The 72,089-nt window shown below is 38.7% G+C and overlaps 2 long non-coding RNA genes across 2 annotated transcripts; both read right to left on the reverse strand.

The window, feature by feature from the left end:
* Positions 1-41,659: 41,659 nt before the first annotated feature.
* On the reverse strand, positions 41,660-48,611 carry LOC123572477 (uncharacterized). Its single transcript, XR_006697078.2, has 3 exons — positions 48,449-48,611; positions 45,082-45,277; positions 41,660-43,456 (listed from the first exon to the last, which is right to left on the reverse strand). It is a non-coding gene; the product is annotated as an uncharacterized lncRNA (long non-coding RNA).
* A 6,391-nt stretch (positions 48,612-55,002) lies between these two features.
* LOC141409178 (uncharacterized) lies at positions 55,003-58,081 on the reverse strand. The gene is made up of 2 exons (XR_012428191.1): positions 57,939-58,081; positions 55,003-57,596 (listed from the first exon to the last, which is right to left on the reverse strand). It is a non-coding gene; the product is annotated as an uncharacterized lncRNA (long non-coding RNA).
* Between the last annotated feature and the right edge of the window lie 14,008 nt (positions 58,082-72,089).

A 72,089-nucleotide genomic window follows, 5' to 3' on the forward strand; every position in this document is an offset into this window, starting at 1 on the left:
GCAAGATCTCACAGTGACACCTGTCTACTGTTTTCATTGCGGTATCCATTGACAACTTAACCTCTGGCAGAGAGGCTTTGAGCATGTAAGATTTTCAAAGCCTAAATCTGAGGAATCCAATGTTTCTCATCCGGCTTTGTCTCCCTTCATATAATCGATCTTAGTTTTCTTTTCATTAGTCGATCCCAAAGACCAAATATAGTATGTAATCTGATAGACTACACTGGAAAACAGAAAGTATTTCTCCATAGTATAGAGTCAACATGGAACCTGCCTGCATACACAGTTCCTTTAGTCAAAATGAATACTCGTCTCCTGAAGCATATGTTTATTGTTTTTGTCCTAACTTGCTTTAAGAATAGGGAAGGCACTTGATCAATACACAAATGAATTGGTGGTTCATATAGTCAACCAAGAATTCACTGTTAAAGAACTTCTCTTTTTAACAGTGTCTTCTTGTGTCCTCTAATTTTTTAAAGAAAATGTCCTATCACTATGTATAAAACTAAAAAACAAATGTGAAACAAAAACTCACTAAAATCAGTATCAGTGTGAAGCAGAAGTGACTTTAGAAAAGTTACTCCTGACCAGGCTTGGTGGCTGGGTGGAATCCCAGCACTTTGGGAGGCTGAGGTGGGTGGATCACAAGGTCAGGAATTGGAGACCAGCCTGGCCAACATGGTGAAACCCTGTCTCTACTGAAAATACAAAGAAAATTAGCCTGGTGTGGTGGCACACTCCTGTAATCCCAGCTACTCGGGAGGCTGAGGCAGGAGAATGGCTTAAACCCGGGAGGTGGAGGTTGCAGTGAGCTGAGATGGCGCCACTGCACTCCAGCCTGGGTGACAGAGCAAGACTCCATCTCAAAAGAAAAAGAAAAAGAAAAAGTAAAGTTAGCCCTGAAAGTGTGTACTTAAAAAAAATCTATTACTCATTTGAATGTGATACATAAAATTTATGTATGACAAAAAATAGAAATGCTATGAACAAATTAATTTTTCAATGCTAACATCACTTAATCACTACTGTCCATCAGTAGTTCACACAATAATACTATGCAACATTTAGCCTGACCTCCTTCCTTTATGTGTAATTATTGCCAGAAATGAGATATACCTGTGTCAGTTCACAATTTCAAATTACCTCTATGTGATAATTTATGTTAATAGCATAATAGCATAACAATGACGGATAATGTGTACCAACATTTACAAATCGGTTGCAATGCATTTCAATTACAATTCTCTTCCTATCTCTGATCAGCAGCAAAATCAAATTAACAGTGCAACCATTAGTTACTGAATTATCCTAACATGTAGAGCCTTTACTTGGACACTTTTTCATTTGCAGAACTACTCTAGGATTCTAAGTGCAGCCAAACAGGCAAGAGAATCAACCAAATCATGCACAAGTGCTGCTAATGATTTTGTATGGAGCAACAGAGAATATAATCAGGAGGGGACACTAAAGGACTCATGGTCTGGTTAAGGCCAAGAAGGAGAGAATGCAGTTGATACTATACCAGAGTGAAGTGGCTTGTGTTATATGGAATAATATGGTATGGATCGAAAACAAATGAACCAATGGCTCACCTCCCTCTTGTGTCCTAGCCATGGACCAAAGTAAAGTCTGTGCAAAGGTCCCCAAGGGTAGAATTTAAACTGGTCCTCAATTCATTAGGACTCTTGAGAATCTCAATGACTCAGTATTTCCTCAAATGCTTGCCACAGATCAGAATTCAGGGGCATGGAAGACTTGTTCCATTATTTATGAGGCAGGGCTAGGCCTGATAGGAGTGAATCAAAACACTCTACTCAAAGGAATCCCTTGAAAATCCAGTCCTTAATCAAATGCACCATGCAGCGCATTTAAAGAAAATGTCTTATAACTTTGCATGTAGCTTGAAAATGTGATGCTCCACTTCCTCTGATAGGAAGTGTGACTGACTATTGGGAGCACTACATTCCTTTTGGGTGGAACCCTATTTCTTTCTTAGGGAAAGCTTGGAACTGTGGATGTACCCATTTTGGAAATGCCTATCCTACCACAGCCACGTGTTAAGGAAATCTTTATGCTCATACCATTTACAATTTGCAGTTCCTTCACGTGCTCTCAGTATGTTACCCATTCAGAATAAATTTTTTGCTAAGGGGAAATTGTGTAGCTACAGTAGACTTAGAATTTTCCCCAAATTAAGGAATCCTGCAAGCTGTTACTAATCAGGCAAAGAAACCTAACAAGCCAGGAAGTTTATGCATCAGAAATCAGAGGGTCCTTGCTTCTCTTCTGGATTCACCTAATATTGAAAAATTCCCTTACTGCTACTTCTACAAAAAAAAAAAAAAAAAAAAAAAAAAAGCTGTCTCTCAAAGTCTATGGGCACAGAGAGGTTAAAAGCACTATGCCTGGAATAGGAGTGCCTGGGTCTGTTTTCCTCCTACCACTTACCAACTGTGTGACCCTAAGAAAATCACTTAACCTTGCTGTGTTTTAGTGTCCTTGTCTAAAAATTAGAAAAACAGTAATGTCACTTCATAGGACTGCGTGATGATTAAATGGACGAACACATGTAAAGCCCTTAGAACATGCTTAGTCATAGTGCTCAGTAAACCCTAATTCATCTATTGTTCTACCAAAGAAATGCACAATATGCACATATGTAGAAGGACAACTGAAATATTCCAAACCATAGCTGCATTATACATAATTACTGGACATCACTTGGTCAGAAGTTGCAGACACAAGGAAACCTCATGTTTATGGCAGAAGAGGATCATCAATCAATCATTCTCTTCTATTGTTATACTCAAATCTAGAGTTACTTGAAATCCAGTTTGGCAGTCTCTAGGAGCCTTGGTAGGAGATTGTCTTCCATAAGAGATAACACAATATTCTGAACTGTCACAGTACCTAATGTGAAACAGGAGTATCTTGAATGATAAGCCTATGAATCCTAGCTCCATCATGATCTAAAGAAATCTTGAGTTGGTGAACTGATCTCATTCCTGGCAGACTAATATAAGCATAGTAACATATAAAGTTATTAAAATGGTATGCACAAATCATACACTTGTTGAAGGCTCGCCAATTTTCATTATGTGCATAATACATACAGTCTGAATCCTTTAAATTTTGCATGAGAGATTTCAGAGGCCAACAAAAGTCCTTAAGCCAGTGAGGATCAATTTTTAAAGCATTATGCTTGTTGAGTAAAAGGTAATGTGTTTTTATACAGTCTAGGAAGTACTGTGAAGCTCTCCAAGCTTCCTTCATTTATTGCTCTAATCAGCAATCCAATGTGCACAAGACCAGATTCCAAATAAAGAATATTCCTTAGAGTGAACCTGTGATGCTACTTGAGAAGTTGTTATCAGGATGGAAGAAAGATCTTTGGTTTACAAATGCTTGTGATTGAATTTTGGTGATCATTTGTTCTCAAACAGGAAAATTTGGTATTTCTATTCATGTAAGAAAAAGATTGTTATAATTGTGTTTTCATCGTGTTTCTCTCTAAATGTGGTGCATTGGACAGGCCTGGAGGAAAAAAATCATATTTTTAAAAGCAAGCATGGAACTACAAGGAGGCACACCAGAGCTGCCGGCGACGCTGCACGTGGATGCTGACAGCTTCACCCAATCTCCACACATTAGCTGGTACAGCCAAGTGAGTGATGCTGCATAAATATGAGAACTGGTGTTGTTAGGCATCACAGCTACCATGATATAATTAGTTACCCATTCTGAGTCCCATTCCCCAGTGGGAAGAGAAACCAAAGGGACAGAAAAAGAAAAATATTTCAGATTCAGAAACAATGCTTGTCGTTGACAGGGTTTTGCTATGAGGAAGCGCTCAACAATCTCATCCCCCTGACACTGGCAAGCAGCCAGCTGGCATTTCTGTGGGCTGCACTGAGAACCAGTGAATACCATGTGGGTGGTTGTCAACATTAGAAACAACAAAAAAAAAATAGAGGGAAAAAAATGCGTTGAGAGTTATAGCATCAACTTTCAGGGCCTTTTTATTTCTATCCAGATGGCACAAATATTCCTAGGTATTGGTACCCACACAATAGGCATCCTGGGATAATAATCATAAGAGCTTTAAAGTTTAGAAAATGCTTTTACATATATAGGCCAAGAACTGATGTGGTAGTAGTCAGGTATATCCACACAACTGCTGTTTTTGTAATTTTTATTTTTGTAGTTTGCATATGGATCAGAGTTATCCCAACTGGTGAGAAAGTCCAGTAAAATGGAAGTACTATGTTCTTGTCTTGAAGATGATATAACAGGTACTCATGTGATACAGCATGTGACAGGTTTACCACTAGCTCACATTAGAATGCAACGTTCATTAGTTATATACAAGTATCAGAAGTATTTTAGCGGGGGCCTCTTGGCCCCTAGATTACTGGATGATGTATCACCTTACACAAACCTGGCTTTAAGTCTGAATATTCCACCTATCATGGTACAGTTTAGGATCGCTTATATTTATTTTTCTCATTTTTGACAGGAGGACATGTCATTCTGATACTTATAAAGCTGATATTTATGGATCCCTATGTGCCAAGTGTTTTTTCTAATTTTTTTGGGCTGTGTTTCCAAATGTAGTCCATGAAACAACTCTGTGCAGTAGGTATTCTTGTTTTCCTCACTATTATTATTCCATATTAAAAAATCAAGGCAAAAGGGGGTCCAGATCACACACTTGTAGGTGATACTGCCAAAATCCCAACCCACACAGTTTGGCTTGAGATCCTGGGTCCTAACCACTCTATACATGGCCTCCCATACCCTACCTCACCTGTGTCTAAGATAGCGCTTGTGAAAAAATGAACCCAGTAACCCAGTAGGTAAGAAAATATTTAACAAGTGTTATCTATCAAGATTATAATTAATGTTATTAATGCCATGGTAATTATTAGCCTTTGCCTTATACTTTGTTTGGGATACTCAGAAAAGGAGACTTCATTTGTTTCAAGAAGAAGATAGACTCCACAGAATCAGCAACTCAAAACAAGTCAAGTATGACAGTGGACCTGTTGACACCTCAACAGAGTGGGACTTGTATATTATGCTGGTGATGGCAAGAAGATTGGTTCAAATCCATCTGCTTGGAAAGACAGCATCCCTCTCCAGTGACGTGAAATAGAGCACGTATTCACACCGTCATATCTGAACACACTTAGAGAAGATGGATATGTGAAGTAGAGGTAAACATGGATAGTACAAATGGAAGGAAGGAAATGAGAGTTACATGCCTTAAATGTCGCCATATCATAAAGCATGAACGTGGCACAAGGATGGTGAAAACCCCAATAGACAGATGGAAGGATATTCAGGCCCGGATCATAAGTTATTGGGAAGAAACAGTAGAAAGTAAGTGGTTTTTGTTAGTGTTCAGTCAGAGGCAAAGGACCTGTAATGTCATCCCTTCTCATGCATTCATGTTAAACCATGAAGTGACGAAAGAATGGGACTTTCCTTTAAAAATATCAACCTGGATGATGTGCAAATAGTGTCCTCACTACTCCTTTCATGAAGTACATGGGAGTGTTGGCAGGCCTGCCTTAGTCCCCTCTGTACGGACAACCCTGCATATGTCTAAGAATTTCATACTCAGCAGCATTACACACCCTCCAGGCCAGTGCAGTCCATGGCCATTTTTCCATTTTCCTTAGGATTATGATGAAGATGAAGGGACAATAAGTTAAGCTTCCATCCTCCCAGCCCCAGCTATTCATGCAGTGGTTTCCAAAAGAAACAAATGGGAGGTATATGTTCTTCAAACACTTAAGTTGCCAAGGGCCAGCTATGACCTGGCACAAAAGCACCATCTATTTGCTGTAACTCCATCTTTATCTTCACCACAGCCTTCTTTTGTGAATGTCAGACTAACATACCTAAAATCCTACCCATTCTCTCCATTTAGATATCTAACAGGCATCTCAAATTTAGTATGTTCCAAATGGAACCTTTGATCTCCCTGTCACCAAACGGGCTCTCAGAATCTTACCCATCTCATTAAAAGGAACTTCCCATCCTTTTTAACTATGCAAACATATACACTCACACCTCCAGTTGATAGAGGAAAAAATAAATTTTAACCCAATCTGATAAACTTAGTCAGATCCAATAGTTGACTTATTCTCTTTAGATAGCACAACCTCTTCTGATCTAACAGTGTCTTTTCAGGATTTTGAACAATCTTATCCTTTCCCTGCTACTTGTTAAAATGTTGTCATGTGGAAGAATGTAGCTAATGTGACCTAATGCTGGCACTGGGGAAGCAGAGTCTATAAATTCACCCAGTGTTTTCTGCTACAAATGGTGTGGTGAGCTTGTGCTGTAGAGGTATAATGTTTCTATCCCACATTTTGCTGAAAGTGAGATTCTGGTGTTTATTGCTAAAGTTCATAATCCCAACCATTTAAATTCATTTCGTTGATTCCCATCTTGGGATCCTGTGGCCTCTGTAGTTCCTCACCAGGCCAATTCCTCCAAGCCTTCCACAGGCCAAGGAGAGCCAGGAGTGCTCACTCAAGCTTATTCCTCAGAGCCACAGCACTATCACTCCTAAACCAATTTGGGCTATAGCAAAGATCAGAATTGTTGTAAGAGCCTGCACTCCGCGCCCCACATACCACACCACTAGCACTCACATTCTCAGAATCCCAAAATTATGTGGATGATTCTAAAGTTCCTGTGTGCCAATGAGATGCTGACCAAACCAAGGGGCAGATAGATCTCACTACCCTTTGTCTGTCTGCCTCTTCCCCACATCCTCCTGGAACAGAAGGGACCAACTTCTGGCTTTCCATTTCCATTTCCTCATGGTCTCCTTCCATGCCAGGGCAGCAAGCCTCATGGCCTCACTGTTAGAGTTAGAAGAGCAGTCCTCTTTAAGTAATAAAAGAAACATCCTGCTTAAAATCCTCTATATTTGATTTTTGAAAAGATAAATGAGAAATAAGAGAATGGAGGCAAAACAAAGCAGTTTTATCTTAAAAAAAAAAAAAAGAAAGAAAGAAAAAAAGAGCCTGGATTTCAAAATAACTGCTGTGAGATAAAGATCACATTTAGTTAACTATGGTGTCTTGGACTGACTGTTATGCAACCATTTATTGAACACTTTCTGTGGTCAATGTGTGTGAAGTGTATTTTGTAATAGGACAAGCTTTACATACATTATCTTTTTTAAAATTCAAAACTACCCTGGAAGAAAGGCATTTTTCTTGTTCTCATTTCACAAGTAAGGAAACTGAGTCTCAAAGAAGATAAGCTGCCGGAAAGGAATATATTTAGCAAATATAAGAGCCAGAATTCAGACCTAGATCTGTGTGTCTTGTGACCAGTACACAATGAATAGAATATTTAAAAATACATCGGTGAGGCCGGGTGTGGTGGCTCACGCCTGTAATCCCAGCACTTTGGGAGGCCGAGGCAGGCAGATCATGAGGTCAGGAGATCAAGACCATCCTGGCTAATGCAGTGAAACCCCGTCTCTACTAAAAAATACAAAAACTTAGCCAGGCGTGATGGTGAGCGCCTGTAGTCCCAGCTACTTGGGAGGCTGAGGCAGGAGAATGGTGTGAATCCGGGAGGCAGAGTTTGCAGTGAGCTGAGATGGTGCCACTGCACTCCAGCCTGGAAGACAGAGCAAGACTCCGTCTCAAAAAAAAAAAAAAAAAAAAATACATCAATGAGATTTTTGTTCTCGTTCTGAAAGTTCAAGATATTTCATCCCTCAAATTGTATCTATAACAGAAAAAGACAATTTAGTTAAAATTATTGATCACATAATACAAAGTAAATGCAGAATAGAAAAGGAAGGAAGGAAGGGAGGGCAGGAGGGAGGGAGGAAGGAAAGTGCATAGTCCATTGTGTAACTTCCCAAAGACAATTACACATTTGGTAGTCATTATTGTGATTTTCTAGTTCTCTACATATATCCAGACTTCAAGAAATCAACATATGTTACACTTAGATTAAAACAAACACACAAGTTTTTTTGAAGACAGTATAGGTTATTAGACAAGACAGGGCTCTGGAGTCATACTGCTGGGTTTGCACAATACTTGTGCTCAGGAAAAATTAGCTCTCCTTATCATTATCACTGATAGCTTTCTTAAACACATCTAATCACCTCCATGAGTTCACCACCTCTTTCTGTAATAAGAAATAAATAAATTTTATTCCTGCTAATGAATGCAGCTTAAATCATTTATTTAAAAATACCTTAGGTAACTGTCTCTTTACAAATAATCTTTCAGATTCTGCAGCAAATATCTAGCAATATAGAAGTTAAGTGACTATACCTACACTATGATTACAAACACACAATGTTAATCAAATGAAAAAACTCTAAAATATATATCTTAAAAGACAGAAAAAGCCAATTGTGAAGATGACAGGATTACTGATATTATTTATTTATTTATTTATTTATTTATTTATTTATTTATTTAGTGAGACTCTCACTCTGTCACCAGGCTGGAGTGCAGTGGCGTGATCTCAGCTCATTGCAACCTCCGCCTCCGGGGTTCAAGCAATTCTCCTGCCTCAGCCTCCCAAGTAGCTGGGACTACACGCATGTGCCACCATGCCCAGCTAATTTTTGTATTTTTAGTAAAGACAGGATTTCACCACATTGGCCAGGATGATCTTGATCTCTTGACCTTGTGATCCACAACCTCAGCTTCCCAAAGTGCTGGGATTACAGGTGTGACCCACCGTGTCCCACCAATATTTAATTTTTTAAACTGTTTTCATAACTCTTAAAGGTATATTTGTTTTATAATTTTAAAAATTAATTAAATTGCCACAACAATTTCCATCCTCCACCCCATCACAGATACACAAACACAAACACATATACACAGAAAATGCAGAATTCTTATTTAAATGCTATCTGTCTTTTACTAAATAGTAAACTCCTGAAGTGCTTTTTATTCATCTTTATATTCCTAGCACTCAGCCCAGTGTCTGGCAATAAGCATCTGTTGAGCCTTTTCTAAAATATTAACCAGAGCCCTAATTGGTCTGTTCATAGCACTTAACCCAAAGAAAGTGCACATAAATTGATCTATTGGTAGTGACACAGATGACCACTAGAAGCTAACATTTGATGTGTTCCGACTCCAGGTAAGGTGCTGTGTTCACATTTAACATGTGTTATCTCATTCAGTCCATCTGATTACCCCATGAGTTGGTGCTATCTTCTTTATTTTCTATTTCCTTTTTTTTTTTTTTTTTCTTTTGACAGATGAAGAAAAGGAGGTCCAGAAAATTTGAGTTACGTGTCAAGGTCACACAACCAATGATAAATTGCAGAGCTGGAATTCCACTCTGCCTGGCTCTCAGGCCCCATCAGCATTGCATGTGCTTAGGTTCCCTACAGATAATTCACATGCATAATAAGTAGATTGTTGATGACTACTCTTCTCTGAGTTGTGACAGTAGGACTGTACTGTCCTATACAGTAGCCACCAACCACATGTGGTGATTGAGGGCTTGAAATGTGGCTGGCTAAACTGAGATGTGCTGTGAGAGTAAAACACACACCAGATTTTAAATGTTTGGTGCAAGACAGGGGATGTAAAGTATCTTAATAATTTTTTGTGTTGATCACATGTTGAAATGATAATATTTTGGATCTATTGAGTTAATTATTTCACTAGTCCAAATAAAGTCTGTAATGTAGTTAAGAATATTGGATCTATGATGATTTCTTAGTGTTGTTAACTTTGCCGTGATTATGCAAAATGCTAACATTAAAAGAAGCTGGGTGAAAGATATACTAGAACACCATACTATTTTTGCAACTTTTTAATGTCTAAACTTACTTCAAAATACAAACTTAAAAAAATTACTTCCACTTATTTCTTTCTACTTTTTAAAATGAGTCTTCTAGAATGTTTAGAAATGCCATGTGTGTGGCTCATATTATACTTCTATTGAATAGTGCTATACTAGACCATCAATCTGCAGTAAGAACCAAAGTAACATCCATCCAATTTTTCACTATCAATTGTAGCCCCAAGTTTAAAGGTAGTTTAGTTTACCTGCAAAGCAGTTTTATTGTTGGAAATCTAATGGAACCATCAGTTAATGAAGCCCCATAACACCACTAAACCAAAATGAGTAACATTTGGATTTGTAGGTCCTCCAGTCAATCTATGATTCCAGGCAGAAATACACTAAAACTTTTCCTAGAAGACAGTCCTGCTCCTCAAAATCTCCTGTGGACCTTTCCACCATCTTCCTTAGAAAACTATTTCAATTTTTCATTATATGAAAGTCAGAAAATTTTTCCTCTTGACTGTAATATTAAATATGATGATATTTACAGGTTTTTATTTCTTTTATATCTCCTGGGGTTGTGAAGTAGGCAAACTACACTCCCCACCTCAAAAAGGAAAAAAGAAAAAAAAACAGTCTGAGGGCAGAGAATAGGTTATACATTATACACGTGCTCAGAAATGCTGTGAGTTAATGCTCATGCTTGAAAAATTATATTAAGCACGGTAAAGTTGTAGGGGAATAAGAAAAAAATACATGAAAAAAAAAACAACAATCCCTCATTTATACTTTTGTGAAGACCGTAATAAGTAAGTATAGATTAAACAAAATTAGTAACTCACATTAGATGACCTCTTACTCTGTATTTATAAATGCAGTATGGAAAACTGATAGGGCATTTAATCACCCCTGAGTCAGAAGACCTGCATACTAGTTCTGCCTCTAAAAAGTCACCCAACCTCATTAATCCTTAGCCACCTCATCTGTAAAATGAGTAGAGAGGATTAGACTGGTATTTTTCAAATCACAGTGTTATGCCATTGGTAGGTAATGAAATCAATGTCATGGGTCAAGACAAACTTTCTTTAAAATGAAACAGAATAAAGGACTTCAGAATTCAACGCACAGATTAAGAGTCAACATTGTTTCATAAAACTTCCAGTGTGGATTACCACAAAATTGTTTGAGAATCCCTGTTTAAATGTCTAGAGTTCCTCATACCTCTGAGATAATATGCTCAAAACAAGAAACAAACCAGTTACAAGCAACAAATCCAATTCCAGTCCTCCTCAGTCCCTACCGAGCAGTCCAAGAGGCATCTATGAGGCCTCTAAAAATAGCCACCAACAGTTCTTTCCTTCCCTGTACACACACACTGCTCATTCATCCCCTTAACGGTGGGGATCTATCCCTACCGCTACCTATCTCCCCTCCCTTGAATCGGGGCTGGCCCCATCACTTGCTTGAATCAGTACAATATGTCAGAAGTGATGTACTGGGACAAGCCCTGGCCTTAAGAGTACTGGAAGCTTCTGCCTCCTCCTTCCTGTAAGCCACCACCATGTAACACATCAGAACTCTCTGAGACCATGCTCTCCACATGAAGAGGGCATGTAGTGCCAGACGTGTGAGTTAAGAAGCCATCTTACAGGTTCCAGCCCCAGCAGACACCACAGAGTGCAGAAGAACAGTATCACTAAGCCCAATCCAGATTACAGAATGATTGAGAAATAATCAACTTGTTTTAAGCCATTGAATTTGGGGGTAGTTTGTTATGCAACGTTAGATTACTAAAACAATGCCCATGGAATTGTCATAAAATTGCTGTGGATCATGGGAGGCTAAATGTTTGTTCATTTGTAACAAAACCTCAGTTTACTCTGAAGGGCTCATTTCACAGCGCCCAGGATCAGTATTTACCGAGTATTTCTTGGGAACACTGGCAAATCGTGGAAAATGTAATGCAAATTGCAACACTGCACTAGCAACACAGGGAATTTACCGGATGCAGAGTGAGGTTGTAAGATCTGAGGAATTATATTGGATTCATGTAAATAAAGGATTTCAAACATCTCGAGATTTGTCATGTTGTTAAATTTGCTGAAGTGTAGATAGAAATATTCTGGCAGGCAAATGGAGAAGGGAAAGCTATGCTCTTAGACTTTTCTTCTGACACACAACTCTATGGACAAAAGTGAAAACTGAAACATAGCAAATTATTTGCGAGTGACAGCCCTTTCATTTGTACCCACAGCTGCTGTTGAGGACCACCGCTGCCTCAGCTTGATCCAATTACGGCACTGTGTACCTTATCACACAGCTTCGTTTTGTTCCTCTCCTGTCCTAGGATCTGTAGCTCATTAAGATAAGATCTGACAGGCTCGGTCAATGCTGAGTTAGAGCTGGTGGCTTCTCTTTATTTGGGCACCACCGTAAGTTTCATGGACTTATGTTCAGTCACACAAATGGGAGGGTATCCTTTGCTGGTGAGATTTTCATTTACTCTGCTGTTATTTATCCCAACCCAAGCATTTAAACAAGTAACATTTTCCAGACTTTTCCATCAAAAATCTCTTTTCTGCCCTCCTCCCCGCCACATCCTTTTTCTTGAGGGTGATGTGCTGCCTCTTGATTAGAAAAATATCTCTAACGAGGAGGCTATAAATTCACATGCTGTTTTGTGACATGGGTCAAAATGTTCTTTATTTTAGTATTCTAGCTATTCTCCCAAAGAGCCATAAATAACAATAAATGATAATATAGGCTCTTGTCAAGAAAATTCATCTCCTTTTCCTTTTGTGAGCTTGATTTCCTTTTATTCTGACAAGGACTCCATTCCTGATTGTCTGCCTTCATTTATCCCTTACGCTTTAGATCTGTCTTTTTCACTGGCTCATAGCATAGTCCATATGGAAATTAAATACACCCACATTTGAAATGAGCATGCCTTCCCTCATTGGTATTTGTTTCCAATATGATATATTTATTTCAGTGACAAGGTCCAGTGGGTAAAGACATAGTCAGACCAGAGTTACATGAGCAGAAAAAGGATTGAAGTGATTCCCTGGTTACTCAGGCAAAAGTAGCAGAAAGAGAAAGGGGTCCCAAAGGCCTGGTAAGTTCTGCCTGAATTATCCAGATAATTGCTTCAACCTTTAACCTGACAATGGAGACCTGGACGAAAATGACATAAACCAAAGGAAGTTTATGTAACTTATTTTTTCACGTTCCACTAATAGTGACAGAAATGAAAGTGAGTGGAGAAGCCTGTCAGGATTTAGGTAGAGAGCTCTAATTCCACGACTGTGATATTTGTGGGGAATTCGTAAAATGTTGTAGAAGTATATTCTAAAATGAATGAAAAGGAAAAAGGAGGAAAAAAATTCCAGTTCAAAAATGCTGAACTTTGGAATGCTGAAGGGCTGCAGACGAGACCTTATCCTCCTTTTCATCTACTTTCTCTCCTTGAATAATCTCCCTCCAGCCCATCATTTTAAATACTATTTGTACTCCCAAATGTATAGCTCCACCTAAGACCTCCCCGGAAGTGCACACCATGTACCACTGCAGAAATCACTGCTTATTTCAAATCCTATTACTGCTTCTTCTACCACCAAGAGTTAACATTTCCTGAGTGCTTTCCATGCCAGGCACTGTCCTTAAACACTTACAGGCATGATCCCCTTTAGTTCTTACAGGTTTAAGCAGTGAAATTTATGTATCTGTTTTTTACAGATAAAGAGACAAAGGCTTGGAGAGGTTATATGAGTTGACCAGTGTTTCAGCTAAAAAGGAATGGAACCTGGACTCAAGGGCAGAGCCATTTGATTCTCAAACCTCTGTTTATGATGTGCTGCTTCTCTACTGTGTTTGCTCTTCCTACCACACATTTGTAATTTGGCTTATGCTACTTTGAATTACTATCATTATGAGGATTATCATTTTATTCTTAAGTCCTTCTTCTTCCCACCCCAATGCCAGCCCTGATGACAGGGGCCTGTCTGATGTCCTCTGTACATTATCACTAAATATTGTGATTGAGCTTTCACAGAAAGTCAGCATCACAATTATTAATAATAACCAGGCTAGAAGACTACGTCAAGAGGTTTTAAAGAGCATCTTCAGTAATCGTGGCTTTAACTGGTTACCCAGGTCTTTAAAAAACTATAGAATGTGTTGTCTGTGCTGTACCTGATTTGTAGAGGGATAATGAAATTCTGTGGCTCCCTCTCCAGAATACACTTTGTGGAGATATATAGGAACTAAATATTAAATGCAGGTCAGATTCCTTTAACTCTGCAAATTATACTTTGGAGGTCACCGGGCCAAAATCTAGGAGACCAGCCTAGAAAGCCTTTTGAGGGTAGGGATTTATTATTCGTGGGACAAAAGATGTAATCAAAAGACTTGTCCCTAACACTACTGGGGATCAGCCTCTTGTCTTAAGGACTGATTTTTTTCCTGTTTTTAGCTTTTGTCAAATTGTTCTGTCATTTAGTGTCAAGTGGGGCAAGTTCTCTTTCCCTTTGTAACTAATCATTGCTGACATGTAGTTAAAAATCTTTTACTCCAGAGAATCTGCCTGTGGTGTTTTGGGTCAACCTCACCCCGTGTGAAAATACCATACATGGAGTCTCTGAGTCTGGGATCTAAAAATACAACAAGCTTGTTGTATGCTGACACTTTATAGTACATTAGGCGGGGTCATCTTTCACTGAGGCAAATGTGCTATCCAACAGGTCCACAGCAAGTGTATCACTGGCTTTGTTCAAAGTGTTCCTGGATGCTGCAAATGAAAGAGGACAATAACTCTCCACCTCTTGCCCATCCTTTGGGAAAGACTTCAGCATGATAACTCGCTTTCTCTTGACTTTTTGACGTAGTTAACTCAAAAAGTTCAGCACTAAAAGCCATGCGGCTTTTTGTTTGTTCTGATATTTTATTTTTGTAGCTGTTTATTGTTTTATTTAAAAAGCTATTGATTTTTTAAAAATCAGCTTTATGGAGATATAATTTTTTTTATTTTTTTGAGACAGAGTCTGGCTCTGTCTCCCAGGCTAGAGTGCAGTGGCGTGATCTTGGCTCACTGCAACCTCCACCTCCTGGGTTCAAGAGATTCTCCTGCCTCAGCCTCCCAAGTAGCCGGGACTACAGGCACAGGCCACCACGCCGGGCTAATTTTTTTGTATTTTTAGTAGAGACAAGGTTTTACCATGTTGACCAGGCTGGTCTCAAACTCCTGAACTCAGGTGATCTGCCCACCTTGGCCTCCCAAAGTGCTGGGATTACAAGTGTGAGCCACCGCACCTGGCCAAGATATAATTTATATATAGTAAAATTCACCCTTGTTGGTGTATCATTGCATGAGTTTTGACAAAGGTATGCAATAATATAACTACTGCAGTCAAGGTGTAGACCGGTTCCCTTTCCTGCAAATATTCACTTGTGCCCTTTGTAATCAACCCCTCTCCACAACCTCAGTCCTCAACAGCCACATCTCTGTCTTTATAGATTATCCTTATGCAATTATACCCTATATAGCTGTTTAAGTCTGATTTTTTTCACTTACCATAATGCATTTGAGTTCATCTACATTGCTGTGTGTATTTGTAATTTGTTCTATTTCTTGTTAAATAGTCTTCCATCGTAAGGATATATCACAGTTTAACCATTCACCAGTTGAAGGATAATTGAGTAGTTTCCAGTTTTTGGCAAATATGAATAAAGCCACTATTAACATGTGTGTACAGGTTTTTGTATGACCATGTTTCTACCCCCACTTTGGGTAAATATGGATTGCTGTTTAAATATGGATTGCTGTTTAACTCTATAAAGCTAAACACATATGGTATGTGTTTAACTTTATAAAAAAAAAAAAAACTGCCTGTGTAAATGGCTGTGCCTTTTGTCATTCCTAACCAACAATATATGAGTCCTGGTTGTTCTTTATCCACCATGGCATTGGGTACTATCAGTTTTTGCTGGCTTTTCTTGGCAGGGGAGGGGCGTGTTTACTTTTTAACCATTTTAGTTGATGATGTCCCATTGTGATTTTTATTTGCATTTCCATAAAGACTAATGATGTGCATCTTTTCATGTGCTCATTTGCCATCTTCATATCATCTTTGGAAAAGTTTCAGTTCAAATCTTTGGCCCATCTTTTACTTGAGAGTTGGTTTTATCATTATCAAATTGTTATGGTTCTTTATATATTCCAGATACAAGTCCAAGACAGTTAAGAGACATTCAAAGAGATTAAATTATATCTGATGTTTACTGTTGTAAGGGCCAAAAGGTTTAATACTTTTTCTCACCCATCGTAAGGGTCATAGCCAAAACTCCCGTAGCAAAAAGCAAGTTAACAAGAGAAAAACATAACAGATGTAGTTAATCAAAGTGTTATGTGACATAGGATCTTTTAGAGTTTCAGAAATGAAGATAGGGCTTTTAGATCTTCATTTCTGAAGGGAAAGCTGTCGATTCTTATGCTTAGATTCAATGAAGAATGAACAGCTGTGTAGAGATGTGATTGCACAAAAAGGTATGATCTAGTGCTAATAGACTGAGGAGGAAAATCTAGCAAGACCTGTCTGTTCAGATTCTCCTTGACCTCCTTGCATAGCATTCCTTCCTCTCAGGTGTGGGGCAGGATGCCTCTGGAATAAAGATCTTCGAGGGAGGAGGGAGAGGGTAACCTTTGTAGACATTATGGTTTGCTTTGAGGGAGAGGAATCCTAATTTCTATGACCTCCATTGGGGAAAAGGAATTCTGGTTTCTATGTCTCCCTTTTGGGGGAGAAGCAGGGGCAGGAGACAGAAGGGCAAGAGAAGGTCACAGTGACCTGCTCATAAGGCTTTCTAATGTCCTTAAGTTTAAAGTACTCAGCATATCAAAATGCCATACTTTGGGGTATTGTGTTCTGAGTCCCATTACAGACTCTCTTTCAGCAGAACCCTGGCAAAAGCAGGAGGACTTATACCTTTTGCAATTACAAGGCCAGAAAGTGATCAAATGTAGATACGGGCTCTTTTGAATAGTGCTGCTTTTCCTTTAATCTTCAGGAGACATCATTTAATGAAAGTAAACTCTTCCAGGGCTCAGCCCTTGGTGCTGTCTTCCCTGCCACACATATTTCTTGGTGATTTCATCCAGTCTGTAGCTTCAAATGCCATCTGTATGCAAGCTATTTCCACATTTATATCTCCAGTCTGACCTTGTTTTCAAACTGCAGTTTCACATCTCTGACTGCCTACTTGACATCTCTACCTCGAATTAAATAAACATTTTAAAATATAGTATGTACCAAATGAACGCCTGATCTTCCACCTTGAATCTCCTCTACTTCAGTTCCCATTCCTACTGAGGGCAACTGGATTCTTCCAGTGGCATAGGCTAAAAACTTTGAAGTGACTTTTGACTCCTTTCTTTCTCTTGCACCCTACAGCAAGTCCATCTGCAATGCTATTGTCTCTACTTTGAATATATATCAAGAATATGATTACTTCTCAAACGTTCCACTGCAACCATCCTGATCCAAGCCATCGTCAACTCTCAACTGCGTTACTTACTGCACTTTCTGCCCGAAAGGTCTTTCTGCTTCTCCCTTACTTTCCCCTTCCCACCAGTCACAGGCTACTATCAACACAGCAACCAGAACAGTCCATTAAAAAAATTAATTCAGATCATTTTACACCTCTTCTTACAGCCTTGAAGTGGTAAAAATCAAAGCTAACGTCCTACAATGGTCAACAAGGCTCTGAGTGACCTGTTACCTCCCTCATTACCTCCAAATCCCTTTCTGAAAACACTTTAGGACCTGTTATCATCACCAAATTGCAACATCAAATTTTCTATGTAACTTAAACAACTGCATTATTAATGCCAAGTATACGGTAAAGTCAATGGTCAGGTTAAAAACAAAATGTAGCAACTTGCCCACTTCTAATACTATATTCTAACTAGTAGATATTCTGCCTTCCCAGAGGTGATCATACTCTTGTTAAAAGTTAAAAATAGCCAAAAATTATTAATTACTTCCTGTTCGCGAAGTGCTTTTCTTTAATCTTTACAACAACCCCACGTGGCATATAATTGTACCCAGTTTTGAGGGGATGAGCCTGCACTCAGAACTGGAGAGAACTCCTTCAGGCCACATCGATGACAAGTAAAGGGTAGAGGAGAGTGCAGGTGGGACAAGCTCCAAACCCACCTCATCACTGCCTTATCCTCTTTCTTTTGCCAAAAGCAGGTCAAAAATCAAAGAAAAATACACGAAGATTATTTCTTCTAGGTTTCTTATAAAAAAGATATCAAAGGTAAACTTTTTTTGCTTTGTAAATATTCTATACATGCCTCCTTCTTCCTTTATTATTTTTTTCTTCTTCTTCGCCCATGCCCAAGTAGGTGGCAAAGGCCTTGTAGCCTTGGGAGAAATGCTGCCAGTGAAAATCCTGAAAGCGTAAAGAGAATAGTGAATTTATGGGAGATGAATCAAGTTCTCCTACTCTGGAAACCAGCCAGCCTGATCGATATATAGATCTACTTGGCTTTATGCACTAAATGTTCCTGAAAAGTTGTCTATAAGATAAATATTTGTATACAAAAATCATGTCGGCTCACTGCCTTCCTTTGTGATTTTAGAAATGTGTTCCCACACACAAAGAAAAATATTTACCCCAATATTACAAAATGATGCTGGTGAAACCAAACATGTACTTTCAGGAATATTCTGACTTTGTCAACACCACTCATGCAAGAAGTACATCAAACCGACAACCAATCCATACGATCACTGCTACTCCTGTAAAAGCACAACTATGTCAAAACATACAATCAATCCTCTTTCAAATATTTAAACAGCCTTCTTAGGCCTTGCTGCTGGATGTTTAATAAAACCCAGCAGAAATATATAAAAATACTTTCAGAGAAGTGGTTAGGCGTCCCCTGCTTTGCAGTTAACAGTTAAGCTGCTACTATGCCTTTAACCAGCCACACATTCCTTCACTAATCAATAAAAGTTTGCTAACCTTAATGAGTATCTAATGGATAAAAAAGAGATTCTATGTCTCTTCCCTGATAAGAACAATTATGGCATCACCTGAGATAAGAGGAATCTTCTTGCTACTTCTATATAACCCTGAAAACCTTAAAGTGAGATGTCAGATCTCACTCAGTAACCCACTAAATAACACACTGAGGGCAAAATCAGAATGTACCCTCAGTGTGTTAGCTACCTAGGTGCCATTCTGTGCACATTGGAGGACTGATATTTGGGAGAATCTTGATTGCCTTCTCTATAAAAAATATGCATAGTAATATCAACCTTATAGAGTCATTCATAGAATTAAGTATTAACTTACTGACAGGTATTATCTAATTTAACCTTCATCAATCATGCAGTAAGGATTATCTATCACAATCTGACAGATGTAGAAACTGAGAGTTGAAGGGTTTAAGTCACTTACTCAATGTTAAGCAGCTCATGAATTAGGTCTTTCTTGAGACAAAGACTGTATTTTCCTTTTTAACAGAGCAATAATCTTATTGTGGCCCTCAAATAAGTTTGTACATTTAATGACAAAAGCATTAATAAGCAAATAAGTAGTTGTTGAATAAACAAATGTAGTAAGTGTGTAAATGTGCATGCATGTGGACTACATAACGTGTATGCAAATTTACACCATGGAAACTCTCTTACCTATTACAGCCAGTGGAATAGAATGCATCCCGAATAGAATGTTACCATCCATAACCAATTACGAAATAATTATAAGAAACAAAAACACATAAGCACCACTAGCTCTATGCTAAACATAGCTTCCCTTTTCTTGGAATGAATTCAGAAGTTTTCCAGACAAATTTTATCTATTTAAATAAGAGCTATTGACTTTGGAAGATTTTCATCAAGCCAGGCTATTCAGTGCAGAAACAAATGCATTTGTGCTTAATAATCATACTATTTCTGAAAAATAAAGCTATCACAATTATAAATATGGGCAAACATTGTCAAATTTTCTGATATAATGTGAGGAAATGCTTATATTGTTACTAAAACATTTGAATTTTTAATAGATCTGTTATTAAGTGTGTTGACATTTTGGTTGATTTTTCAACAGCCCTTAATAGAGCAGAGTTTTTTGTATTCTGGTGAGGTTAGCAGGTCAGTTCACAGGTCCCAGTCATAGAGACACAAAAGCCATTATCAGCCAAGGCTGCAAATTCCCAATGAGGGACACTTCGTTGCCACCACTGGTGGCAGCTACTGTTGCCAGTCTCCCTAGCTCAGGGACTCCCTAACAAGGTAAAGACTGAATTAAATGAGAAGAACATAGCTCTTGGGATCAGGTGTTCTTGGCTTCAATCCCAATTTCTTTATTTATTCTTCAATTTAATAAATATTTATTTTCATTAATCGGACACTAACCACTTTCTTAGGAGTTATCAAGACCAGTGACTAGGTGATGCAAAACTCCAGCAGCCTTCCTCTCTCCTCACTGGACCCTTCTCTGTGGAGGGGGTGTGGGAAGCACTTTCATTTTGAAAATCACACCAGCAAGCTGCGTGGAGTAGTTTCTGACCAAAGGGAAGGAGGGTTCTCTGCCTTTCTGGGTCACTGACCAGTAAAGTATAAAAGTGCATTTCTATTCATGTCTTTGAATAGGGGCACAGCAGATGGGGAAGCGAGTGTCCTGCCCATTCCCCTCCGCTGAGGCTGTGACTGTCCTAATAGAAGCTATTGGTGCCTAACCTCAACTATGTAGGGCTCTGCCCCAAGGTCTGGTTTCTAACAGAGGGCAGGGTCTGCCAGAAATGCTGGGGGAGTTAATCCTTCCTGGAACAGCACTCAATAATAGAGGAGGAGAAAAATGGCCACCTTTCCCAGCCCTTGCGTGACAGCACTTGAGTGACACCTCTGTGGTAATTTCCTCAGTCTCCCAGGGTTTGGGAGGAGAGGGAGCCCTGCACACTTCGTGGCTTCCTTTCATCCTCTTCCAGACTCACTTCCTCATTCCCCTGTTAGTGTTTCCTGAGACCACCTTCCAAGTGAATGAGTTATGCTCCGATCTTTGTCTCAGGGGCTGCTTCTGAGGGACTCAACCTAAGACTAAGGTTTAGTGTCTTCAGTAATTTTTTTCGTAAGACGAAAGAACATGTGTTAAACTTCACATGCACTCTCAAGTCACAGATCCCACCCCACCCTCCTTCAGTAGCACGGCCTCTACTGCTATCTGGTGAAAACTGACCTGTGAGTCCTCCTCCCTGGTCCACCCACAGTCCTGTGTCAGAAAGAAATTTGGGGACTAGAAAAAAGAAATTTGGAGTTGGTGCTATTTATGTGAATTAATCTAAGGAAATTTAGAACTTCAGAATATAATCCAGGCAGGAAGGGATCAAGTGTGTCTTTAACAAATAAGGCCAGGAACATTCTCAAAAACAAAACAATATACCAGGGTCAAAGGTATGTTGAGGCTGGGCTCACACCTGTAATCCCAGCACTTTGGGAGGCCAAGTCAGGAGGATCACTTGAGGTCAGGAGTTTGAGACCAGCCTTGCCAACATGGTAAAACCCCATCTCTACTAAAAAGACAAAAATTAGCTGGGCATGGTGGTGCACACCTGTAATCCCAGCTACATTAGGCTGAGGCGGTAGAATGGCTTAAACCCTGGAGACAGAGGCTGTAGTGAGCCAACATCCCACCACTGCCCTCTAGTCTGAGCAACAGAGCAAGACTCTGTCTCAAAAAAAAAAAAAGTATGTTGAGAAAGAGAAATATAAACCTGCCACAAAGATTAGGCACGGTGTCTTACAAAGGAAAGCATCTGAGAAGGGTAAGGAAGGCAGGCAGTGAGGGGAGGGGGAAGTGCTTTCAGCAGAACCATCAGGCTCTACATGAAAGTTTATTCTGTAGGTTGGGAAAGACTGGAGAGAAGGAGAAAGCCATGATAGGCAGGAGAGACCTGAGACCCAAGGTTTTAGAATTTGCTGGACACATCAGGGATACTATGGCTCCATTATTCTGGCAAGGGTGTTGAATTTCAAGGCCTATTGGAGGAAAATGGAAGGGGATAGGAATGATGCTGGGAACACAGATGGAGAAGGGCTTTAAAGGGATGGGTACAGAGAATGGGGCGAATTAGTGAACAATAAGATGTACACTTGGAATATCTTGAAGGCCTATGTGCAGTGCAGAAGCGCCACGATTTCACTGCCCTCATCTCCTGACTCTGTGGTTAGAGAGCAATTACATGAATGCTTCAACAAAGAGCTGCTGAAAACGTTCATCAGCGTATTTGTTCTGGAAGTCAATGAAGCAGACATTGCAGTCAGCCACACTGTGGACTGGCCGATGAGGAAAAGGATCTACCCTCTGACAACCTGGGAAACAGCCTGGTCCATTGGATGGAGACAGCTGAACACCCGTATAGGAAGGGCCTAACCAGCTGTCTCCAACATTTCATTTTCTTCCTTTCTCTTATAGAGCTCACGCACTTCAAGGTAAGAATGTTGCCATCCATCTGCCTCTCCATCCTACCCCAACACATGTATATACATTTCCATGAGTTAATTCAAGGAGGCTTGAATTTTTACTCAAAGAGGCATTTGGGGGGATGGCAGTGTGGCTGTTGTTATTGTATATTTGAAGGGTGTTGGGATAGAAAAAGAGAAAGCAGAAGTGGTGGCATGGTAGTCTTTGGGTCTCCCACTCATTTTCCTCTCACCACTAGTCTGGTGGATATCAGTCTGGAACACAAAGAGAGGGAGACTTTAGGACAAAAAGAGCTTTATTCATAGATGATGTTATGCAATTCTGGGCCTGTATTAGTCAGGGTTCTCTAAAGGGACCCTGACTAGTAGGTTAGATGTATATATGAAAGGGAGTTTATTATGGAGAACTGACTCACACTATCACAAGGTAAAGTCCCACAATAGGCCATCTTGCAAGCTGCGGAGCAAGGAAGCCAATGGTGGATCAGTCTGAGTCCCAAAACCTCAAAGATAGGGAAGCCGACAGTGCAGCCTTCTGTGGCCAAAGGCCCGAGAGCCCCTGATAAATCACTGGTGTAAGTCTAAGAGTCCAAAAGCCAAGTAAATCGGAGTCTGATGTTCGAGGGCAGGAAGCATCCAGCACAGGAGAAAGATGAAGGCCAGAAGACTCAGCAAGTCTGCTCTTCCATCTTCTCCTGCCTGCTTTATTCTAGCCTCCCAGCAGCTGATTAGATGATGCCCACTCAGATTGAAGGTGGGTCTGCTTCTCCCAGTCCACCGACTCAAATGTTAATCTTCTTTGGCAACATCCTTACAGACACACCCAGGTACAACACTTTGCATCCTTCAATCCAGTCAAGTTGACACTCAATATTAACCATCACGGGGCCGAAATTAAGTTACTCTGGAACCCAGGTGACAAAGCACAACAGAGATTTGGGGAGAAGGCCTTTTCTTTCTCCACTAGTGAGTCTCCAACCCCACTCCACCCCCATTATTGTGCAGCTCAAGCCCCCTAAAGGCTACCAAACTACAAGACTACTGCTGAGCTGAGCAGTCTTCCTCCTCAGGACACAGCCAAGGCTAGGGAAACACCTTGCAAAGAATTTGAAAGACTAAATCCTACGTGTCTGTATCCCAGGGTGGGCCTGCACACATAATTAGAGAATCAAGTTGGTGGGGGGTGGGTAACTGGGATTCCCAAATGAGCAAGAGGTGCCTCTGAGCTGGTGACGTTCAGGTAGTAGTCTTGTTTATGTGCCATCATGTGGACGACCTAGGGCTTTCATGTGATATGAGTAGTTAGGCACCCAGAAATGTGGTGCATAAGTAGTTGTCACAGAGCTCACTGCTGGCTCTACATTAGTGAAGATAATTCTGCAGAGCCCATTTGGGGACAACTAAGATATATGGAATGGATGCCATAGCCTTTGAAACATTTCCTAACTCTCAGAGACCAATGAGAAAAAAACAGGGCTGTAAAAGAAAAGGAATGCCAGGATGAAATCAGAAATGGGAGTCAAATCCATCTTGTGTTTCTGAGTGTTGTAAAACTTACTATCAGAGAGGCAGCTTCACCTCTCTCAGTTCATTAGGAAAAAATGCATGATTCTAGAAGCAAAGAGAAAGGGAAAAAATTAAAATCACCTTTTGTTGATTTCACCTGTCATTCTGGTTGTCATTTAAATGTCTGCTTGATTTCTGGAGAAGGACCTTTGAACAGTTGTATTTAACTTTTCGCTTGAGTTGGTTGCCCATCTTTTGTTGGTAATACGGTTTGGCTGTGTCCCCACCCAAATCTCATCTTGAATTGTAACTCCCACAATTCCCATGTGTCATGGGATGAATCTGGTGGGAGGTGATTAAATTATGGGGTGGGTCTTTCCTGTGCTGTTGTCAAGATATTGAATGAGTCTCATGAGATCTGATGGTTTTAAAAATGGGAGTTTCTCTGCACAAGCTCTCTTTTTGCCCTGCTGCCATCCTTGTAAGATGTGACTTGCTCCCCCTTGCCTTCCGCCATGATTGTGAAACCTCCCCAGCCATGTGGAAATGTAAGTCCATTAAACCTCTTTCTTTTGTAAATTGCCCAGTCTTAGGTATGTCTTTATCAGCAGCATCAAAATGGACTAATATAGTTAGGCCTTGTGAAAATGCATCACTTTTACCGATCATTAGAGAAATGTAAACCAAAATGAGATACCATCTCCCTCTACTCAGAAAGGCAGTTATTAAAAAGTGGAGAAACAATGGGTACTGGTGAGGCTGTGGAGAAATAGGAAAGCTTTTACACTGTTGGTGGGAATGTAAATTAGTTCAACCATTGTGGAAGACAGTATGGTGATTCCTCAAGGATCTAGAACCGGAAATACCATTTGACCCAGCAATCCCATTACCAAGTATATACCCAAAAGAATTTAAATCAAGATACATGCACACATGTATTTACTGCAGCACTATTTACAATAGCAAAGTCATGGAACCAACCCAAATGCCCATTAATCATAGACTGGATAAAGAAAATGTGGTACATATACACCATTAACTACTACACAGCCATAAAAAGGAATGAGATCATGTCCTATGGAGGGACATGGATGAAACTGGAAGCCATCATCCTCAGCAAACTAACATAGGACAGAAAACCAAATACAGCATGTTCTCACTCAAAAGTAGGAGTTGAACAATGAGAACACGTGGACACAGGGTGGGGAATAAGGCCTGTTAGCGGGTAGGGGGTGAGGGGAGGGAACTTAAAGGACAGGTCAATAGGTGCAAAACACTGCCATGGCACACATATACATATGTAACAAACCTGCATGTTCTGCACGTGTATCCTGGAACTTAAAGTTAAAAAAAAATACAAAATAAAAGTGTCACTGAAGGAAAAATGAATGGAGGAAATAAATCACTGTGCAAGGGAAAGAAAGGTGTGATGGCTTATCAAGAACTAACCTCCATTTGAATAAGCTAAAATTAATGACTAGCCACAATTATGCATCCTGTAAATCCCAAAGAATGAAAACCATCTCATTCTATTAAATTGGATGGCCCACCACTGCCCATTCGCTCAGCACAGCAGTGGAGACAGATCACCCCCTGATCTGTCTTGTATCTAGAAGGCTATTGAAATGACCACTGGACTGACTTGAGAATGATTTCATCAGACAATTGGCCAAACAGTCAATTTAGCAGTCCTTTGCTTGTTAGCAACTTGCCCTCCTTTCACCTGCCAAGGAATTGTTTAATTAACTTGATTGCCTAGATTAACTAGGTCAGTTGTTTTATGAATAGACACTGCCTTCAAACTTGGATTCACAAATAATTTATTGAAGATCGTGCTTTATTCTGAGATACAGAAGGTACAACACTAGAGGTCAGTAGTTCAAGGCTCTTCTCCTTTTTGGTAACTGAAGAACTACGAGACTTTTTATGTTTTGGTGTCTTCATCTGGAAAATGGGCTGAGCAGTGACTTTGGGGCTCCAAGTTGCTGTTAATATTCTCTGATGCTTCAATTCTGGTAGCAAAGCAGAGAAATGCATTTGGAAACTCCCATGATGCATTTTACACCGTCACAGGAAGTTTTATGAGATATGAGACCTTCTCGTGGCACAATTCACTTCTCCATAGGCAAGAAATTAGTAATTGGTTTCCTCAGTGAGCTTGACCTAATTCAACCTACACATTCTGGAGGGCAATTGGGCAGAAAAACCTCAGAAGCTATATAGCCAAATAAAACTTTCTGACTTTAGGAGTTAGGTAATATATTTTCAAAACAAAGAGTATACTTGGGAAAGTTCCTTTGTGACATTCAACATGGAATAACACAAAGTTAGAACTTGGGGGCTTTGACTAAGAAAGTGTACACAGGAAAGACCAGGCTGGAGAAAACACTGAGTTGAAGGCAAATATGGATCATGAAGATATAAGTTGCTTGGTTCAGGCTGGGTCTGTGATGAGAGACTACTATCATTACAGACATGTTTTACTTGCATTATCTCATTCCTCTTTACTAAAATAAATAAATAACCCTCTGAGGTGATTACGGATCTTATCTCCATTTTGCAGATGGTGAAATGAGGACTCAGACCATGCATCAGCCATTGCTTAAATCCAGGTATGTCTGACACCAAAAGCTTTACCCAATCTTTTAGGATACATTCAGCTGCCAAGTAGGCTGGTGCTTAGTTTTGGAGATACAGGTCCATACTGAGTGGTCAGACCATACATTTCCTCATAAAATCTCTTGTGGTCACATTGGATGCCAGTCTGATGGCTTGGGGTTACTAGGTCATGTCGAGGTAGTATGCAGAAGTTGAGTTTAAGGAAAAAGGATGATTAAAATCAAAGAGCATATCTTTCAGATTGAGTTGAAATCCTGAGACTCCCCTCCCATCCACTTAGGCCAGAAGGGAAACAGTGTGAAATTGAACACAGAAATAATGTTGAAAGGGATATATATTAGAAAAAAATAACTCAAGGGGGTTCAATCAGAAGCACCTAATCTTATCTCACCAGACACCCCTTCACATAGTCTCAGCTCTGGTCTTCACATCTCTTCACTGCAGAGGGAGAAGTAAGATCTGCCCACTCTGCCTCTCCAGCATGCTGTAAAAGTAAATGAGGCCGGGCATGGAGGCTCATGCCTGTAATCCCAGCACTTTGGGAGGCCGAGGTGGGTGGATCACCTGAGGTCAGGAGTTCAAGACCAGCCTGGCCAACGTGGTGAAACCCTGTCTCTACTAAAAATACAAAATTAGCTGGGTGTGGTTGCACATGCCTATAATCCCAGCTACTTAGGAGGCTGAGGCAGGAAAATCACTTGAACCCGGGAGGCAGAGGATTACTGATATTATTTATTTATTTATTTATTTATTTATTTACTGAGACAGGGTCTTCTTACTCTGTCACCAGGCTGGAGTGCAGTGGCGTGATCTCGGCTTATTGCAACCTCAGAGCCGAGGCCGCACCATTGCACTGCAGCCTGAATGACAAGAGTGAAACTCTGTCACAAAAAAAAAAAAAAAAAAAAAAGTAAATGAAAATGTGTGAAAAGTGTTTAAATCTTATTGAAATTGTTTAAATGAATTCAGGGAGCTCTTTGTTATGCATTATTACAAATTATCATTGGTATCATAAGTATCAACCATTTAAGAGAGCTCTACCCTATCTCCATGCAGAGACTTTTTTCTGCCACCCACTCAGTGGTTTTTGATAAAACAGATCTTTCTGTTGTAAAGAAAACCAGCAGCTGGCTATAAAACTATTTGTTTGGGATGATCTTTTAAATGACACAACTCTAGCAAGTTCCCACTCCATAATATACTTTTGAGCTCTTCCTTTAACCCTTTGCATAGTCTCGTCTCTTTCCTCTGTGTGTGTGTGTGTGCATGTGTGTTTACGTGTTTGTTAAAGCCAGACTCCCAGGACTGAGACAGAACAAATGAATGCATCCTCAGGGGAAATGCTAAATCAGTGACATGAAGGTGATTTAAAGGTCTTGAGGGTCATCCAATAGTATTAAGCTTAAAGCATAGCCCTGACTTCCGAGGAAATAGAGCCAGCTGAAACTAGCATCCTCAAATTTAAAAAATAAAATAAAAAAGAATGTTGTATTACCACAACTCCCATGTTAAAATAACTCAAAAAGAGAAAGACATTTCCAGAGAGAAAATAATTTTTTCTCTAGATTCATTACATAGGCGAATTCAGTGCTTTTCTGAAAAGCTCTGTGCAGGATGCTTTTTAACTCAATTTAGTCCCCACTTTAAATTCTGTTTCTCAGGGCAAGAAAGCTTTTTTTAGAGCAGAGCCAGGTAACAGTCAGCCTCCTAGATAGTCTGAAGCTTATGAAAGTCATACTCATGCCTTTCATCTCTCCATAAAACTGTACACTCTCCTGATTACCCCAAATTACAATGTTTGCTACTACTCTCTTTAATCAGATTTGAGCAATTCTGTTTAGTTAAAAAAAAAAAATCAAATGGCATTTCCCTTTCATAAGGCTTTACACTTCATAAGAGGAGTGAATTCTGTTATTCTTCATAGCTCCCCATGAGAGATTTTTCCATTAATGTTTTGAAGCCATGATTGTTGTATATCAAGATACTCAGTCTTGGCCCCATGGTGGTGGATTGGATTACTTTGCTGATTTCTTACCTGCAGTGTAAGACTCCCATGTAGATTAGGACATGGTTTAAGAGGAATTATCTCCTTTTTTTAATAGATCACATACTGAGCCTCAAGCTCCAAATTCAACAGAAAATCAAGCTAATTGTTCATTTCTTCCAGGATATCTCTGAAGGATAATTGACCTCTGCAGAGCAACTTCTTAGTAGGAAACTAAATAATTAAGTTGAAGGAAATACATTTCTTGTTCATGATTCCAGTTGTAAAGGGTTTTTTGTATCTGTGATGAGATCATAACCCTGCATGCATTTTATACAAAAGATAAGCGCACGTGTTTCCCCAGTCTGATTGAACTAGCTATTTTAAGCAGGACACATATCCAAATAACTATTATAGATAAAATCTATACCTTTTAAGGTTATTGAAACAAAATATTATCACTTAAATCAGGCCTCTCCTCATCTAATCTGCACCAATTGGGTTAATCCTTACACTAAAATCACACTACAAAACGATCTGGAAACATACAATATAGACAGTTTTATTAAATAATAGGTTTCATTGTTTTCCTCAACTGGCACGTTTATATTATTTTAATATACTGTGCCTAAGTGCCTATCCTATACATTTGCAGCAGTGGCAGTGATTCATACTTCCCAAACAATAAGAAGAGAATGCTATCCACAAACTCCTAATTCAGTAAGTGCACAAATCAACAGTCCTGATGAGGCACTTGTACTTTTGATGCTGTTTACAAGCATCTCAGCAAAAAACATAATATACCGTCTCAAAATAAGAGCACACCGAAAGAGACCTGGTATTTGCCCCAAACTCATTAAAAATTACTCTTCAATTACAGAGGCCTTGGCATTTCCTAGAATCAATTCCAATTTAAATCAATTCGGTCAACGTAATTTTAACTTAACAGTTATAACCTCCAAACAAAGTTTTGACATTAAATATTTCAAGGTGCTAGAGAAAAAGGAAATGGTGTTCCCCAGCACAGCCTGAGGCATGGGAAGTCTGCCCTCAGAGAGGACAACTTTGCTAGCTCACTGCACATCCTAACCACCCCCAAAGTCTCTAATTTGTAAATTGCTGAATCAGTTTGTGCACATTTGGAAAATTACTGCTTTCCTGCAATTTTCTGTAAGCTATTGCTAAATTGTTCTGTTGAATGTTAGTGAAAAATTATATTTTTAAACCACCTCTGAATCCTAAAAGCCCATGGCACAGTGTTCTGTTTATGTGAGCAATTTAGCTTTATTAAGCAGCATGACATAGACTGAGCGAGCTAAGATAAGCTTGGTACAGTATGTGCCCCAGAATCATTAGCCAGAGAAGCTAATCAGTCTCCATCCTGATTTTGAGAGTGGAATGGACACCCAGCAAGGAAAGGGGTTCTCTTTGGGCTGCTCTCCAAATAGACCTGACTCCCTAGTTCGCCTTGGATATTATTAGAGAAATTGTCCCAGACAGTGGAAGTTTGGAGAATAGCACTTTCTAGACAGCATTTATTTCTGAATTTCTCTGTATTCAACCTTTTACCAAACCACCAATTATAGGGTTTGCTTTGCTCACCTTGGGCAATAAGGTAATATGATGCCCAAAAAGAGTTCAAAGTACTGTATTCCAAAGGCAGAATTTGTCCATTCACTGGAAAAATGGATTAAGGTAACCCAGTTACAACTCCAAAGATGAGAAAGACACATTTAAAGTTATCTGTTAGCATACAAAGTGATTGTAGCTCTGCAGACCAAGGCAACAGAAATGGTTACTGAAATCTGTTAGTCCGTTCATGCCCTCCGACTCATCCCCTGACTGGAAGTTTTAGAAAGGACGTATTGAAAGAAAACTTGCAGAAATTCAGTGAATCGTCCTGTGATGTGCTCTTATGTTTCACTGTGAGAAGTAATATTCTTGCTGAGCAGTTTGTTCCACTATAAATCTTTAGATATGCAGCCTTCTCTAAGATTATTGTATGAATTTAGACACACCATTCTGGAAACTAAATTAGCCCGCATTTACTGGGAAGTTGAATGCAGCCAGACTAATGGTAGTGCAAGTGTAATTGGTTCCCACCATGTGTCACTGTGTATACGTCTCAAACCCCAGAAAAGATGCATTATGGGACTAATTTTTAAATGTTAATGGATATTGGACACTTGCCAGACACCCAGCTGTGCACAAAACACTGAGATGGTAAATAGCTCATGATCTGTTTAGAAACAAATGATGATGGTTTTAGGATTCCATGGGACTGACGACATGGCTACTAGCTCAGACTTGGAGGCTGACCCCATTAATGGCATTGAAGGGAAGCGTTCTGATTTTTACCATCAAAATTAAAGAGCAAGGGCGTTGTGTTAAAGCCTAAATTATTTTTGATTAATATTAAGGAAAGTCTAGTCTCTCACACCTATTAACCTTACCTGTGTTAACATAGCTGTTTGACAAGTGCTTTTGGTTTGTTTGCCTGTTTTCCATGGGATCGGGTCAAAATGAGAATGTCTTTATCAATTAGCTTGGGTGTGAAAGCTGCAGTCAGAATGACCTGCTCACTTGTGCTTGCAAAGACAGCCTCGCTCCCCCACCACACGCCTGCCACAGGGCTGACAGAATGGCAACAGGTTTCCTTTCAGTTGATCTGTTGCTCTTATTTTAATTGAAAGTCAACGAAAGGAGCATTTTCTGTGCATTCTTTCTCCAAAAGGTCTTACTAATTGTATACACTCTGTCGGCCAAGTCTACTAGAAATGGCTTCTTTTTGTAAAAAAAAAAAAAAAAAAAAAAAATTGATGATGAGCTGTTTTTGATTAAAATACCATTAGGAAGAAGTATCATTCTTAGCATAAACATAGGAGAGAAATGGAGGCAGGGCGCTGCAGCCTACTGTTCCTCTGGAAAGAGGCACAACAGGCTGGTGTATTCTGCATCTAAAATGCCATCTGAGGCTATCAGCATGGCTTAAATATTTCATCAGCCAAGGAGAATATGAACATGAGCCGAGCTGGTCTGACATCATTTCTGGAGATGTGTGAGAAGCACTAGGGGAGCTCTAGTGTGTTGGCAGTTCAACCACTAGCAATTTGTGTAGGATGAAAGCAAGAGAAAATGACAAAGGAGGGAAGGTGCTGCCATCTGAATTCAGCTAGCACAAAAGTAAGAAAGTTTGGATTGTGAGGATTTTTGGCAATGATGCTACTCTTTTAGAAATTAGTAAAGATAACTACTTCAGGAGGTGGCTTTATGTTAGAAAACTTTGTGGATGGATCTTCCGAGTAGCCAGCTTTCCTATTTACATCTTGTATTATTTTATAGTCCTTAGCAATAAGAGGAGTCAAGCTGTGGTGTTGGTCCATTTTCTTCAAGGGCAGTTTAGACCAAAAGACTCTGATGACTGAAAGATACAGATTCAAATCCTGGTCCTGCTGCTTACCAAAAACAGTGTAATTTGAGGCACATTGCAGCCTCTCCAAACTCTGCTTCTGTAACCCTGAACAGGATTATGATTAAAGGCATGCAAAAGCACCTAAGGCACAAGAGTACTCATAAATGCCAATAAGTAAAACTTTGGTCATGTCATGTAACAAGAGACAATACCATTTTGAAGCTCTTTATATTTTTTCCTTATTTTAAATTGCAAGAATATAGTATTAAAAATAATAAAAGAAAAATAACATTTTTCTTTAAAACTTTTTCCTTTTTGATAGAAGCTTACTGGAGGGTGTATAGTAGCAACTGATTTTTGGGTCTCTTCTAGATATTTCACTCTTTTGCATCTTATAATTGCATCTTTAGGAGGGAGAACCTAGGACAAATGACACAGAAAACATTAAAAGGATAGGAATTATTTTTCTGCAAACCCAGTTTCCCCAAATCATCAGAGACTGAAGGTCTGAGTTCCTCACTTACTAAAATACAGATTTTAAAGGCTCAAATGGAATCTGAAATGGACTCTCTCTTCTTATTTGAACTACAGCTATAATTTGGGTTGTCCTACAACCTGGTTTGGGGAGTCAAGTATTTTATTAGAGACTATTGTCAAACCATGGATTCAAATATTACTTTTTGAAAAGAGCTTTATTGAGATATAATTCAAATAACCATAAAATTCATCTATTTAAAGTGTACAGTTCAATGGTTTTTTGCATATTTGCAGATATGTGCAACAATCAACACAGACAATTTTAGAACATTCTTGTCACCTTAAAAAGAAACTCAGTATTAAAACTCTGCTATCCTCTCCCCCAAGCCCTAAGCAACCACTAATCTACTTTTTGTATTATAAATGTCCCTATTCTGTGTTTTCATGTGAATAGAATCATGCAACATGTTTCTCTCACTTAGCGTAATGTTTTCAAGGTTTACCCATATTACAGCAGATATCAATACTTCATTCCTTTTAATGGCCAAATAATATTCCATTGTCTGTTGTTTATCTGGTTGTCAGTTCATGGACATTTGGATTGTTTTCCTCTTTTGTCTTATAAATAATGCTGCTATAAGCATTCATATACAAGTTTTTGCAGAAACATAGATTTTCTTTTCTTTATTTTTTATATTTTTATTTTTATTTTTAAGATGGAGTCTTGCTCTGTTACCCAGGCTGGAGTGCAGTGGTACTATCTCAGCTCACTGCAGCCTTTTCCTCTTGGTTCAAGTGATCCTCCCATCTCACCCTCCTGCGTACCTGGGATTACAGGTGCACACCACCACATCTGGCTAATTTTTTGTGTGTTTTTAGTAGAGACGGGGTTTCACCATGTTGGCCAGACTGGTCTCAAACTCCTGACCTCAAGTGATCTGCCCATCTTTGCCCCCCACAGTGTATACTTTGGAGCGGAATTGCTGACCATATGGTAATTGTTTAATCATGTGAGGAGTTGCCATGCTATTTTCCAAAGCAGTTGCACCATTCACATTCCTACCAGCAAGAATAAAGGTTCTGATTTCTCCCTATCTTTGCCAATACTTACTGTTATCTAACTTTTTGTTTTTAGCCATCCTAGTGAGTTTAAAGTGGCATCTTGTGGTTTTGATTTGCATTTCTCTGATGACTAGTGACGCCGTACATCTTTTCCTGTTCTTGTTGACCATATCTGAATCTTAATCGTTATTATAAGGTAGCATCGAAGTGAGTAGACTTTAGAATCAAATAACTAACTGCAATACCTTATTAGCAAATGGCCATAAAAGGAGAAGTTTATTAATACTGCCCAAAGTTCTGAACACTGAGCTGTGGATAAGAGTAAATGAATATGTGAGTAAACTTGTGTGAAAGCAATAGCATAGGATACTTCCCTACTGAACTCACTATTGGCTTTGCCAGTCAAAAGACTTTTGTGGCAAGGAAAAGGGATGTATACTTCTCTTCCCATCTCAGAATATCAGATCTAGTTGAAGCCATCGATGCAAAATGTTATTTTAGACATAAGAAAACTGAGGACTAGGGAGTTAAAGTGACCTGCTTCAGCCATTTAGTGACAGCACCCATGTCCCTGGCCCTGACCTGTCAACCCTTTGACACTGTTTCCTCTCCCCTGCTCCATCCTCCACAGGCTCTAATTCTACTTCTCATCCGTTCTTGTAAGCCCCTGGGAACCCTTTAGACCCCAGATTTTATAATAGGCCCATGTGATCTCCTCGTGTTAGCCTGCTGTCCAAAATACCTGTGATTACTTTGTGTGCTTAGGTGTGTGTCTTCGTTTTGAAATATTTTGTTTTTCAAAATGCCATGAGTTCAGCATGATACATTCGAAAGTTAATTACCTAAGTGAGTAGGATCACAAGGATATAGATTTGAATGGTTCCACACAGACCATCTTCAAACTCTTCTCCCAAAGCAGGCAACCTCCTGCGACTGCCTCTGACAGATGGCTACCCAGCCTTATCTGGAACACTTTCTCAAGAACTTGTAACTTTCAGATGTAGTAGAACTCTAGTTGTCAGTAAGTCCTCTTCTATACTGAGCAAGATCTGCCTCCCTAACTTTCCCCATTGGTCTTAGTTCTGTCTTACAGAGCAACATCCAATAGAAACGTAAGTTCCTTCCTCTTCTAAAATTCAGACCTTCTACTAGTTGCAATCATCAAATAGTTTCCCTTCCCCAAGGTTTCTCTTCTTCTGATAAGTCTACTATTGAAGGTCTTTAGAGATTCTTCATACTTGCCTGTATTCCTCTTTCTTAGTTTGCTTGCCAAAATGCAAGCTCCCTCAAAGCAGAGAGTTTGTTTACCTTATTTAACACACAGTATTGCATCCCCAGCACCTAAAAAATGGGCTAGCACTTAGAGTGCAAGAAATGGTTTTTGAATACATATCTGTTGAGTGATTGAATCCCAGTTGCCCTCTGAGGATGCGCAGTAATTTGTGATGTCTTGTATCCAGAATCATATCATATTCTCCAGAGAATGTTTGACTAGTATTAAGTAGAAGGAGATTTCTCCCTTTTGTAGAAGCTTAGATAACTAATTTCATAACCTCATGCCTCTGTGCCTATAACTCTATAAACTAGTAATGAGGAACTTCCTTGCTTTGAAGGGCTATAATGAACCACTGCAAGAAAATTTTATAAATATAAATGTGCTACTGATGACAATCGAACTGATAACCTTTTATAGTTCATGTTACCATTTCATTCACACTTTTTCAAGTATACTGTAATGACTTAAATGAAAGTAAATGCCCATGTGGCTTAAAGAATTTTAAGACATTCTAATGATGTCAGGATATCTAGCTGAACAATATGAGATCTAGGGCAATGGACATCTCCATTCTTTCTTGGAAAATGAATACCACAGTCCCTTGGTATTCATGGAGAATTGGTTCCAGGATCCATGAAGATGCTCAAGTTCCTTAGTTGGCCCTTATTATTCACCAATTTTGATTCAGAACCTGCAGATATAGGGGCCAATTGTATCCTGAAGAAGGCTTGTATGGGAAAGACAAAGCCCCTATATTTTATAATTCCATTAAAGTTTCACCCTTACGAAAATCATAACAGTGTACAATGAGTTTAATGTCCTTTAATGTCCTTGAAATACCTGCTGAATTGTAATCTTCTCCAGGTGAATTGGTTTCTCTCTTTAAATCTTAATGATGTCCGGATGTATTAGGCTGTTCTTGCATTGTTATAAAGAAATGCCTGAGACTGGGTAATTTATAAAGAAAAGAGATTTAATTGGCTCACTGTTGTGCAAGCTTTAAAGGAAACATAGTGCTGGCATTAGTTCAGCTTCTGGCAAAGCCTCAGGGAGCTTGAAATCAAAGCAGAAGGTGAAACAATAGCAGGTACTTTACATGACGAAAGGAGGAACAAGTGAGAGAGAGAGTATAGGGGGAGATACCACACACTTTCAAATGACCAGATTGTCAGAACTCACTATCTTCACCATCCAGAGTTCTGGATCACAAAGACACCACCAAGCTATGAGGGATCTGCTCCCATGATCCAAACATCTCCCACGAGGCCCCACCTCCAACACTGAGGATTATAATTCAAGGTGAGATATAAAGGGGACAAATGTCCAAACAATATCACTGGGAATGAGGTTATGATGCTGGGGTCTACAAGGAGAATACAGGAAAAGTCCCTATCGAATAGTATGAATAAGTAAAATAAAAGCCCAATCTTGCCAGCACTGAGCATAGCAGGAAGAAAAGAAGTAAAATAGAGAGTGCAAGTGCATCGAGATATGCAGACAACTCTCCTCCTCTGCCCCCTTCCTGTCATGGAGTCACATCCCAAGAGGGGATGATAACTTAAAACTTACAGTTATAAGGGAACTCAGGAACAATGGGACAAGTGCCAGCATGCTATTCGAGACTCCAGGTCTCTAGGACATCCTCAGCCTTTGAAACCAAACCAAGTCCCCATGGTGCAGGATCAGTAGCACAAAGGCAGCCCCAGGGAAGAGGCCAGATGGATGAACCAGAGGCTGAAGTGAGACTGGTTAAAGCAGAGGTGACTGCTATCTAGTTAACTGGCAACTCGAAGTATTCAGGAGAGAGGGGGCTCATAAAGGAGACTCAGACCAATTACAGAATACAAAGACACACATTGTCCCAGCATATGCTAGTGTGGTTTGAGTACATTCGTGACCCCACTACTAATCTACAGGGAGTGGCACATGGGGAAATCCATGTCAGAAGAGATGGGAGATATCAACCTGTCACTGCAACGCCTACGCTACACCAGGAGATCTGAGTCCTTAGAGTTCTCCCAACTTGTCTGCGTGACTCTCCCACACTGTAATATTCTACTCTGCATCTCCATGCTTAGGTCTTTCTCCCATATCAGCACGAATCCAATAAATTGTAACAATGCCCTGAACAAGAGATATATATATTTTTTTAGAGACAGAGCCTTGCTCTGTTGCCCAGGCTGGAGTGCAGTGATGTGATCAGCTCACTGCACCCTCTGCAGGATTCAAACAATTCTCCTGCCTCAGCATCCCAAGTAGCTGAGATTATAGGCACCTACCATCACACAGGGCTAATTTTTTTTTTCATTTTTGAGACGGAGTTTTGCTTTTGTTGCCCCTGCTGGAGTTCAGTGGCGTGATCTCGGCTCACTGCAACCTCTGCCCCCTGGGATAAAGTGATTCTCCTGACTCAGTCTCCTGAGTAGCTGGGATTACAGGCGTCTGCTGCCGCGCCCAGCTAATTTTTTTTTTTTTTTTTTTTTAATAGTAGAGACGAGGTTTCACCATGCAAGTCAGACTGGTCTTGAACTCCTGACCTCAGGTAATCCACCTGCCTCAGCCTCCCAAAGTTCTGGGATTACAGGCATGAACCACCATGCCCAGCCAATTTTTTGTATTTTTAATAGAGACAGGGTTTCGCCATGTTGGTCAGGCTGGTCTCAAACTCCTGACCTGAGGTGATCCACCTGCCTCAGCCTCCCAAAGTGCTGAGATTACAAGCATGAGCCACAGCGCCGGGCTAGCAAGAGAGGTCTTAAATGTCACCGGGGTGGGAGGAAGGGAGGGAAACATTCTGGGCTCCAGGGGATACAGGGTTCTACCAGGGCAGCAGATAGAGAGATGCAGGGAAGAGGTTTGCGACAGCACTTGTTCAGGAGCGCCTCTGATGCCTCATCATTCCCTGCTTCTTAAATGAAAATCCCAGACCTGCTCTCTCAGTTCTCAGCGAAGCCACACTACATGGTTTCGTGTTGAGTTTGTGGTTATAATTTTGGACAAGAAAGCACTAAGCTCTCTGACTAAATAGCTTTCATCATTTTCTTCAGTATTTATAAGGTTGTGCATGCAGATACTGAACAAACAGACACAGGAGTGACTGTCTAAGAGAAAAGTACATATTGCAATTGTTTGTTTTGGAAAAGTAATTTCCTCTATCAGTTCATTTTCATCAATTTTATCAATTCACTTAAGTCACCTAATCCAAATGATATGCCACATATTGAAGCAGAAATGGGAAGGGTCGAGTGTTTCAAATCTCTTTCAGTCCTCCGTATTCCTGCACTGAAAATCCCAGGCATTGCCAGCTACAGACTTGACTCCATTCTCAGAGCTCTCAGTTTGGGATTCACGAGCCTATTGTGTTACTGAGCTGCATGGAGAGGAAAAAGCCATGTTCATCCCTTCAAGCTGTCTGTAGTCGTTATGTGATGTGATGTCTCACCCAGGTTGTGTAACAATATGTTGCACAGGAGTTCCTAACAGGAAAACAAGTGAAGCTTTCCTGTATGCTGCTAGAATTGGTGAATATTCCCAATATTTTTTTTAAAGCAAGGTATAATCAGAAAATATATGATTCCCTTTCTTGACAGATTGATACCCAAAGCAGATTTCACAGATATACTAATTTTAACAAATCCATCACTGGAAATTTTTTATTTACAGAACTCATCGCAGCCTCCTCTTAATGTAATGAGATTTCATAATGAAGTCCAAATACAATCTGGTAGAGGAAAAGGGCATGTAACACTGATTCTAATAAGCCTGACTAAAATCAATAATGTTGTTAGTTTCCCTGAAACCAGCCTGCATTGGCTCACGGAACCATGTTCTGCCTAGAGCACAATATTAGTGGTTTATGTTGTATCAGGCAGATTTCTTCCATAGTGGGAAAAAAGAGAGAAACTTAAAGAAATTAAGAGGTGTTTTAAAATGTGTCTTTAGGTTTCAAATGACCACAAATTTGTTGGCTTCTCTCTTTTAATCCATGCTTGCTTCTGTGGAAATCACTTGATGACATCCTTGGCACCTGCTGGTTTCTCTGTGCCTATTTCTTTATCATCCTTACTGCTGTCTCCTTTCCCACGTTCGAGGTCTCATGAGTAGGAGGCTGCTTACAAGTGTGTTTTGAGGAAGGTGTACAGAGAGAATCCTGTATCTAGAAATCACTGTTAGAGACCAAAATCTCAGCAATACAGACATTCTTTCACATGAAGGCATTGTCTGGTTAAAATGCAAACACCCATGGTAGAGTTAGAGGAATTTAAAACGAAACAGTTAAATTCTGACTGTGGAAAGCAAAGAGAGAGGCCTGGAGGTCCACCCGTCACTCAAGAAATGTTTGGCAGAGGGTTCTAAACATCCGGCGAGGGTTTACAGGCAGGAGGGCAGCTTCCTGGGCACAGGACAAATGTGCAAAGAGGGGAGAATGGGAGAAGGGAAGTGAGAGTTGGATTCATCTTGATAACAGTATTGAGTGTTGTCTATCTATGATGCAATTGTCCAGTGCTTTGCATCTATTAACTCACTAAACCTTCAAAAGGCTCTATGGGGTAGATACTATCATTGTCCTCACGCTACAAATGAAGCATCAAAGACCAGAGTCACATCCGTGGTTAAGAGGAACTGTAAATTGGTGATACTCTAGGTTCTATCTCCAGCCTTCCCCTCTGTATGGAATTTCTTGCCTTCATGGCTCATCTACTCTTCTGGTGTTAATAGCCACCTCTGTGTTGTTGACTTCCAAATCGGCACCTCTCTTTCTAATCCAAGCTTCAGAGGCTGTGCAGAAACAGTAACAAAACAGAAAATTCTTGCTGTCAAGTCCAATGACCCCCTGCTCCTGATAAGATTTATAGGCAAGTAAAATCAGGTTTATTAAGTAAGTCATAAAGAGGGCTGTGTCGCTTGTGGGGGGCTCTGGGATGGGCATAATGAGTACACATCTTGGTTGATTCTTTGTTTGGAAATATTCCTCAAACTTTATGTCTTAGTTAAATTTATCTAAATAGAAATCCTCTTTTGCCCCTCAAGGCTGACTCTCTGAATCGCTATCCCACTGCATAGAGTTCATAGCTCTAAGCAATTGCTCTAATTTTCCAGGCCACCTGGGTTTGCCTCAATCCCAGTCTTGCCAAATGGTGCAGTGGGCAAGTATCTGAGAAACTCCCGTGTTCATAAAATTTGAGTAGAGCTTCTCCTTGTGACCATTTCATCTTCCAAGGGCCAGCTCACATCTTATGTCTATTTGTGCACTGGACCTCCCATAGAGCTTATTTATCTGATGCATATAATGCACCTTAAAAGTGTTAGCCAATCGTTCATATGTACTCGACATGTTTCTCCAAATACATTGTGAGTACATGGACAAAAAGCACTACATCTTGTATACTTTGAAGCAGCTAAAATGGAGTAGTACTGTGGAGGTGCTCAAAAAGGGTAGATTAATTGGCTGATTACAGAGTGGGTCCAGGATCCTGAAACAATAGAATGAGTCTACTGATTCTGATTTTCTCCATCTGTGTGGATGTTAGCAGAGAGTTAAACAGATCAGAAAAAGCTATCTGGGTTCTGGACATTGTCCTGAACCAGAACAGTGGAGTCTGGTTCAAATTCAATTAAACTTAACACAGGAAAATGCCAGAGAGAGAACAAAGCCAAACAGCCCAAGGTAGCTCCATTTTAATTTCATTTTTAAGCCTAAAATCAAATCAGCTGATGCCGAGTGCCTACTGTGTACAAAGAAGCCTGTGCAAATCGACAGATACCTGAGAGAGCTGCCTTCGCTTAACCCAAACACCTTTCACGGCAGAGCATCGGACTTGGAGACAGAGCAATGGGCACCATATTCCACACATGCCTCAAAATCCAGGAACAAATTATTTAAACTCTCTGAGCCTCATGGAATTTTTGATTTGTTTGTTTGTTTTATGATGTGCTTGCATCTGAGCAGCAGGAAAGACTAGAGCCATCTTGCTTCCATGTGGAGCCAGAGAATTAAACCAACCCTGGAACTCAGAGGTGGTGCACTTCAATTTGACACACCAGACTTCTTTAGTCTTTGCTCTCTTCAAGAGCCTGTGCTAGACCCTGTGTTGTATGACAACGTGACTGCGACCCCCAAACTGCTGCAGTTAACTTATGACTATGAAGACCCAAGCTGAGGATGAATCAGTGCCCTATAAGGACAGCAGAGCAGAAATATGACAGCTAGTGCTTATACTGAGGACATCATTGTGCCCCAGAGCCGCCTATGTTAAGCTTCTCGTTGCGTGAGATAAATATTTTCCTTTGTGTTTAAGGCATTTGGATTTGCCCAACCCCTGCCTTAACACTGTCTGCAAAAGAGTAGAAAAAAAAATTCTCCTATCTAGAGTATTTCTTCTTTCCTGCCTCTACTTAAATTTTTTTTTTACAAGTATGTACATAGAATTTAAAAATATGTACACAGAATACTAAAAATGTGAGGTAATAATAATAACATGTTTCTCAGAGGGATGGTGTGAGGATCAGTAACATAAATATGCAAAAAATACTGTAGCCTCATTAATAATTTCCTTTATTATCTTCGTCGTCACACCACCAGACTCCCTTCCTTTGCTCTCTTCCCAACAACACTGCCTGCCGTCAGTGGCACGGAGTCAGGCAGGCAGCGCTACAGAGTCCCTTCAGAGCTAAGACAGCAGGGATGGAGAGAGCTAAGTGCTGTCAGTTATGTTGGCTAGTGAGGAAGAAGGGGGTTAGCTGCTTCACTCACAATTTTGGAACCCTGTAGCTATTCACCCTGTTTATGTAACAGATGCTAAATAGAAAAGAGATGTCAGCTTGGAAAGCAGAAACCCATACTAACCAACTCTGAAGTGAGAACTCTAATGAAAGCCAAAAATAACAAAGTTCTCTTCTCTGTGACAAGAAAGGGGTATTAAAAATTCAGGCAACCTGAAACAATCCATTCAAAATGGCATAAATCTTCCTGTAACAGTTTCCCATATTCCTGAATGCAACTTTTTCTACACTCACTCAGGCATGATTGTGATGGAAAGCAAGATGGATGCTATTTATAAACCAATGATTGAAAAAAAAAAACATTCAGAATTCTGACCGATCAACCAATGTATTCTATATTTTTAGTGGAAGCCATAGAAGGTATAATTCTGTAGTAAAATCTGTCATTTCAGTGATACGCAGTTTACATTCATGCTTTTATTTTTTTAAATCACCATCTATTTCCATAGGGTCTAAGTCCCCACTTCCCCGCAAGAAAAAGATAGAGAAAAATCACAAACATCCAAAGTTAAAGATGTGTATATATCAATATATAAATATAATTAAATGCCCTGTAAGTTTTCCTTTCTGTAAAAACATTCTCACAATTTATATTTATGTAACCATCATTCAATAATGCTAATGTATAAAAATATTGCAAGGAACTGTTTCTTGCCAATGATCTGGAGATATTGCTATTGGCTTTTATTGGTAAGTTTCCTCTGTAATATAGACTGTAATATAACAGTTAGTATATATACAGTCCATTGCATCTTTGTTTTGCACATTCTTATTCAGGGCAATAAAAAAGGCCAAATTCCTTTAGTTAAACTTTTACAATAATATTGTGGCAATATATTTGAAATATTTGTCACTCTCCAAGGAATTATACTGATCAACATACAGCAGACTTTCAAATAAATCTAATTATTTGAATATGTTCATGATGGTTACTTAAATAATATTTAAATATGTAAAGATATGGCTACTTAAAAACGTTGCAGTGTTCCTGTAAAATCAAGGTTTGTTCAACATTGATCAGGTCTCCTAAGAAGTTCCTACGGCAGTGGCAGTAGCAGAGCCAAGGGCCTTAAACATTCTGAAGCACCTCTTCCGTTCACCGGAAGATCTCAGGCATTCCGGATACTGTCTCTCTGCTTTGGAATCCTGCTGAAATGAGCATAAGTGTTCATGTGAGGCAAGTCAGGAAAGTTCATCTTATTCAGAAGTGTGGAAAGGTCTGTGCGGATTTGTTTTAATAGACCCATCCTGGACATTGAGAGAGTGCTTTGAATTGGATATTGATATTTTCATTGAAGCTAGAGGAATCTGAAATGCTCACTGGGGTAAAGGAAAGAGATTATGTTGTGATAGCAACAACAACAACAAAAATAAGAAGCGGTTTCTCAGCCGGGCAAGGTGACTCACGCCTATAATCCCAGCACTTTGGGACGCTGAGGTGGGCGGATTATCTGAGGTCAGGAGTTCGAGACCAGCCTGACCAACATGGTGAAACCCCGTCTCTACTAAAAATACAAATATTAACCAGGCGTAGTGGCGGGCACCTGTAATCCCAGCTACTCGGGAGTCTGAGGCAGGAGAATCGCTTGAACCCGGGAGGCGGAGGTTGCAGTGAGCTGAGATGGTGCCACTGCACTCCAGCCTGGATGACAGAGCGAGACTCTGTCTCAAAAAAAAAAAAAAAAAAAAAAAAAGGAAATGGTGTTTCTCACTACTGTGGCTTGTGATGTAATGAAAACATGGTTATTCACCACCATGGCACACGTTTACCTATGTAACAAACCTGCACGTCCTGTACATGTATCCTGGAACTTAAAATTAAGTTAAATTTTTAAAAAAGAAAATATGGTTATTTATCATACGGGAAAGACCGTAATGTGTTGACTGGTGTGCACTAGTTGCTATTGCCCTCTGCTGGACAGAATGAGCATTTCACCAGGAGGGCTGTGGCTGGGCTGTCTCCCTTGTTACTGGCAGTAGGGATGGATCCGTATTTTTCCAATTCAGATGCTTTTGTTGTAGGACACACAGCACACAGCATCTCCCTAAGGAAAAAAAACCCAAACTAAAGACAAGATACAGAGACTAATTCTTACTATGTGATTCTATTAGGAATAACGGTTTTCAATTTGCATAACCTCTGATAATATTTTCTTTTTACTTACACTTCCTGCCTTCTTTTAAACAAACCATATAAAACCCTTTACACTGAAATGTATTCCATGGGAACTCTTCCTATTCTTTTTCTTTCACTCTCTATCTTGGACATATTATCTAAAACCTTTCTTTTTAAAAGGATGTATCTTATACATATTCTCTCTCTCTATATATATATATATTTAATATATTTTCTAGTTGTAAAATGCATCAATATAGTGTCATTTCAAATCTACGCAGTAACCATGACATTGCTCACCTCAAAAGGCTCCAGTTTATCATAAATGATCAGTAGCCGAGAGTGTGAAATCAAAGCTAGAGAAACATGAAAGACCTCCTTCTGGTGTCAAGTCCTTTGAGGCCAGTTCGGACCAGCAGTCCAGCAGTAGGAAACACAGCAGTGGAGGTGTGCAGAGGCTTGTGTGAACAGTTCACCGTTATTCACACCCCTTGAGTTTGGTTGTTGAATGGAAGGTTGAAACATATTTCCTCAACTCAAAGCAAAACTAACCTGAAAACATAAATTGGCCCATTTGGGCTTCAAACTTGACTCAAATGTACAAAAAGGGGTTCACAAACTTCAGGGAACCTGATTCAACCTTTTAGTTTGTTAAGAAACCCAGAAGAGAGGGCCTTTATAGTTATCAAAGGTCTGCACGTTACCTCGCCAATGGAAGTGTGCTGTTAATAAAAGCTGCTCCCCCACGTGTCGGGGGCACCAACCCACTGTGCCTCAGAAGTCCCCAAATGTCTGGCGTGGTACCAACCTTTTTTTTTTTTTAGGCTAAATTTATACTCTATCCAGTTAAACTGTGACGAGCAGAGTGTCAGTTACTTCAGTTAAACAAATAGCTAATTCTGAAAATAAAATTAACTTTGATAAGGTTATAGATATAAAAACTGAACATACTAAGGTATTCTATCATTGTTCACTTTATAATAATAATTTCAAAAACTTACAGCAAGGACACTAATGTATTTCATGTTTGCTTTGTATTTTTCTTAGATATATTTGAAAATGTTTGAAAAATGGCTTATAATCCTGTAGCATCTGCTAAATGGTCTCGTAAGTGTCAGCACCTTCAATGTCACTTGCTTTCTATAAATAGCTAACATGCCTGAAGCTTCTCAAACATCACTTACTTTGTTCCTGGGGGTTTGTTTCCCCTCTATGTTGGAACAGATTTTTTTCTAATGTATAGGCAACGCTAATACCATTGTTCTATTTTTCATACTTGGATCTCTTCTTGCCTTTTGTCATATCTGATATTGTTTTAATATGTGGAAATCAGACAAAAATGTCAAAAGGAGAAGAAAGCACTGGCAGAGATGTACTATAAATTGAAATAGTTTATATCTACAGTAAAAAAAAAAAAAAAAAAAAAAAACCTTTAATTTTAAAAATGCCAGAAATGATTCAGTCAGTATGAAAATAAAGATGTCATGACTAAATAAGAATCTTCAGTCTCTTAGCTGTCAATAATTAATAGATTATTTACACTGGCACACTCACATTTCCCAGCTTTCAGGATTCCATTTACACTTTGATCCTTTGCTCAGCAACAAATTTAGCATCATTGTGACCTTCCTCTGCCCAACACCATCCGCCCATCAGACAGGGAGAGAGCATCATCTGATATGTGCATTTATTAAGGCAGCAAGCTCCAAATATTGGAAAAATGACAAATGCCAGTGTTTCCTATAATAAACTGGAAAAGAAACAGATTGTTCTTAAGGAAAAATCAATTAGCAAACCCTCTCTACAATGCTTTTCTTAGGAGACAAGATGTTTGCATCCTATGGTGAAGTATAGCTCTTAAAAGATTGTTTCTGATTAAAATCCTGCAGAATTTATAGCACTTTTGTGGTTATATAATTTCTTCATACAGAGGAAATCTTAATGTTAAAGATTCACGATGTCTTGTTTAATTGCATTGCAAACAATGGTTTAAAATAATTGAAGTATCATTAACACCCTGATCTTAGAAAGCCTAGATTATGATGAAAAAATGTACATTTAAGGGTTTGTATCTTAAAAAATAAAATGAAAACTTATTTAAAAATTATGCCCAAGAAACATATTGTGAAAGTCCACACATCATATTAATGGTCCAAAAAAAGCAGTATGAAACCATGGAATCTTAAAACTGTGTAGTAATCAATGTGATAACATTTGGTGTAGATGCACAAGACCGTTAGTGGGGAAAATCATTTTGAAGCTGATTTGTCCTTTGATGTTGATTCAGGTTTGCATATTAAAAGATTTTGAACTAGGCCAAAATGATGTGGAGCTCCAATATGCAGTAAAGATATAAAGAAGAGTGAAAAATACGCACTGTGGCTGCTATGTAAACAAGATGTCAAATATTATTTGTGGATTTCCTTACTAGAAAATGGTTGTGCAGATAATGTGTCAACATTTGCATTAATGATAGCACTATTAATAATGAAACTGTGCAGGATGAGGCTCTTGGTTCCATGTTTCAGCTTGGAATGTATTAGGGGAGGGAGAGGTGTATTTCACCTCTCTAAAAACAAAGCCTTCAATATTAAGAATATATTACAAGTACAGTCTTCATGGTGAGTACGCAAATATCATCCTTCTTTCCCATGGCCTCTTTTTAGGCCATATTCATTCAGACTCAAAAAGAGAACAAGGGTTTTTTTAAGGTTATATGAGATTGAAGTGACACCTATACTGCTTTTGTGTCGATTTGGAAATTCTAAGCTCTTTTCAACTGCTCCCTGTTAAGACCAGTCAGCAGGCCAGATCTGCTTTCACTTCCCTTGAAAGGCTCCATAGACAGACAACCTTTTTTCAGCCAGTGTAGATCTGGTTTTATTGTCACTATCTCACTCTATAGCATCTAACCAACAGTTAAGATAACTAAAATCTCTAGAATTTATGGAGGGCTTTTATTTCAATGAAAGTACTTTTATATCTATTTTTATTAAAACATGAAAACTTAGGGCTCAAAAGGAATTCAAGTTCTCTGGCCCATTTTTCACCTAGAGGTTCACTCTCATTTGATATGATTCTAAAATGCTGAAAATACACTTTGCCTAAGAAATGAAGGGTTAGATATCAACCATTTCCAAGATCCCTTATCACTATGATGTTTTCTTTCTATGATTCTTCTTATGTAAGCTTCCAAATGAGATATTCCAAAAAGAACTTTGAGAAATCTCTGGGGTTTTCTTAGCAGACTACACTAATGGAAAGTTCTTCCATTAATCTATCTTCTATTCCTTGCCCGGAATTTTATAAATGTGTTCAATTACCATATTAATTACAAAGCCACATGTGGGTGTCTAGAACATTCCAGACCCGAAAAGTATTTTCTTCCAACCGAGTGTAATCATGACCTGAGCACCTGATCTCGTTTACTTTTCTCTCCAGAGCTGTGTACTTGTCCTCTTTCCAGCCTGACTGTGACTCACAGAGGGAAGAAGAACAGGGCAGGTTTTTCTAGTCCAGGCTTTTTTTTCTGCTGTGAGTACGTATTTTTATTCATTGTGGTAGGTATTCAGTACCCCAGCAAATTACATCCTTCATGCAATACCACAGCATAGCAATTTCCTTTGCAAAATTCCTTGGCAGGAAATACTACCAAATGCTAACTTTGTCCCAGAAATAACTGCATATTGGACCATATGAAAGATTCTACACAATATACTTTAACTGTGCTTAAAGAAATGGTGATGCCAGGAAAATCGCAAAGTATGAATGAAATTTGAAGCTTAGGATAACTTTCTGCCACAAGTTTCTATCCATATGGCAATAATCTTGGGGGGGAAATTACCACTGCATTTAAAAAAGACATCAACGACTATCTCTCTGAAAGATATGCTTTGCCTTGGAGGCAGAAAGATGAATGGTTAGTAATATTCTTTCTTATTAACCTGTTTCACAACATGAAATTATCTTTTTACCAGTGATCTGTGTATAATACAGGATTCTACCCAAATGCAAGAAACCCTAGTGTTTCAAGATGATTACGGATAAATAGCAGAAAAACATTGCATAAAGTTTATTTATTACCAGGCAACCCTACAATATTTAGACAACTAAAATAAACCTAAGCAGCATTCCATTTGTGACACTGGCCAACACAAAGGTAAGGAGTTTTCACTAGAAGTGAATTTTCAGCTTGAGCTATGACCTCTGAAGAAATGAGATTTGTAATGTAAATGCTAATAGAGCCTCTTCCGTAGCAGCTTGAACCCACTGCTATGAAAACACAGAATTACAAGCATCTTTCAGCTTCTTCAGTTTAGTTTTAATTACTGCAGAACAGCCTTCTTCTGCTTCTCTAGTCCTGCCTCTGTCAACACTCCACTCTGAACCTGGATTCTCTGAAGCTTCTGTGTTCATAATATAAGCTCGCTCTTTAAGAAGGCTTTGTTTTGCGAGATTCTTTTTAAATCTCTATTTTCAGCTGGATGACTGTAATTCCCTCCCACCATTTCCTATTCACTCTTTCTTTAAATTCTGCCCAGAGAAATAGATTTCACTGTGTTCAAAACACTAAGTTCAAAAATTGCAGTTAGAAAAATGACTCTCGAAGGAAACGCACATCCTTATCCTAGGGAAATCCAACGTTAAAATTGGTGTATTGGGTATCCAAGATGTCTGCAGCCTTTCATTGCACTGAAACTACTTAAGGCACATACTACGACTTGATTAGCCTGCTTGTCTCTCTGCAAAGTCTGTTTTCCCAACATTCCAACCTTCCCTCATTGGTTCTCTCTTTGTATCATCTACACCAGTGGTTCTCAAAGTGTGAAATGCAGAATCTTAAGGGTTCCTAAGAACCTGTAATGGTTTCAGGGCATCTGCAAGGTCAAAACTTTTTTCATAGTAATACTAAAGCATTTACCTTTTTCATTTTGTTGACTGTTTGCATGGATTGTGCAAAAGCAATGGTGGGTAAGACTTCCGGTGCCTTAGCAAAATCAAGGCAGTGACATCCACTGTATTACATAGTTATTGTGCTTTTCAGTTGCTTCACACAGTTTTCGCAAAATCCCATTTCACTTAGAAATATCCTGATAAAAGAGTAAAAATCATTAATTTTATTAAAACTGAATCCTTGAGTACAATATTTAATAATATTATTATTTATTTTTTTTATTAGAGACAGGATCTCACTATGTCACATAGGCTGGAGTGCAGTGATGTGATCATAGCTTACTGCAGCCTAGAACTCCTGGGCCTAAGGGATCCTCTTGCTTTAGACTCCTGAGAAGCTAGAACTACAGGCATGTGCCACCACGCCAGGCTAAATCTTTTCTTTCTGTTTTTGAGAAATGGGTTCTCACTATGTTACCCAGGCTGGTCTTGAACTCTCAGTATTTAATAATTTAGATGACAAAATAGGAAGAAGACATGCAGCACTTTTGCTGCACATAGAGATACAAGTTTCGTGTCGAGGAAAAGCATTTGTGTGATTGTTTGAGTTGCAAGCTCAACAAGACACTTTGTGGAACACTATTTTTACTTGAAAGAATAACCGACAAGCCATGATTACTCAATCTTGTGTATTTGGCGGACATTTTCCCAAAAAGAAATAAAATAAGCCTAGCACGTCAAGAAAAGCAACTGACAATGTTTGCTGCCATTGATAAAACTAAAAGTTTTGAATGAAAATTGAAATTTTGGAAACTTGTATCTAAATGATAAGCTTGCTGCTTCCCAATACTTGAAAATTGTTTAATGAGATTGATGGTGATATCAATGAGTGCATTCTTTATATTGTATAATGAAATACGTCAACATTTGGAAGATCTGCATAACTCCCTGAATTTATATTTGCAAATGACCATTGAAAAATGTTACAAAAGTCATGCGAAGGCAAAACAGTTACTCAAAATTAAAAGCAGACCAAGAGATTTTAATTAACAAAGTATGAAATGTGATTTCAGCTTTGACATTGTAAGTAACCTTGAATAAATAACCACTTGCTAACTTTTGGTGAAATATCAAAGAGGAATATACACAGATGATGATCTTAGCAGACCATTAAAGTACGCCCCCTTTTCCACTACATAGCTGAGAACAGATTTTCCTCATATGCTTTAACAGGAGTAACGTATACAAACAGATTAAAAGCAGAATCAGACCTGACAATCCAGTTGTCTTCTATGGAGCCAGACGTAAAAGATACTTACAAAAAAATGTAATATAATACCACTAGTCTTTAACTTTTCTTGTCTTTGAAAATGTGCTGTGTTTTGCTTTGTTTTTTTTTTTTTGAGACAAAATCTCACTTTGTCGGCCAGGCTGGAGTGCAGTGGTTCAATCTCAGTTCACTGCAACTTCCGCCTCCCGGGTTCAAGAGATTCTCCTGACTCAGCCTCCTGAGCCGCTGGGATTACAGTCACCTGCCACCATGCTGGGCTAATGTTTGTATTTTTAGTAGAGGCGGGGTTTCACCATGTTGGCCAGGCTGGTCTCGAACTCCTGACCTCAGGTGATCCTCCCGCCTTGGCCTCCCAAAGTGCTGGGATTACAGGCGTCAGTTACCATGCCTGGCCTGTTTATGTTTTATAACAACATTTATGTTAGCATGTAATGGGGTTTGTTATTGTAATTTTTGAATTAATAAATGTGTTTAGATTTATCAGTTCTAATTTCTAGTATGATAAGTGTAGATTGATTTAATCCACATAAACAAAAAATCAGGAGAGTTCTCAATAATTTTAGAAAGTATATAGAGGTCCTGAGATTAAAAGGTTTGAGAACTGCTGCTGTACACCCATTCATTGTCATTGTATACTAGTAGGCTCATTATTCCGCTACCTTGTTTTCTTTTAGACACAGGGTCCTTAATGTGGGGTCCTGAGTGAATTTTAGAAAGTTCACAAAACCGTAAAACTTCACAGAATTTCACTCAGGTATATTTTTTTCTAGGGCAAGAGTCATGAATTTTATAAAGTTCTCTAAGTCATGAGGAATCACTGCTTTTAGCTAAAGTCAGGGAGTGAGTGTATCTTCTCCAAACTCTGCCTAGACTCCATGGCACCTGGGGACAAACAGTATGGAAGTCACTGGGTTCTCTGGTGTTACAAAAGAGTGACTTAATTCAATAAAATTAAATACTAAATTGATTTACTTGTTCATACTATGCACAGTACTCCATCCAGGAGTGCAGAGCGTAAGGAAGGGATGAGGTGGATAGGATGAAGCTCCAATCATAGGAACTCTTCCTTTAGCTTTTCTCACTTTCCTACCACCTTTCTTCCAGATAGATCGGATACCTTTCCTTTTGCTTCTCTAATGCCCTCTCTGCACATCCTATGATGCAGCATAAGTTCATGATTATCTTCCCTGCTGGACTGTGAGTCCCTGGAGAGCAGGAGCTATGCCTACTCATCTTGGCATCCACTGTGACTGGCACAGTGCCTGGGATATAAGAAATGCTCAATTATTATCTTTTTTTATGCTGTTCGTTTACAGATGGAAAGAAGGAAGCAGAACACAAATAACTATCATAGTAATGTAAACAATGTGTCATAGTGGCTTAGAGTATAGATTCTAGATTTGGATCTCCTGGATTCCAAGCCGAAGTTCTGCCACTTAATACTTCAGTGACCTTGGACAAACTATTCTTCCTCTCTGTGGATCAGTTTCCTCATCTGTAAAGTAGGAAAAATAATAGTGTCTCCCTCATAGCATTGTTCGGAGGTAATTTTTATGAGAATAAAAGAGGTAATTCTTATAAAATTCTTAGAACAGTACCTACACATAGGTAGGCCTCTCTTGGTAAAGAAGATGAAGTCATTCATATCTGACTAAATATGAAGAATCTTTAGAGGTAGGCAACATATGAGTAAAGTGCATTTTTTTCCAGTATCATTTTAATTATCATTCACACTTTTACACATGTTTGATGATAAATTTATAGAAGTCAATATCAGGTAGTGATCAGGGGTTCATCACCTTTTCATTTTATATCTGGTTAATCTCTGATAACTTTTCTCAAGTGACGTGGTGTAGCATCATAAGGCGTTGCGCAGTATCAAATGTTATGCACAAATAGGTACCTAATGGTGGGTTTAAAGATGTTGCAGCAGTCCAAGTTCTTTCATTTTCCTGATTATAACTGCATTTGCATAATGTATGAATTCAAACATTATTGCTGTTAAATAATGCATAAATATTCTCTCATGCTGAAATATGTCTATTTCCTCTCCATGAATTCTGTTGAGTATATCCTTCAGTTGTTGTTCTAGTTATAATGTACTTGGAGATCCAAATACATCAGAACCATGACTGGGGGAAATGTCATAGCCAGAAAAATGCATATTCTCAGAACTGTAAATGAAGTATACATTATTAAGTGTGCCAGGTTTTTCCCTCTTCGGGGTGCATTATATTCGGAATCTAACGTTTTCTATTTTAGAAAGGGCAAATACTTCCTTGATCACCTGATAATTAGGAAAAATTTGCATGTCTAATACAAATGTCCTGGAAGTTCTCAGAAAAAAAAAAAAGACAATTTTTTCTTTGTTTTCTTCTGTTTTTCCAAAGCTAAATATAAATATGAACATGATCATGTACTTTAGAGATTTTCTTGCATACTAGGAAATACTACCTAAATTATTAGAGGCAATGATAATTGGTATGAACTCCCACTTCAACTTTACAGCCCTCAATTTTCCATTTAGTGTACACTCTATGATTCTCTTATGGAAACCACAGCTGCTTCTTTGTTTTATAAAATATATGTTTAAAACAAAATATGAGTGTTTATTTCTAAATATATTGTCTATTTTTCTTTCCCAAAAAGATGACTTGCCTTTCCAATTCCCTTTGACTTGTAAAAGAGATATAGTCTAGGACTTAATTTAGAATCGACTACAGTAGATTCTCTTGTCTTAGTCTATTTTCTATTTACTGCTAGTATGAAATAATCAAGTGATCAAAACAGACCACATTTTAAAAATTGTATCTTATTTTATGATTCAACATTATGATGCCAAAAGATATCTATCCCCATATTACGATTGCTGTAATGTTACTCACACACATGCAATCACATACACATATGAACAGAGTCTATTTTCTCTGTCAGATGGATTTTCTGTCACTTCCCTATTCTATCCTCTACTTACTACTGCTGATAAAACGGTGTGATGCATTCAAATGTCTAATAAAAAAAGGATGTGCCTTTAAAAGAATGCATTTTAATTCTAAGTATTTCATTACAGAAAAAGATAGCTCTGAAATGCATCATAAGAACTTCAAACTTTTAAATGAAAACTTCAAATATATTTTATTTGAAAATTGAATATACCTGTACAATAAACAAAATAAAATGGACTGTGACATTGCTTGTCAGTTTCACACATGGAACTCCCAAACAAATATTTGCTAAAGAAATCAATTTCATATACAACAAGGCTGTTCATTAAATATTTTCCACTTTGCCATAGATTGTATGCAATGGAGCTATCAAAGCATGAGGTAAGAGCTGCAGAGCCCTAGCTCTGGGCACTTCAGACTTAGAGAGCACAAATTTTCAGCACAAAAGCTTGAACCAAATTTGTTTCTTTCTCAACCTCCTTAATGAGCAATTCTAAAGCCCATGGAGCAATTGATTTAAAAACAACAACAACAACAACAACAATAGGAAGCAGAACACTGGGCATGGAGATCCAAGGACACCTTCCACTGGGGAGATTGTGGCTACAATTTGGAAGCTTTAAACTCCTGCCCATTTCTCTGCATAGTTTATACTCGTAGGAATGTTACCTACCTAAATCTTAGTAAACAGAGGGAACTGCTTAAAGCTGCATGCTCAAACATTAGATTATCTTCAATGGAAAAGAGGTTTTATAAAAACTTCAACCCAAACTCCACTTGCAAACCCAGGGAAAGAGAAGACCCAACATCCACCACATCCTCAGATCCACCGGACAAACCTCCAGCATTAAGTGGCCAAAAGAATTGGGACTTCAGCATTTTACTCTTTTTTTTTTGTGGGCTGGATCTCACTCCGACACCCAGGCTGAAGTGCAGTAGCACAATCATGGCTCACTACACCCACAAATGCCCGTGCCCAAGCCATCCTCTTGCCTCAGCCTCCTGAGTAGCTGGGACCACAGGTGTGCATTTTACTTTTATCAACTATAAAAACTTGATTCAACTAACCAAATGGCATAAGACTTGGGGGAGCATTGTATATTAAATAGTACAAATAAGTTTGAAACTCAAATTGCTTCTGTGAGAATGCTATGGCAACATGGGGAAGTTCGGCAAGCTTTGTAAATCTTTTATCTTGGGTGTTCCCAGAACCTTGAGACTGTTTTGTCAGCCTCTCCACATTCATTCAATTTGGTGACATTTTCTCTACCTTGCAAAGTCCCTCAACCAAAAGAGCTTATTAGTAGAATAAACCTTTTGAAAGACACTAAATTTCCTCAAGGTGCTAGAAAACCACACATAACGTGAGTCTATTGATTGCAAAATTACTCCGTGAGGTCTGAATATTGTGCCGGGCCCTAATGTCCCAATTGCCTGCACTGACAAGTATTCCTGACTCAAGGTCTTGGGAAGATCAAAGCCCTGGTGACACTTGCACTCCCCATGCTGTCTCCCTTCTCACCCTGACGATAGGTCCAATCTCCAGCTCTTACTCATTTAGGCAGTTTCTCTAAGGCTGAGACAAAGGAGTGTTTAATCAGAAAATGTATTAACTAATTGGTGAAGCCTATTATAAAAATCCCCCTAATTACTCTGTGGTGTCAAGAAAAAGGGCCTGTCAAGAGAGTATCAGTGCTACAACAGTGACAGCAAAAAGCAACATTTGGAAGTGCTCCTCCCTTGGGCCTTTTCTTTGATTTTTGCCTTTAATACTGATAAGAAGTGACAGTAGTTGGATAAAACAATCAAAACTTGAGTTGAAGAGCTTATAAACCTTCTGACACTTCAATAAACCAAAAGCCGATATGAAACTAGCAAAATGGTTTTATTTTAACTCTGGCTAGCCACACACCACAGACATGACATCCATTTGCAGAGCTCTGAGCTATCTCCTTGATATAATATTTTACTAACTCTCATTTCACATCTTTTAAATAAGAAATAAATGCTAAATTCTACCAAGAGAAATAAAATCTTTTATAATCTTTTAGACAGTTGTTGTCATCCCTCAGGAGAGCTTTATGCCTGCTGCTAAATGTCTACAAATCAATATTTAATATTTTGAAACATGAAGTCTTAATTATCTATCTCCCCTTTAAGCGTGAAACCCATACTGAGTGAAAATAAGGCCATTTGTTGGCTGATGGATTGATTGCCACTTATTAGCACTTTTTTGATCTGCAGGTCAGATTACAGGGCTTCATTCCAGACACATACTATCATACCTTATCATTTATGCCTTGACGTATGAATGAGTAGAACAGAATATGGTAACTCAGGGCTGTGTGAAGATCTTTTTCACTTTGGTTTATTGGAGTAACACTGACAAATTAAGAAAGAAATAATCTTCAAGTCATAACCATTATTTGTGTTCCAGACAGACTTTTACTCTTAGGTACAATAACAATACAAATTCTGATGCCCTATGTACAAACTAGAACATAACAGAGAATTTTGTATATCTCTCCCTACCAAGGAGGAAGGGGGAAATTGTATGATCTTGATCAATGTGTAATATTACAAAAGCCCCAATTAAGAAAGGGGGAAAACCCATGGGCCTCTGTGTACCTTTCACCTGCCCACACTTGACCAGAAGCCTTAACTACAACAGAGCTGAACCCTGAGCAGGTCTTCTGCCTCTAGGAGTAAAGAGGCCACAACTAGATTGGTAATAAGCTGAATTTTCTCGGTTGTATTTGTCCAAAACATAAGCAAGAGCTTTCTGAAATGAAACACATGGTTAAGTGAGGAAAGGCTTTGTCCTGGTTCCAGAACCTGCGAATGTGACCTTATTTGGAAAAAAGGGTCTTTGAAGATGTAATTAAGTTAAAGACCATGAGATGAGATCATCCTGGATTATCCAGGTGGGCCCTAAATCCCATGATAAATGTCCGCATAGGAGTCACACAGGGTAGACGCACCCAGGGAGAAAGAGGAGAAGGTCGTGTGAAGACAAAGGCAGAGGCTGGAGTTATGCAGCCACAAACCAAGCCATGCCTGGAGCTACCAGTGGAGGAGGCAAGGAAAGATTTCCCCCAGAGCCTACAGAGGAAATGCGGCCCACTTGACACCTTGATTTTGGACTTCTGGCCTCCAGAACTGTGAGAGAATAAATTTCTATTGGTGTAAGCTATAAAGTTTGTGGTTATTTGCTGTGGCAACCCTAGGAATACCCATGGCATGAACACAAGAAGACTTAATGGGGAGCTTGTGAGGTAGACAAGCCCAGTGACAAATGAACTGTACTGACTGGTCCTGAATTCAGCTGGGATGAGAGTTCAACAAGTGTTTAGAGGCTTTCCTCAAATTACATCTTTCTTGTTTACCTTGATTTCTCTATCATTACCACTTTTTGGTCCTTTTTCCGTGTAAATGCACTACATGCCTATACTATAGAATACTGTGATTGTATAGCTTGGGTTTGCACATCAGTTCAGCCACTTAACCTTAATCATCACTTAATCACTCCGAGCCTGTGTTCTGTTATTTATAAGAAGAAGATAATAGTATCTCCTTACAGGTCTGTTGTAAGATTACAGATATATTTGTAAAGTATTTAATACAGTGCCTGGAATACAATCAATGTGCAATAAGTTACAGAAAAAGAAGCTGCTTTTTCCTCTACACAAGAACAGTAGTGTGTATTAAATTTGGACAGTATTAAATGTGGACGTCATTCTGGTTATAAACTCCAGAAGAATGGGAAGCCTATCTTTTGGATGTACCTAGCACAAAGTTGGTGTTAACAAATGTTTTTAAATGAATGTTGTCACCAAGCTTGTGGCAATTTCTATGTCAAATTACATTCCTTCCCACCCTTAGAACTCTACTTGTCTCCATTATAGCATTTTACACAATTGTTTGGTTCCCATCATTCCAAATTAATTCCATTAAGCAAGTCCCTAACCTTACAATACAGTGATGAAGGTGGATCTTATCTTCAATTCCAAATTCATCCAACCTCTAAATCTTATGCCATCTCCAATTTAGGACCCTATAATGGAAACCACATTAATTCCAGCTCTGTCTGGCTCTCTCAGCCCATGTGCTTAGTTTATTTTATCTCTTACAATTTCAAATCAAGAAATATTAGCTTCTATTAAGCAAGTCCCTTTACTGCCTCCCCAAGTCTAGCCTCTACCTTGGCTTAAGCTCTTTGTCATATTTGATTGATTGCCTTGTTCCTCCCATCTACCCATCAATCTCCATGCAACTGAATGCCCCAATCAAGTCATCCCTGATGCCTCCATTCATATTAATCTCCTTTTAAAAATTTCTTTTACAGTGTCTGCATGGCATATTGCACAGATTATAGTTCTTTTCATGATAGTACCTCACAATTTAACATTTAGTTTTATCTGCATGTGATATACATATAATTCCAATATAAAATCTGCTGCTAATATAATTGTATAGATAGATAGATATACACATATTTTTACATGTATACACACACACACACATATATACACATACACACATGTGAGTGTAGCTTGTCCAGGTAATCATACATACTCTCTTCAGAAGCAGTCCACATATTTAACACTCATTAATTTTGTATTACATAGTTCATAACATAGAATATTAGGCCCTCAACAACTATTTTTTGATTGATCCTAGATCAGACACAACTTTATTGTCCAAAAAAAACCAATAGAAACAAAAAATTGAATTGTATTTGCTTAATTTTTAAAATCAATTTTCCATCTTTAGTATTTTACGAGTTATTTTTATTTAAGCAAGTGGGAGAATTTTCCAATGCCAACCCATCTGTTCCTCCTCTTGACTTTGAAGTGGTCGTCAGGCTAAATTGGTAACATCTTTCATCCTGTGGCAACGCCCCCATGTTGTTGCAGGCATGCAATTCCGATTTCATTGCCCTATTGAGCCAAAGGCAAAGAGAGGCAACAAGAGATAAATCCCTTCAAAAACTCAATAAGTTTTAATAATAGCTAACAGACACAGAATACTACCCACCATAGAAATGCTTAATTGCTCTTTGTCATTAAGTTGGCTCTAATGATAAAGGCTCTTTGTGAAGGTCCCTTCCCCTTTGATATTAAACTGTGAAGAAATGGACTGGAAGGGCCTTTGAATACACACCCACCCCCAACACACACACACACACACACACACACACACACACACACACACACACACACACTCTTTCAGCTATCACTGCCCTGAAATATTATAAACAAGGAGGAAGCCAGTCTACTTACAAAGTTCTCAAGGGAAGGAATCTCAGTCATTCTAGATAATACACCACAGTGTTTCAAAATCTTCATCTGAGTCAGTTTTACCCTATGTCTTCCAAATCACTCCTGTTTCACTTTAAATGCAATTTGTCTTAGGCTGCCCTCTATGGAGACCAAAAACAAATTAACAATATAAGAGTGGGCCTGAAAGTAATAGAATAGGAGACCATTGCTTCTCTCGGGGATGTTAAATTTATTCCTACATTTCATTACAATATTCAAGGAAAAAATACAAGTGAATTTACAGAGAGGATTCACTTGTGCTGTGGTCATTACAGTAGGTTTTTTAAAAGCTCTTTTTCTCCCAGAAGAAATCTACTAACTGAACATAAGGACAGCAAATGATTTTTATCAAGTTGAAATGTGGAGAAGAATTAGAGAATGTTAAAAAAGCATATATTGGAACATAAAATGATAGAACCACATTCATATTTAGCCACTAATCCATGTCCACTAACTTTCTCTTGCTTCTTTATTTTCCTCTGGAAATTTAAAGGGGGGGTCACACATTTGACAGCAATTTTCCTATGAATTATGAGAAAACTGAGGCAAATATGTGGGACAGAGGCCAGATCTAGGAGAAGCTACAACACTATAAAAACATTGTTTCTAGTGCTTCTCTTTCCTCCCTCTCTACCACCTGTTAAAAGATAAACTAAGACACATTAAAATTTTAGAGAGTTTATTTGAGCAGACAGCAATTCATGAATCAGGCAGCTCCAGACTGTGGGCCATTTTGAGCTCTACTGAAGAAGCAGCATGAGGGGTAGGCTCTTATAAACTAAAGCAAGGTAAAGAAAATATTTGATTGGTTGTAGTGGAGCAATTGCCTTATCGGGATCATTCCAGTGGAAAGTCCTTAGTCAGAGGTTAGTTGGCACCTTTTGATTGGTTAAGCCTAAATAGTGGAAAGTCATTAGTTAGGGGTAATTAGTGGTTCTAATTGACCTAGAATATGAAATCTTATATTGATTTGGGTTTCACGTTGCTTACTTAACACAGGGCACTAGAGCTGCCCCAGTCTAATGGTCTTTCAACTAATTATTTTAGCATACCTCAGACTCTACTCAACATTCTCATTACTTTTTTGGAGAAATAAGTAAGATTAAGTAAGAGTTCAAAGCTCATACAAAGTGCCTGGCTTTAGTACCACTCAATTAATACCATTTTTCAGATTATTTTCTTAAATCCTTAAGCCTACTCTGTGAGATAGATACTATTATTAGGCAAGTTTTACCAATGAGGAAAATGTGGCTCAAAGAGGGTAAGCAACTTATCTAACTCACTGAGCCAGTCAATGCTTTACCTACCGCACTACATTGACTCTATGGCAAAAAGGTGCCAGAATACTCTAGCCTTGTTTCCTTCTTTGTTACCTAAGGTGGATGCAGTCCCATGAATAGCTATAGCCTTGCTTCAGAAACTCTACCTTCATAATTGGTTTGCAAAGACTGAGGTAGAGATGGAGATCAGCTCCAATGACAAAGAAATATAGAGAAAGTCCTTCCTTTCCCTGCCTCACCTACATTCCTGCTTAGCACCATGGTCGCCAGAACCAACCAACAGAATCTGGTAAGCCAACCACTTGGTCAGATTCATCAAACCACTGAAACTGTGGGCCTTCAGGCAGTCCCATCAGTTTGTAGAGTTAAAGAATATTAAAACTAGGAGGCACCTTGGGGGACAAATAATTGGACTTCCTCATCTTACATATGAGAAAACAGGCCCAGAGCTTAAACAAACCTCCCACAATCCCAGAACCAGTATGTGGAAGAACCTGGTCTTGAACTCAGGTTTTTGGACAAGACTCAAAAGATGGACTCTTACTTTATCATATCTGTAGTAGCTGTGGTCTTGATTTGTCATCCCCCTGCCATCCCTCGATAGCAAAATGATCATAGCTTCTACTTACAAAATTCCTTCCACTTCAAGCCAAACATTATGACATCATGATACTTTTCTAGAGTTGTAATTCATTGTAGACGCATTTGTGTTTCTGCTATATATGTTCATTACTTTTCAACATTTAAAAACCAACTAGGATATAAGTCCTTAAAGATAGACTCTGTGTCTATTTTTCTCTTTGTGTGTTTTACTCTTTTCCTCACCCTATAATATACTGCAGTTCTCAAATCCACCCAGCAGGCTATTCAAAGACACCTTGCATGACAAGATTCTCCTTTTATAAATATGAGATCTGAGACTTGTGTAAAAAATTACAGTTTTTCATGACTAGAGGAAATGTTTGCTTCCATGGACTTTTTTTTTTTACTAGTGAAATAACTTTTCAAATTCTATGAACAAATTTAAAACCAATGAAACAAAAACACACCAGCATTCCAAGCTGCTGTGATTGAATGCTTATGTTCCCCCTACATTCAAATGTTGAAGCCTAACCCGAACGTGATGGTATTTGGAGGTGGCGATTGTAGACGTGGATTAGGTTATGAGGGCAGAACCTTTATGAATGGAATGAGTGCCCATATAAAAGTTACCCTAGAGTGTTCTCTCCTTCCTTTTGCCACCTGAGGTGACAGCAAGAAGACAGCTGTCTATGAATCAGGAATGGGTCCTCACCAGACAGCAAATCTGCCAGTGCCCTGATCTTGAACTTCCCAGCCTCTGGAACTGTGAGAAATAAATTTCTGTTGTTTATTACCACCCAGTCTGTGGTAGTTTATTATAGCAGCCCAAAAAAAGACATGATCCAAATGTCCAAGACAGCTACTTTTCCCAAAGGCCATTCATATTAGTGAATCATAACTGTCAGAATTACCATCCATTAACATTTTGACCATTCATTTGGTGTGAGGCTCTGCGTATTGCTTGCAGCCACCACCACTATCCACTCTACGGTATCCCAAGCCCCATAATCAGTCTCAGGACCTCTTAAATAGAACACGATTCTACTTTAATCATAATCAGCAGAGAGAGTTTGGGCTCCACAATTACTTTTAATGCCATTTTCTTGACAAATGTGCATTAAAGATTTGTTTAAATTTTGCTGTGCAAACAGCTCACAAATGAACATGAACTTGCTTAAATATCAAGAGTTGGGGTTGAATTTCAAAAATGGGCAATGAATAGGGGAAAAAAACAGTGATTCTGTACAGTGATTCTGAGAGCAGGAAAGGCATGCCATAGCTAAATCTTTTGCCATAGGGCAAATAAATCATTATTTGTTATCAATACATGATCATTAAATATAAAATACCTCTCTCCATTAGGTCTGAGTCTTCAGAATATAATTTGATCCTTTTAAAAAAAATCACATGAAGCCCTTGGCTAACACAGACATGTTTAATGCCTGTTTTGTTTCAGTTCTCATTACAAAGGCTACTATTGTCAGAGACATAATATAATTCCTACCAGAGGACTTAAGAAATAAGATTCAAAACAGGCCAGGGACTTAGTCATCCATATCAGATTTTCCAAAATGTCCAAAAAATTAATCAGTTCATCCTATACTATAAGAAGAGCATCAGTACTAGCTCATGAATTATGGAGCAGTTAGTCCAACTCTCAAAACTGAAAGTTTCTGGGGCAATTCATTAAGAAAAAGATCAATTTGTAAAATCCTGGAGGTTATTAACTTGTTTGGAAGCAGCCCACAAAATTTGTCATGTCAAACCAATTCCATTTTCTTCTTCAGCCGGGGGAGGTGAGAGGTGGCATGAAAGATGCAAAGGAGATGGTTTACTCTATTCTTAATAAGGCTTTGGATAAATCAACATATTGACCAACAACTAATATGTTGTTTGGTTAAATTTAGGGACAACCAAACCACCGAAAGTGATACGGTAACAAATAAGAGAATCAATCCTTCGCCCAATATTTATTGAGTTTCTGGAATGTACAAGGCACCCTGCTAAGCAATGTGTGGGAGACAAAGAAAGTCAGACAGCTGCTCTACACTCAAGACGATTAGCGTGTAGCAGGAAAGGCAGTGTTCATCAACACTACTAGGCATAAGGCCCTGGAGATAGTTAGGCATTATAGAATAAGGTTAAAAACCTGGACCCTTGAACCAGAACATCTAGGTGTGAACCCTAGATCTGTTATTTACTAATAGCATGAACTTTGGAAAGTTTTATGACTGTTGCTGTTTAATTTCCTCATCTGTCAAATAGTGGTGATGACAAGGTTATGTACATGATAGGGTATGGTTAGTATTAAATGAGTTATCACACATAAAACACTTAGAATAGTGTGGGAAATTCAAGGAGAGACATTATTTGCCATGGTAGATAGTTTTGAAAGGGAGGAGGAGGAGAAGGATGAAGTAAGCAAGAGGAATAAGAAAGACATGTTGAAGATGCAGCATTTAAGCTGACTCAAATAGGTAGGACTTGGACATGCAGAGATTGAGATAGACAAAGGCTGTGGTTTACATAAATGCTATATTTGTTTAGTAATAACAAATACACTAATGTGTAAAATAGATTTCTGTCATATCACTGAATAGTCCAATTTTACCACATCATAATGTCCATAAAAGACAGAAATGACACACCAGGGCCTGTTGGGGACTGGGGGACTGGGGGAGGAATAGCGTTAGGAGAAATACCTAATATAAATGGTGAGTCGATGGGTGCAGCAAACCAACATGGCACATGTATACCTATGTATCAAACCTGCACGTTGTGCACATGTACCCTAGAACTTAAAGTATATTTTAAAAAAGACAGAAATGAAAGACAAAAATAAGGACTCATTTACATGGACATCATTATGAGGGCCTGGAAATCAAGGAAAATTAAAAAGAGAAAAAGGGTAAAGAAAAGAGAAGGGGTACCCTGAGCAGCTCAGAAAAAGAAACACACACACACACACGTGCGCGCGCGCGCATGTATAGCAAGAAGATGGAAATTAGAGTAGAAAGGATTATTTCTATTTCAATTTTATACTTATTCATTTTTCCTTTGTTTAATAATAAATGTCTGACTTCCATCAAAAGATAACAGATAACAGATATCCAGGCTGGGCGCAGTGGCTCGTGCCTGTAATCCCAGCACTTTGGGAGGTCGAGGCGGCCATTCAGGTCAGGAGCGTGAGACCAGCCTGGCCAACGTGGTGAAACCTCGTCTCTACTAAAAATACAAAAATTAGCTGGGCATGGTGGCACACCCGTGTAATCCCAGCTACTTCAGAGGCTGAGGCACGAGAATTGCTTGAACCTGGAAGGCAGAGATCATGTCATTACATTCCAGCTTGGGCAACACAGCAAGACTCCATCTCAAAAAAAAGAAATAAATAAAGATAACATACAAACTAGTATAAGCCAAAAAGGAAAGTTGATTCTTAGAAAAGAATTGTAATCCAATGACTCCAATGGCAAGCAGTGCTGCCAGGCTGCAGAAGGTGAAGTGCTATGGGGGGCGAAGCGTGCTCACTTATTCTGTCAGTGATACTTCCCTTTCTTCCCTCGCTCTCTCAGAGCGAGATGGCAGTCTCCAGAGAAGGTGTATGTGGACTGGTCAGTCACCCCCACGGATTCCGTAAGGTCTACCCATCTGTTCTTCCAGCCTTGTACAAAGCTGGACACCCAGTAGACCAGGAGTTGTTGCTGGAGGAGATCACTGCAGGATTTGGCCCCTGCTTGTTTAGAACCCTCCCCTGCTTCCACCTTGTATCTAGAAATAAACTTGGCATAAATTGCCTACTCAATAAACGTTGAGAGACTTACAATTTATATGGAAGCCTTGGTTTACTCCAATTCTTGACATGTAATCTTTAAATGGGATGCTTTTCTTTCTTCAATATGAGAAATGTATATGTTTGAAGAGGTAGTTTTCTTGAGTTTAAGGGAAACCAACACCTGTGTTATAAGTCGGAGATAGCTAACTTCTTCAGGAAGTATGCCCCTATGTCAGAGGTACACTGTAGGCGCTCTTTCCTGATTCCACTCCTCAGATATACAATGTTTCAACCACTTACTGTTCTTACATAGTCCATATTAGAAGCTGTGAGATCTTTTCTTTATCCCTATCACAGATTCTATGCTCAGATTTTAAAGAAAAGAAACCCTCTTCCCACTAGCAAGTCACATCTACCACCACAGTAACACATTTCCCTCATGCTGCCTGAGGAAGTGACTGAAGCAATATTGAGGTGGCCACCATGACAGTCAAATGTCAGCAGTCACTGTCTGCACATTCAGCCAAGTTCCTGCCGGAAGATCCAGCTGAATGGGCAGGTTCACCCGGCCTGTGCAACCACGAGCAGTCAATATTTAAATGTACCTAATTTCACTGCAGGTACAGAGAGAAACTAAATTATGAACCCTCAAAAGCAACACAGATGGCAAACTCTTACAAAATGCAGGTTTCACCATGCTAGTTGCCTTGGTTAATACTGAGTGTCAACTTGATTGGACTGAGGGATACAAAGTATTAATCCTGGGTATGTTTGTATGGCTGTTGCCAAAAGAGATTAACATTTGGGTCATTGGGCTATGGAAGGCAGATCCACCCTTAATCTGGTTGCACAATCTAATCAGTTTCCAGTGAATATAAAGCACGCAGAAAATCGTGAAAAGGAGAGAGGGGCCTAGCCTCCCAGTCTACATCTTTCTCCCATGCTGGATGCTACCTGCCCTCAAACATCAGACTCCAAGTTCTTCCGTTTGGGGACTTGGACTGGCTTTCCTTGCTCCTCAGCTTGTAGGCAGCCTACTGTGGGACCTTGTGATCATTAAGTCAATACCTAATAAACTCCCCTTTATATGTATACACTATCCTATTAGTTCTGTCGCTCTGAGAGAACCCCGACTAATACACTAGTTCTTTACACAACGTTTAAAGTGTATTGTTCACCTGAGTCTGAACACTCTTCATTTCTGTATATTTTGCCCTCTCAAGGTATCCCACATACATATACTACCTTAAAATCCAAGCTAAGATGTCTGAAATCACACAGAGAGTTTATCTTTGTTTGACTCCTTTTGCTCCAACTTTACATCCCATGGGAGAAATATATGCTGATGTGAGGCGCTACTTCAGCACATTGAAAACTGATCTGGAATTTTTCTGAGCTTTGTCCTGCCCTTCACAATAATCAGGCTTTCTGTTGACAGCTCCTTCTTCACCAATACTCCGCAGCTATTGAGACTCCTTATTCTATGTACTTCGCTGTCTAGAGCCCTATTAACCTCAGATTTATTAGCTTTTTTTTGTCAACCACTTACACTGCCAGCCTCCCAAGAGGAGAACACATCACAAAGCAAAGAAACTCTAAGAGACACATACATAGAAAAATATCTCAAATAGCAAACATTTACTGAAAGCAGGAAAGTCAGATGATAGCACTTGAATAACCCTTCTCCCCCACAAGAACATTCTATAGATACACTCATGGAAGTTGTGCAAATAAATCTCATTATGCTGCCGAAGTACAGAATTATTGTCTCTCTGAGAGTACTGAGATGAAGCTGAGAATCTTCACAAATTTACTGGTCTGGCTCCAGACACATGCTAGATTATATTTATCAAAATGAATGGATTTTAAAGTGAGTCCAAAATAGATTCTTTCAAAAATCTAAGACTTTGCCTCAGAGGGGCTTCTTTTTTTAAATTCTGTCCTGTCTCTGGCTTCAAGAGAGGAGGCTATGAGGGAATAGTTATTAAAACAAAGAGAAAAAGGTAATTTGACTTAAGTTACTGATCCAGAGATCTGCCAGATGTCAATAGAGGCAGCAGAGATTACTAGCAGCTAGGGACCAGAAATAGAAATTAGAGCAAATGTATCCATAGAAAATGTCTGAAAAGTCCATTTGGAGTGATTTTGAGATCCCTAGATGGAACCTCTCCTGGCTGACCAGACTAGGCAGCTGCTTCTTTGGTCGGTTCCACAGACACATTCTTCGTAAGTGTCATGTTCCTAATTATTCCACTTCAATATATCAATCTGATATATGCAGCTCAGTTTAACCATAAGACCAACCAAAAGGGACATAAGCGAACACATCTTTCCACTGGATTCATTTGTCACCCAGCTCATACACAAGGTGTTTACACACACACACATACACACACACACACACAGTGAATACTCAATATAGCTAATATTTCTTGACTGCTTACTATGTGCCAGTGCAAACTGGCACTGTTTGATCTCTTTTAACTTCTCTAAGTTTTAGCTTATTTAACTCTCAGAAGTTCTGTGTGACAGGTAATATTATTGTCCCCATTTTAGAGATGAAGTAACATTTTCTAAATGAATGCAAAGAGGAAATAAGTAACTGGTCCAAGCTCAAATAGTAAGTAATGGAGGAAACTTAGAAAAACAATTAGTCTAGCTTTAGAGTTTGGGCTCTTAATTACCGTAATTGTCTTCCTAAAATAGTACTTAACAACGAAAAGTGTCCACAGTATCACAACATGTGCCTTAAGAAAGTAAAATTTTAAAGTTATTTTATCAGGTTCTGTGCATTTGTAGAAAGACAAAATATAGAGTCATTTAACTACAAGTTCTTTGTTTCTATATATTTTTTATCCTCTAGATCTATATTGTACAATACGAAAGCCATGCTGAATTTCAAAGACTGAGTACCAAAACTGAGACCATAAAATACTTCGTTAATAATTTGCATCTGGTTATATGTTGAAATGATAATTGTGAATATCTTGAGTTAAATACAATACCAATGTAAATGATATTCATTTCTGTTTACTTTTTAAAATGTGGCTACTAGAAAATTTTTAATTCCATATATGGTTCATATTGTAGTTTTTCTTCTGTTTTTAGAGACAGGGCCTCACTGTCACCCAGGCTGGGGTGCAGTGCTATGATCATAGCTCATGATCCTGAGCCCTTGAACTCCTGGGCTCAAACTATTCTCCTGCCTCAATCTCCAAGTTGCAGGGACTATAGGTGTATGTTGCCATGGCTAGCTATTTTTTTAATGTTTTGTATAGATGGGGTCTTACTGTGTTGCCCAGGCTGATCTCAAACTCCTGGCCTCAAGCAATCCTCCCACCTTGGCCTCCCAAACTGCTGGAAGTACAGATGTGAGTCATCACACCTGGCCATACATTGTATTTTTAATGGATAGTACTCAATTTATGTAGGTAAATAAGGATATAAATAAACTCTGTCTCAGATTCATCACATAACCTTGAAATGGTGAAGGCTTAGTGGCTTATTTTTATAACTACATCATTAATTTTTTGTACCTCAATAACATTTTAGTTCCTACTAAGATTTTGAAAATTTAGTTATAACTGTCTTTATTTGCAGACAATATCATCTTTACATAGAAAATCCTAAGGGATTTATAAAACAAAGCTAGTAAGTACATTGACCAAGTTCAAAGGATACAAGGTTAATATGCAAAGTTAATTAAATTTTCATGTATCAACAGCAAATACTTGACAAGTGAAATTTAAACTGATTCATTCCATTTAAAATAGCACCAAGAAATAGAAAATAGGAATAAATTTACCAAAAGATATCTAAAAGTATACATCATTTCTGACAGAAATAAAAGAAGACCTATATAAACCAAGAGATATACTATGTTTATGGGTTGGAAGACTAAATATTATTACAATGTCAATTCTCCTTAATTTGATCAACACGATTTCAATAAAACTTCCAGTGAGCTTTTTAAAGTAGATACCACAAAGTTGTTTCTTAAATCTATGTGAAAATATCCTATAATAGCCAAAACATTATTGAAAAAAAAAGAAGAAAAAATTTCAACTCACACTGCCTGATTTCAATGTTTACTATGAAAAGTATGGTATTGCATAAAATTTTTTAAAAGATCAGTGAAACAGAATAGAGAGTCTGGAAACATATGATCAAGTATGTGGATTTTTTACAAATGTCCCACAGCAATTCAATGAGAAAAGAATAATTGCTTCCAAAAATGATGCAGTAATTAGATGGGGAAGAAATTAAGTTTAACTTCCACTTCACAGAAATATTAACTCGAACTGGCTTATAGACCTAAAAGCAAAAGCTGAAACTCTAAATCTAGAGGAAAACAGAATGCCTTTGTGGTTCAAGGAGGCAAAGCTTTCATAAAGATGAGACAAAAAGCACTGATCATAAAAAAAAAAATTGACAATTGACTTCATCAAAATGAGAAACTTCTGCTCATCATCAAAAGACATGGTTAAGAAATGAAAATGCAAGCTACAGTCTGGGAGAAAAGATTCACAGTGCATATATCTGACAACAGACTTGTATGGAGAAAAAATTATACCAGATTGTTTATAGCAGCTTTATTCATAAGAACCAAAAACTGGAAACAACCCGAATGTCCATCAACATTTGAATGGATAAACAAATTGTGATATATTCATACAATGAAATAACGCTCAGCAATAAAAAGGAATGAACTACTGATATAACATGAATGAATCTCAAAAACCTCATGCTGAGTGAAAGAAGCAAGACATGAAAGAATGTGTACTCTATAATTTCATTTATATGAAGTGTAAGAACAAGCCAAAGCAATCTGTGGCGATAGAAATTAGAACGGTAATCTCTCCTGTGAGGTATAAACTCAGTGGTAAAGTGCACAAGGAAAAATTCTGGAAATGTCCCGTAGTTTGACAACAGTTGTGCTTAACACAGGTGTATATATTTATCAAAACTCACTGAAATGTTCACTTCCTATCTGTACATTACATTACACTATATATAAATTTCACTTCAATAAGAGGTCTAGTTACATTGCTCAAATTTATACACCTTTCACTAAATATTTAGTTTACAATGCGATTAAAGTCATCATGAAATGTGCACTACACAAAGGCAGGAATTTTTTTTTTTAACTACTAAATTCTCAATGCCTGGTCCTCTATATTTGCCAATAACAAATAAATATTTGTTAATGGATGAATTATGGAACACATCACTAATGTCAGCTAAGGATCTTAACCTCAAGTTATATATATTCTTGTGTTTCCAGTTATGTGTTTATAGAGATATATTATTTTAACTAAATAGAGCATCTCGAATTGTAGTGTGCCTAAAACAGAAGATAGAAATTGAGTAAAGAATTCAGGCTGGACACGGTGGCTCTCTCCTGTAATCCCAGCACTTTGGGAGGCGGAGGCGGAGGCGGAGGCGGGCGGATCATGACGTCAGGAGATCAAGACCATCCTGGCTAACACGGTGAAACCCGTCTCTACTGAAAACTACAAAAAATTAGCCGGACATGGTGGCGGGCGTCTGCAGTCCCAGCTACTCGGGAGGGTGAGGCAGGAGAATGGCATGAACCCGGGAGGCGGAGCCTGCAGTGAGCCGAGAGGGCACCACTGCACTCCAGCCTGGGCGGCAGAGTGAGACTCCATCTCAAAAAAAAAAAAAAAAAGAAAGAAAAAAAGAATTAATTCAGTGGTTACTTCAGTGGTTATAAACGTAACCAGCTTAATAACTAATAGCTAAAATTGTCAGCCCAAATTCTCCAAGCGTTTCACCATTCATGTAGGCACTCAACAGTAACTAAGAGATTTTAACATTAAACATGATGAAAGGTGTGCTAAGGTTATCTAAACAGATTAAAAAATAAACTTTTGAGAAATTTATGACCAATTCCTAGGGGTTTGGAATATAGTTACACATGTGGTTCACATAACTATTCCTCTGCAAAGCATTAGGGTAGAATTAAATTATTTCCTAGTGAGTAGCCATTTTCTTTTCTGAGATATGATCAAAACTAACCAGACATCAATAAGAATTCTATGAGTGTACTATGTAAAGGAGGTCAAGATCTTTTAGTATTTTACGCTCATAGTTATACTATGGAAGCTCAGTTTATTCTTATGTTTTATCAAATATTCAAAAAAAAATTTGGTTAAAAAATGACCAGGGCTTACATGTGGTAGTCTATTATAACATATTTTTAAAGATACGTGTCCCTGCGATCTCCAAAACAAAAAAAATCTCCACTTTTATACGGTGACATCAAATTTTTTCCAGTACATTAAAATCTAAGAGAAAAATTAGAAGAATCTTAAAGTAGATGCACATTTATCATCATTGAAGAACATTATTTTCCTGTGGCTAATATTTAATTCCATGAGTTAAACAAGTAAACTTAGACTTGGCACCTCACAATGGCTGTACCTCATGAAATCATTCACCTCAGGGAAAACCAGTTACATTTTGTTTTACATCAAGTTGAGATTTTCTGATTAATTTTGGGTATGATTATCTCAGGAAACTATCGCAGAAAGAAGTATTCTAAAAGAAATACCACATGAAACGAGGTTGTGTTGGCCATATAGTTCTGTATATTTCAGTTCTGAGATGTTATACCTGGTTAGTCTCGAGAGAAGAGAGAGAAAAAAAAGAGAGTATGTGTACAGTAGAAGAGAGGAAGTAGGAAAGACAAGTTGAATGAAGGTTTGTCCCTGAAGAAAACATAAAAATTATCTAACCTATGCAAGTAATTTATACTTTTTCCATTTCCCAAGCACCTAATAGAGCTTTTAATGCTTTTTCTTATTTTTATAAAACAATCTAGTTTTGAACAGGTTTGAAAAGTAATATACCTGCATGTAACAGAATATTCATGGCCATTTTTGAACATGCACACACACACACACACACACACACACACACACACACACATTGTACATACAATTTGACTTCCATAGTTCTATGAGAAAGATTATTTCTGATTGGGTGACTCTGCCTCAGTGGTTGCTAGGTAGTGAGCTTTTGGAATAAGTGCATTTCCTACCTCCAAATCAATAATCGTACAATGTTAATTTAGAACATGATCTCCATGGTCACCAACAATTACTATGAGAATTTGCTTTTCACGAAACAGCATTTGCACAAAACTTGTCCCTGCCAATGTATTCTTGAGTACTTACTATATTTGACATTGGCAGCTGTAAGTACCATGGCTTGCTCTTTGCTGTTGGATCTATTGATTGAAATGCCATTCATTTTGTGCAGATAAAAGAAATATGGCTTAGCTGGCTTCTGTTTATTAAGACGTGGCCAAGTAGAAATTTCATTTAATTTTAAGAAGCCATGATATCATTTTCCTTCCATCTTTGCTTCTCACAAAAATTATTTGAAATTCGGGAAAGAATTTGAAACCATTCACATGCTGTTTGGAAAAAAAAAAAAAAAAAAGCCTTTAGCTTCTAGTAAGTCTTCTACTAACAGCCTTTATTTCCACCACAAAAATACTTTCACTATGAAAGCAAACTGTCAAATAGATGTACTTAAAAAAAAAAAAAAAAACAGAAAGAAAGAAAAAAAAAGCATCCACTCTGAATGAAGACAAAAGTACTAATGAAGATGAGTGGAAAAAAGAGGATGGGTCTCCATAGAGCGGCTCAAATCAACTTGTAACAAAGCACTTGTTTGCAAGTTTTTCTATTTAAATGGAATGATTTCACAAAAGAAGAAGGGAAGGAAGAAGATGTTTGGAGATCAGTGTAAATGTATCAAAATGTAAGTATCTATATTAGTTTGCTAAGGCTGCCATAGCAAATGACCACAAACTAAGTCGTTTAAAACAACAGAAATTACTGTCTTGCAGCTCTGGAGGCTGGAAATCTGAAATCAAGGTGTAGGAAGTGCCACTCTCTCTCTCTGAAGGCTCTAGAGGATCATCCTTGTTTGCCTCTGCCTAGCTAGTGCTCGTTGTCAGCAATCCTTGGCAAGAGGTCTGTGGAGCTTAACTCCAATCTCTGCTTGGACGTCACATAACCACCTTCCTTCTGTATGTATCTGTGTCCAAATTTTCCTCTTCTTTTGAGGACACCAGCCATTGGATTAGGACCCACCCTAATGCAGTTTGACTTTACAATGACTTGATTATATCTGCAAAACTTTATTTGCAAATAAGGTCACACTTTGAGATTCTGAGTTGTTGTGAACTTTGGCAGGGACATGATTTATCCCAGTACTGTTGGCTACCTTGGAAGATTAGATTGTGTGCTACATGAGAGTAAGGACTATCACTGACTAACTTCTGTATCCTCAGCATCTAGCATGAAGTCTAAGTACCATGTAGATACTTAATAAATGTTTGTTTAATAGGGTAGATGGATAAATAAATAAGAAATGAGATAATGACTCAGTGATGAAAAACCAATAAATTATAAATGTTAAAAACAATGAATGTCGCTTTGTGTT

Source organism: Macaca fascicularis, chromosome 1 (genome assembly GCF_037993035.2).
Source record: "Macaca fascicularis isolate 582-1 chromosome 1, T2T-MFA8v1.1".
In the NCBI taxonomy this organism is placed as follows: Eukaryota; Metazoa; Chordata; class Mammalia; order Primates; family Cercopithecidae; genus Macaca; species Macaca fascicularis.